At 35.0% G+C, this 66,310-nt stretch overlaps 4 protein-coding genes and 3 pseudogenes across 4 annotated transcripts in view; 4 read left to right on the top strand and 3 right to left on the bottom strand.

The window, feature by feature from the left end:
- The first annotated feature begins 10,907 nt into the window (after positions 1 to 10,907).
- LOC143626807 (putative mitochondrial protein AtMg00820 pseudogene) lies at positions 10,908 to 13,401 on the top strand (annotated as a pseudogene).
- Positions 13,402 to 13,535: 134 nt separating this feature from the next.
- LOC143626714 (secreted RxLR effector protein 161 pseudogene) lies at positions 13,536 to 14,321 on the top strand (annotated as a pseudogene).
- A 5,851-nt stretch (positions 14,322 to 20,172) lies between these two features.
- On the top strand, positions 20,173 to 24,042 carry LOC143637245 (F-actin-capping protein subunit alpha-like). Its single transcript, XM_077104710.1, has 10 exons — positions 20,173 to 20,290; positions 20,358 to 20,473; positions 21,083 to 21,172; positions 22,049 to 22,113; positions 22,196 to 22,357; positions 22,710 to 22,788; positions 22,870 to 22,947; positions 23,040 to 23,114; positions 23,196 to 23,231; positions 23,924 to 24,042. The coding sequence occupies exons 1-10, from the start codon at positions 20,173 to 20,175 to the stop codon at positions 24,029 to 24,031; spliced, it is 927 nt and encodes a 308-aa protein (XP_076960825.1). The 3' UTR covers positions 24,032 to 24,042.
- A 5,863-nt stretch (positions 24,043 to 29,905) lies between these two features.
- On the top strand, positions 29,906 to 33,903 carry LOC143626606 (glycine-rich domain-containing protein 1-like). Its single transcript, XM_077096656.1, has 7 exons — positions 29,906 to 30,081; positions 30,162 to 30,279; positions 30,836 to 31,228; positions 31,303 to 31,566; positions 31,896 to 32,416; positions 32,507 to 32,631; positions 33,308 to 33,903. Exons 1-7 carry the CDS (start codon positions 29,906 to 29,908, stop codon positions 33,901 to 33,903), a joined length of 2,193 nt encoding a protein of 730 aa, XP_076952771.1.
- Positions 33,904 to 34,809: 906 nt separating this feature from the next.
- LOC143626568 (bidirectional sugar transporter SWEET16-like) lies at positions 34,810 to 36,542 on the bottom strand. Its single transcript, XM_077096636.1, has 6 exons — positions 36,503 to 36,542; positions 36,379 to 36,415; positions 36,083 to 36,296; positions 35,430 to 35,588; positions 35,209 to 35,328; positions 34,810 to 35,106 (listed from the first exon to the last, which is right to left on the bottom strand). The coding sequence occupies exons 1-6, from the start codon at positions 36,534 to 36,536 to the stop codon at positions 34,810 to 34,812; spliced, it is 861 nt and encodes a 286-aa protein (XP_076952751.1). The 5' UTR covers positions 36,537 to 36,542.
- Positions 36,543 to 44,192: 7,650 nt separating this feature from the next.
- LOC143626477 (kinesin-like protein KIN-14I) lies at positions 44,193 to 53,631 on the bottom strand (annotated as a pseudogene).
- An 11,047-nt stretch (positions 53,632 to 64,678) lies between these two features.
- LOC143626381 (putative protein disulfide-isomerase A6) overlaps positions 64,679 to 66,310 on the bottom strand; it is a 4,134-nt gene continuing 2,502 nt past the window's right edge. Inside the window, exons 8-11 of the mRNA XM_077096518.1 lie at positions 65,708 to 65,864; positions 65,499 to 65,623; positions 65,306 to 65,405; positions 64,679 to 64,744 (exon numbers count right to left, since the gene is read on the bottom strand). Of these exons, the coding sequence (XP_076952633.1) occupies positions 64,679 to 64,744; positions 65,306 to 65,405; positions 65,499 to 65,623; positions 65,708 to 65,864 (448 nt within the window). The remainder of the gene's footprint in view (positions 64,745 to 65,305; positions 65,406 to 65,498; positions 65,624 to 65,707; positions 65,865 to 66,310) is intronic.

Below are 66,310 nucleotides of genomic sequence, written 5' to 3'. Positions count from 1 at the left end.
AAAGCTCAGAGAGTAGGTAAATTAAAAGAGGAAGAAGATGACTAAATATTTTAAAAATGAAATTTGTAATATAGACTGTAAAAAAGTAAGTCTAGTGTACTCTATCTTTTTATTTATATCTAGTTCATTATATTAAATGACAAATTTTCCAGTCTTTCATTTGTTGTATTTAATATATTTATTTACTATTTATTGTTTTATTAGTAGATGATTTTTAATAATTTCTTTTAATGTTTAGCATACACATATATTTTTTATATATAGAATAAAAGCTAAATGAATATATGATTTTGTTATCTGACCCGATCGAACAGAATAGTTTATCAGACATGTATATAGTAGTAAATTTCCGATTCCCATGAAAAAAATTATGTCCGTGAAATTTAAGAAAGTTAAGAGAAAATTAAAGATTGAGATTTTTCAATAGCTTTGCTAAGGAACAATGACACAAGGAAGAAGATGAAATAGTTTTAGGTTAAGTTATTGAATATATAGTCGCGACAAAAACTAACATTTTGTTGCTAAATTTTATGTTTCACGTCCTTTTTTTTGTGGTGTTTTGCTTAGTTATCTTGTTATTTTTTATAAGACCGAACCCGATTTGACTCGACCAAAACAAACGAATCGGACCGAAAAAGAATTTATATACCGATTTAACCTGACCCGAATAGCCGAACCGAACCGTAATAAAATTCAAATGCCAATAGTCAATTGAGTATCGACCCAAAAAAATCCCAACCCCTGTGAAAAAATTTTCTGGATCCGCCACTGAACACCCCTAGTCATGTTACCCAAAGTATTCGTACCATTAATCCTGTGTTGTCATCTTATTATCGTCTTGAATTATTCTAGACTATCATAAAGTTGACGACATGTCAATAAACTATCCTAGAAACTTTTAATTTTAATTAAAAATAATGCATAGATTATAAATTTAAAAATACATAAATAATTAAACAATACTTTAGTCAATTTAAAATAGACAAAAATATTATTCCCAATTCCATCGGCTTTTGAATTTTGTTATGACTTCAAACGTGATGTTATCGCTAGGGCTAATTAGTCCGATCATATTTTACCATTTCGAACACCCTTGATGCTCTATACAACCGCTTGATCCTCCCTCTGAATCAAAATAGTTTCAAACTCGTGATCAAAAACCTGACGTTTTGGTCCATATGGTCTCTTAGGAAACATAGACCCAAGACTTTGCTGACACTACTTTTTGTTCATGTCTTCATATTTGTGGCCTTCTCATAACCTTGGGGATTTGGTTGCTCCATATAAGGTGATGGTTTGAAGAAAATGGAAAAAAAATATTGTAGAATAGTGTGTAGAAATTGGTTAAGAGTGTTTGGTTATTTATAAAGGAGAAAAAGCAATACACACACACATATATATACACACACATACCGTTCAACGACACAAAATAACGGCTAGTACACAACAATTCGAGGGATACTACCCCTTGGGGGTGCTGATGGGTGGACCGTAGGGCAACCCTTAATCGTAGTAATTGTAATAACAAACGTGTGTTTTAAGGTTTAACTCCAAGGAATTAAATGACTACAATATATTTTGTTATTATAGGTACAAGTGACGAGGAATGAGTGTTTGAGTGTGTTATGATGGAAGTGATGCAAAAGACTCAATGATTGAAGACAACAACCAAGACTTGAAGGAAGAAAATTGAAATTGGAACTGAGGCTACCGTAGCTTACGGTAGCCACCGTAAGCTACAATAGAGGTGGTTACCGTAGGGGTCTATCGTGGACAGAGCAAATGCACCGTGGAGAAATCAGGGCTACCGTAAGCTATGATAGCCACTGTAGCTTACAGTAGACCCCGCGCTGGCGGCGATTACAAGTGATAAAACGGGGTTTTAGAGACTTTTAACTTATCTTAATCATTATTCCGACTTAGAACTTGGTGTGGGAGATCTTGGGTGCCATAGAACCTTTTTTTTGGATTTTCTAATTGTCGATTGAAGCCCTAATCGATTGGCAATTTGGATTTGACATTCAATTGATGATTCAAACTATGTGTGGCTAAGCATCTTTGTGTTTCTCTTGGGATGTAAGGTTATTTGCAAAACAATTATGTTATGTGTTCTTGAATTTCTGGAATGATATCTATTCTATGATGTTTAGTATTATCATGGTATTTGTGTGATTGTTTGTAAAATGTTAATATCGTTTAAACCTAGTTTTTAATCCATATGTTCTTGGTGCCATTGGCAATTGAGATTTAGTGGAAGGGATTAGAGTTAGCTATATTGATTGTTTATTGAGTAACAACCTCGCGTTTTATAAATCCGAGTACTTAGTTCTTTGTAATCCCAAACAATTGCATTTATACGAACCAAGTTTTTGTGGTTCTTTCCAGTGAACATTAACACGCATTTGTTGTTGCGTGAAAACCTGAACCCCGAGAGGAATACTTGTTTACAACTTTTGTGTTAGTTTACTCTAATTCTTAAAATCAAACCAAACAGACTTTGAAATTACTTTTTGCATTTTACTTTTATCTTTGTTGAATTATAAACTGCTTAGTTAACCATTTTTCACAAACTCCCTGTGTTCGATACCCATTTACCACTAACTAATTAGTATAATTGGTATTAAATTTGAGTGGGACTTCGACCTCACGTCAGGCGCCCGTCGCCCACACCCTCCAACCTTATAAGGGTGGGGAGTAGGAGCAGGTAAGTGGCTCCGGGTATAGCGATAGGCCGGGAACAACATCACCACCCCTTATAGTTCTTTTTCGGGTATCAAATCCATGTTGTAGTAACCGTGCTCCCTCAAACAAATATAGCCGTTGAATGGCTATATTCCCATTTATTTCACACTTTTACATTTAATAATTTCCAAATAAATACACTTATTTTTTCCTCTATTTTTACACTCTATGCAAACACAAACAAAAACAAAACATTTCTCCACAATTTTTATACATTCTCTACTACATTGATTCAAATAAATCTAGAGGTAGAGGAGCCAATAAAGGAGGTGGTTCTAGTTCGATAGGAGCCGGTAGAGGAGGTGGTTCAAGGCCAAGTCAGAACCAATACTCAATGTATATGTTTAGTCAACAACCACAAACCGGTTCCAATCACCTATGTTTGGATTCCAAACACAAATGTTTCCAGCCTCCTACTCTAATTCCGCCTAGACAATACATTTACCCTATAAAAGATCAAATGGCATTCGATGCATCTGCAATAAGAAGCCCGACTTATACGTCCATGCATAGCGTCGAAGACTGATCGCTCCCACCATATAACGACAACGAGGATGGAGAAGATGTGCCGGAAACGCAAGAGCGCTATCAACATCGATATGAAACCTATAATTGTGGTGATGATGAAGTGGAAGTTCAAGAAACGCAAGATGAACCACCCAACCAAACAAACAAAGGAAAATTCAAAGGGCGGATGGCGAGTTTATCATGGTCAAGTGATCAAAAGGTAAAGCATGGATTCATATTTTCGAAACGAATAAGATCTCTTTTACCCCAATTAGTTATAAAAATAATAAAATGAAAAACTAAGTTAAAGATGCTTGGACTATAATCTTTCGTCATTGCAACACACTTGAGTGCGAATGCGAGCAAACCGTTCATCAACTCAATTCAAAGTTGGGCCCCGTGCCCCAATCAAATGTGAATTTGTTTAATGGATGTCGGCAACAAGCTAAAAAAATTTATTTAATTTTATTATAGTAGTTGTATTTATTTATTTTTTATTATTGTATTAAAATTTATTTTATAACTATATAGGACCGTTTGAGAAGTAGCGGATGTAGTGATCTTGAAGTGATGAAAAATGCGTTAAAGGAATTCCAAAAATATAAACATAAACACATTGTTGCATGGGAGATTGTAAAAAAAACAAGGAGAAGAAGCTATGCAATTATTAGTGGACCAACGAGTGGCGATAACGAAGCAACGGGCGATTGCGCATCAACAGTCTGACCACGACTTGAAGACATTTCAGGAGTCGCATGAAGGTTTGACTGGTGCGATGTTGAAAATAGTTCTTAAGCGAAATACGAGATAGCAGGAAAATATAATTGGCCTTGCGATTTCTAGATTTCTTATGATTTTCGTATGTTTGTGTTTTCCTTTTGTAGTTTGTATTATGTAAATTTTATTTTTAATGCAAGTTTTTATTTATTTGTGTGTAATTTAATTTTCTTAGGACTTTCTAATTAAAAGTAAAAATTTTTAGAGTGATTGAAAGGAGTGACGTCACCCATTAGAGTAGTTCAGGATAAAACTGAGATGACAATGCAGTATTGGTCGCCTTTTCAGGGTAATTTGAAATGTTGAAAGTTGCAGCCCCACCACCCTAAAGATACATAACTTATCGTGAACCCATACATTAAAGGGCGTACAACCGTGAAAAAAGAGTAATTCAGAAACATTGCTAGACAAAACTTGTGTTGAAATGACAGTTCATAGCATATGTAACCCTAGAGGAGAAAATGAAACCTTGTTATCATTGATAGCATGCGAAACTATGTATAAAAAAGGAAACATCTCAAATTCGTGCGTTGTGACAAATTTTTAATAATATTCTGAACTTTATATTAAACAAAGCCATTAAAAAAGTCACACAAGAAGGTTGATAAAAAGAAACATGTCGTAACAGAAAAAAAATGACACCCTTAAAAATATTAATGTTTTGTGAACCCAATAAAAATTAGTCAGTTATATTGAATTACATACTCAAACAATAAAAAAATGGTTAAATAATTTTAAAAAAATTAGAACAATTATACTTTAAATTAAGTTGAGATTATGAACACCTTATTGGGGGCCCTTAGCACCAGATGAAAGCCGTCATCACTCCATTCATTAATCATTACTATCGAGCTTATAAACATTTTTATTTTGAATGGCGCCGAGCTTATAAACTAGTTGTATAACTATTGGCGAGCTACAAAGGCATTGCCCATAACGATAACCTTTTAAGTTTTACCTATAGATAACCATACATACATCATTAAAAGAATCAACACAAATTTTGACAATGAATCTTTACTAAAGCATTACCCTTAACATAAAACATTTACCATATCCTTTCATACGTAAAGCATTTCATTTAAATAGAAAACATACATTCATATAACATGTTTTTATCAAGTATGCACACCCACCCTAAAACATGTTAAAAGGGGGCATTAGAACTCATCTAAGTAAGTAGGGTCTATGTCAAGTTTCACATGTGATCCAAGTCAACTTTCGCATACAACAAGGTGACCCAAAACTATCCTATTTCATGTGGGATTTCACATGAAAGCATAGACTTTCATGTGATTCATTTCATACAAAATAAAGGGCTTTAGTGTATACTACCATCCAAAAGTTGGCATTTTTCACGTTACTAATTAGGAAAAGGTTCTAGACTTTCATCTAACCATTAATTCGTGTAAAACCAACCTTTTGTGTAAATCATAATTTCGCGTGAAAACACACTTTTTGTTGGACCATACTTTCACGTGGAGCATGCTTTAATGTGGAACACACCTGAAAAAACCCTAGTTAACATGCGGAAAAGAACGCAAAGTTAATGTTACCATATCATATTCTTCTTATGATTATTTGAGGTTTCATACAAGTCAGGTCGAAATGATCATTTAAGAGGTAAAAACAGAAAATATATTTGATATATTCTTTTAATTAACCAAAGAATTTTATTCACGTTGTTCATAAATGTTTCTAATTTTGGTTATCTCGTCAAATAACTATTAGTATTAATCAGATTTTTTTTTCGACGACTAGTCCCACGCTTTCTAATTCTTCTCCTAAATTACACTTTTTTTACAACAATTAGACCTGAACCCGCAACCATTTAAAAAGACAAAATCTTATCTAACTACTTAATACCACCATGCAAAAGTTCCTTTAAAATCTAAATTTGTTAAAACTTTTAAAGTAGGAGTCACTTATTTTATAAACTTCTCCAAAATAATATCAAACACCATCTTCCACAATTGATTGATTAAAATCATGAACCCTCAAAAGTTATTATTGAATATTTTTGCACTCAGATAGGGCCATGTCGTAAGAATAGCACGTGGAGTTCACATGCGCATGTCTCTCCATTCTTCCCAAAGTGTCTAAATCATGTTGGTTCACTTGTCAACGTGTTACTAAAATCCAAATAAAATGGTTTTAACTGAACAGCTTCTTTGATGCAACTGAAACCCGTCGTAGAGTTAGACAATATTGTACGTAGACGTATACCTGTTTAGAATCGTGCAACACTAGTATACTACTCTTAAGTTATCTCAGTCGAATGACTAGTACGTCTTTTATTTTACAAGTGGAGAATCATCATGATGTTTAGTTAAAATGACATAACTTTTCATTGTTTTGTGAAAGAGTATGTCAGTTAAAACGGTTGACAATTATTTGATTACCCTCAACACTAACTTAGTTAGTGTTAATGACTGTACGTGCTAGCAGTATTTTAGTTACCGCTAACCACCCAAGTTCATGTTTGTTGTTGATCATGGTTTTTCCGATGGACCAATTTCTACTAATAATGAATACCTACTAATAGACAATGGTCAGATTCAATTTTACTTTTGAACCAAACAATCAGACCATATCAAAAGCAATTATCAAAGAACTTCAACGCGTTTCCATGAGGGGCTTAACCCTTTGGACCTCACATAGGCCCTCTCCTAGACATTGTTTAGAGGATCTGTCCCTTAGAACCGCTAGTCTAAGGGGCGTCGCCCGCTGAACCATCGGGTTTGTTGGTGTCAGAAGTCAGAATAATGTTGAATAATCATGTGCTTCCCCGTTCACACCTTTTAAATTGTATCAATGTTTGTTTCCTAAGATTTTTTTTACTTTAAATATATATATCCAACTAACTAAAATAGCCTAATAACAACAAACCCACCACCATATTTTCGGTATGGCATCTAAGCTCTAATTCAGTTTAGTTCAACCCATCAGTTCATGCCTAACACCTGGCATAAAAGCGACTGCATCCTTTCTAGATAGAAAGCACAGGATCGACCAAACACTTTATTATTGCAAGAGAAAACTAGTTCGAAAACTCGTTACAATAATCTCTATTGATCACACATTTAAAACCTTTAATCAAACCCTATATTTATAATCTAACCCTAACTTGGTGACCAAGACATTACCATAATAGTCATATTACAATTAGGAAACTAAACCAACTTGTCAACTTATGTCCTTCCATATTCACTAGTTTGTGAACACGATTCGGAATTACCAACATCCACAGCCCGACCTGTACTACTTTAGACCAGTTAAGATAGAAACATGTTACGACCCAATAGAACTCATAGGTTCAGAACATGTTTATAACCTCTACACTGAAACCAGTTCCAAACTAGTTAACCTGAACTTACCTGGTCAAAAACCAACCAAACCCACTCAAAATCTAATCATAAACCGGTCAAGAACCTGAACCGCTCTTGACTTTTGTTGACCAACCCGGACCGGTTTCGACTTTGGAAGAAATTTGTGCACCTCCATTTCTAAACATGGGCTAGTTATCCTCCTCCCCTTTTGGCTAAGTATAAAATGAAAACCTACTTGAGTTGTGAAAACTTTAGAAACTCATTATCAACCACATGTTTTTAATGAATGTTTAAATCTTGTGGTCCACAATTAAAGTGAATAAAAAATGTAAATATAAATATAACTTTTTCTCTCTCCTGAAAACATATATAAAAATTAGTAAAAAAATGTTAAAAAATAGCAAAACATTTTTTTTTTATGTTTTGATGTTTTGTATTAAATGTTACAACATATATTACATGTAACAAAAAAAAAAACCGATGTTACATAAGGTTTTCGCGGGTTTTCACAACTCAAATGGGTTTTCATTTTAACCTTACCCCTCCCCTCTTTACATATCTCTAATCTATCTACCTATCTAATAAAAGAATAGATTTTCAACAACTTCCATTTTTATATTTAACCAGGTTTCTTCAAAGCGCCACGTGGCGTTTTCATAGTTTCATTGGTTTAACCTATAATTCCTAATTTTTCTCTTCAGTTTTTCAAAATTAATAATAATAAACTCAACCTATTTATTTAGTTTGCCTTAAAAAGTACTATTATTTATTGATTTGATTGCAATTTGTGGGATTGTTGACGCCATTTGTTTTTTTATTTCTTAATTCATATGTTTAAGAGTCCTTTGATTTAAGGCATGTAACTAGAACCTAATTTTGTTCATTAATTTTTGTGATATTTTTTTTCTAGGATCTAGCACTCTATACCAAAGTAGCAATAAATTACTTTTTGAAGGAAATTAGAAAGTTACTAAAGATGCAAAATCTTCTATGCTAATTAGGAGAGCTTCATGAAATAAATAAATTTTCATGAATGGATGAGGGTATGAGGGTATGCTTATTTTCCCTAATCTTTTGAGTAAAAGTATAGTTAATTCTCCTTCAATTAGTTTTGATTTAAAGTTTTCTAAAGGTTTTTTTTTTATTCATGATGATATTTTTAAGGTTAATTAGATAGTCTACTTTCACAAATAAATACCTATAGAATCCCTTAGAGGATTATATTTTATACAATGAGTATTTTATATCATTTTTCATAAAGTAAATTTCTATTCACTTTATACAGAAAATTTATCATGATTTAGTATTTTATTTACTCGATATGCAGAAAGTTTGCAAGTTTACAGGCATTTGGATGTCTTTTAGGGTTTTTATATACATTTTCTCAATATTTTTAGGAAAATTAATGTCAATCAAATTATTCAGTAATAGCAATATATTCAAATTTGTTTGTTTTTTAGTTTTATTTTATTATATCTCATAAATAATAATCCAAGGAATAACTTTATTATTCTCATATTATTTTATTCATGTCTCTCACTTAGTATAAATATTATTGTATAAATAATCTCCATCTCATTTTTAATTATAATTAACAAAAATATTGGTAAACTCATTTTATGCTAATAAACGGAGACTTTTCGGGCGATTGTTAACCATATGAAATCACTGCTTTTTTTTAAATTGCAGATGAGCATTTTAACAACCTTTATAATACGCTACAGAAATTCATAATCCTGGGTTCATCAGCCATTGTAAATTTAAGGTATGGGCTTTGTGGGAATTTATGAAAATTGTATAAACATAGTTCCAGCCAACTGAAGTCACTGAACTATTGAAGATCTTCATGCAAAGCATAGATGTCTCGGAAATTAGAGATGCTGCTGACTTTTTAAGACTGTAACATGAAGTTGACTTTTCACAATGTTAGTGTTATATCTTTTGATTTCTTTTGTGTTTAGAAAGCTTTTTAGCATACATCTTTGATTATTTATTTTTCACATGTACTAAACAAAAATAAGATTATACCGAAAGAAATTTACAGGTGGGATTATGAGAAATTTAAATATCAAGTTTGTTTTAGTCCAAGCTTATTTAAGTAATTTTCATCCTATGTAATTATTTATATTATTATATTGTAATTTTCATCATATGCAATTATTTATATAATTGTATTTTTTTTTGTTTTTTATTACCAACCCGTGTATTACACGGGTTCTAACCTAGTATACAATATACTAATTTGATTGTCAAAAGACGACAATCTCGTGTAGTCAGCGCAGTTTAGAATCAGGCTTTAGAATGCTAGAAAATGCTCAATCCCACAACATGATGCTCATAAATCATAATCATAATACAATTTTCAATTTAACTTTTATAGGCATCAAAGAAATAGTAAATGTATATAAGTATAATAATATATGAGGGTCGTATAATGGTTCCGAATTCTCTTTATATGTGAAATTAAATGTATGATAAATGTTAGAAAACATAAATAAAATCAAAGATTACAAGGGTCAACATCTTCCAATTTAGGCCTAATTGACAGCTTCTAGTAATCGTTATAGGCACCATTCAAGGGATCGAGAAACCTTTTTTTATAGTGTTTCCTTTTATGTTTCTAGCCAACATGTATTATTTATATTCTCCTTTCATTGTAACTTCAACAATATACAAGCAATATAGAATACAAAACTCTCTGATTACCAAGTATATTGGTTACATTCATGTTCATTTCAACCCTTTGATTTCCAACATGGTATCAAAGCAGTGAGTGGTTCTCGGACCATTTTTTTTTTCTGCTCATCATACACTTGTTCTAACCGGTGAGCTACCATGTCAGAAAACAACTCAAACTTCAATAATGAAGATGTTACAACTCTGCTTGCAAACTTCCTCGGCACCAACCTCAACACCCAAACTGAGAATAAAAAACAAACCCTTTCAGATAGCTTGAAAATCAGTCTCAAACTAAACAATCAAAACTATGCTCTTTGGGCTCGAATGATTCGAGTTGCTATTGGGGGCAAATCTAAAAATCTGCTTAGCCATTTATCCGAGAAATCATCTCCACCAAATCCAGCCGATAAAGAGTATGAGCAGTGGGAACATGACGATTTAGTCGTGTTCTCGTGGCTTATACAAAATACAGAACCCGCACTTGCTAGCAATCTTACAGAATTTCCAACTGCAAAGTCATTATAGGATGCATTAGTGGTGACTTACTGCAGTAGGAAAGACAATTTCCAAACCTTTAACCTCCGTCATGACTCGTTAACCGGTGAAGTGGGTGCGTATGCAGATGTGAGAAAGGAGATGGCACACCAACGAATTCTTGAAATCAACTCAAATTCCTCCTCACGACTTGGCGTGGCGACAGGATTGGCTACCAGTGGGTCGATTGAATCTGACAAGGGGAGAGCGGCAGCGGCGGCTGTGGCTGTCTGCGGCTCTAAGGCTACCCACAACAGCGACAATCATCAGAACAATGGAGATCTGAATTCATTAAGATAGACATTAAACAACGAAGATCGGAGATCGGACTTCGGTGGTATGGAATTAGCAGAAGAAGATGCTACAGAAGAAGTTGTCACAGGAGGTAACATGTTTGAGAATTTATTTTCAAACCTTTGTATTTCTAACCCTAATTTTCTTGACCCCCATGTTTTAGATTTGTTAAACTATTCCCCTAGAAAAATCCTTAAATTACAAAAAGACATTAAAGAATCGAGTATTTGCAATAAAAACTAAAAAGAACGTTTTTCTGACACTGGTCAAGATATTAAAAAAAATGTTAGAGAAGTTAATATGGTCAAAACATGTGAAAATTTAGATAAATCTTGGATTTTTGACTGTGGTGCTACCGATACTATGACATTTGAATTATCTGACATTATTATGAACTCTAAACCTAAAATAAATCATATAAAAACTGCTAATGGGGGGATAGTTCCCGTAAGGGGAGGGGGAACTATTAAGATATCACCTACATTAAAACTTTCAAACTGCCTTTACGTCCCGTCCTTGTCACATAAACTATTATTTATTAGTCATGTGACAAAGGAATTAAATTGCACAGTTTTAATGCACCCGACCTTCTGTATCTTACAAGATATTAGGACGGGAACAATAATTGGACGTGGCACTGAACGTCAAGGTTTGTACTATGTTGAAGAAGTGAATCATCATGGTACCGTAATGTTAGCCCATGGAACTATAAATAAAGAGGCCTGATTATGGCACAGGAGATTGGGGCATCCATCTATCAATTATTTGCATATTTTATTTCCTAAATTATTTGCTATTAATGAAACACTAAGCTGTGAAACTTTGTGTATTGGCCAAAAGCCATAGACACACTTTTAAACCAAAATTATTTGCATATTTTATTTCCTAAATTAGTTTACCCTTTTCACTTATCCATTCCAACGTTTGGGGACCGACAAAAATTATCGGCGGGCAAAATTTCCGTTATTTTGTTCTATTTGTTGATGAATGCACTCGTATGACATGGATTTATTTTCTAAAACATAAAAATGAAGTTATTGATAAGTTTACTATATTTAATACCATGATACAAACACAATTTAAAACCAATATCCAAGTTCTTCGATCCGATAATGGGGGTGAATTCGTAAATGATTTTACGAAACAATTTTGTCAAACAAAAGGGATAATTCACCAAACATCGTGCTCTCACACTCCCGAGCAAAATGGAACCGTTGAACGAAAAAACCGTATTTTACTAGAAATAACTCGGGCACTTCTGATCGAATCACAAGTCCCAAAATCTTTTTGTCCAGAAGCTATTGCTACTGCTACATACCTTATCAACAGGCTACCAACAAAGGCTCTCGGTCTAAAAACCCCATTTCAAGCCCTTTCAGAGTTCACCAAACTGCCACCTCCCTTTACACTTCAACTACGAATATTTGGGTGATCTGTTTTTGTCCACATACCAAAAATCAATCGAAGCAAACTTGACCCATGTGCAGAAAAATGTGTTTTTGTAGGCTATGGGATCAACCAAAAAGGTTATCGATGTTATAGTCAGACAAAACGTCACATATACACCACTATGAACTGTGATTTCCTTGAAACAAAATTCTTTTATACCTCCCAACACAGTGGTGAGGGGGAGAAAGAACATGACACATTGAGTTGGTTAGAATGAGTTCCAAAATGGGCTTCATCATCCGAAGATATTAACCATGGTCACCAAGATGAGTCACTAACCTCACAACACCCTGATGGACCACCAATTAGTGTCCTAGATATTAACCATAGTACCCAAGATGAGTCACAAATCTCACAACACCCTGATGGACCACTAATTAGTGTCCTAGACCCAAATGTTCCCGACATAGAATCCGAAGTAAGTAACTCTCAAAAACTGACTCCCGAAAATATAACTCGTGAAAACGTTGACACAACTAACAATCATGAAGTAGGAGAAGAGAAAACGGTGCAAGAAGAACAAGAAGAACCTGCTGTACAAGAAAAAACAAGACAAGAAGAAACAACAGAGAGATATGTCCTCCCACCAAGAATCAACAGAGGAATTCTTGCAAAGAGATATTCATCAGAAAAACAATCTAAATCCTCCAAATACCCCATCGCCAACATAGCATAAGCAAAGCTATCTAAAGAAGCTAAGGCCTTTAACGCTTCTTTATGCACTGAACAAATTCCAAATTCTGTGAAACAAACTTTAGGATCAAAGAACTGGAAGGATGCTATGGAAACAGAGATGAAAGCACTGATTAAAAATGATACATGGGAGATATGTGACCGTCCAATAGGAAAGAAACCTGTAGGATGTCGATGGGTCTTCACAATTAAACATAAACCAGACGGAACCATTGAAAGATACAAAGCACGATTAGTGGCTAAAGGTTACACTCAAACATATGGGATTGACTACCAAGAAACATTCTCTCCAGTAGCCAAGATGAACACCATCAGGGTCCTTTCTCAATCGCTGCAAATGAAGGATGGCCGCTTCATCAATTTGACGTTAAGAACGCTTTTCTCCATGGAGAATTAAAAGAAGAAGTATATATGGAAGCTCCACCTAGGTTCACACAAAATTTCAAAACAAAGGAAGTTTATCGCTTAAAAAGAACTTTCTATGGGCTTAAACAATCTCCTAGAGCTTGGTTCGGTAGATTTACCCTAGCGATGAAGGGATATGGATTTCGACAAAGCAATTCTGACCATATGCTCTTCCTTAAAACCAGAGGTAAACTTATAACTTGTTTAATCATATATGTTGATGACATGATTATTACAGGAAACGATGATGAAGAGATGAAAAGGTTGAAAGAAAATCTGTTTAAAGAATTTGAAATGAAGGACCTAGGAAGGCTTAAATACTTTCTCGGAATTGAAGTACTAAGATCTAAAAGAGGTATCTTTATATGTCAAAAAAAATATATTCTTGATCTTTTAGCTGAGACAGGCATGATCGATTGCAAACCGGCCGATACACCAATAATGGTTAATCATAAACTCCATATGAAAAAAGGAGGCGAATTGGCAGACAAAGGAAGATACCAACGCTTGGTAGGAAAACTAATATATCTTGCGCATACTCGTCCAGACATCGTATATGCAGTATGGGTAGTTAGCAAATTTATGCATCAACCTCAAAACACTCACATGGAAGCAGTATGGAGAATTATCAAATATCTCAAAGGGACAACAGGCCACGGGGTTCTCTTCAAACCAAATAAACACCTAAAAGTTCAAGAATATACTGATGCAGACTGGGTAGGGGACAAAGATGATGCAAGATCAACATCGGGTTACTTCGCTCTAGTTGGTGGAAATTTAGTTACATGGAGAAGCAAAAAGCAGAAGGTTGTAGCATTATCTAGTGCCGAAGCAGAATTCCGAGGAATTGCACGTGGCATACCAGAGGTTCTATGGATACGTAAACTTATGACAGAGATTAGTTTTCTCTAAACCGAGGCTAGTAGAATCATGTGTGACAACAAAGCCGCAATACAAATTTCAAAAAATCCAGTTCAACACGATCGTACGAAGCATGTGGAGGTAGATAGAAACATCATCAAAGAAAAACTCGAATATGGGATTATAGAATTTCCATTCGTCCGATCAGAAAACCAACTTGCAGACATTTTAACCAAGGCCGTCAATGGAACAGTATCCAACAATTGTCTTGGCAAGCTAAGCATCAGAGATCCCACTACTCAACTTGATGGGGAGTGTTAGAAAACATAAATAAAATCAAAGATTACAAGGGTCAACATGTCACACCCCGACTAGCACAATGCGGAAGCGTAAAACGGGAATGTAACAAACACCTCTTATATCAACACATTGTTTATAAAGAAACATTACAAACTAATTTACAATATATTACATTTCTTCGTTCTATCATTGTTTTACAGTCTATGCGATACAAACAAAGCTAGTTCGTTAACTATACGATCTTACTACTAGTATCCTTGCTTCTATTCACATAGCATCAACCACACACTTCAGGCAGGTGACAGATCACCCAATCATTCCGATTTAGGTACACCTGAAAAGCAGTTTAAAACAAGTCAACTACTAGAGTTGGTGAGTTTCACGAGTTTCAAGAAATCAGTAATGAGTATTCCCAAGTCAACACTTGTAATCCTGAAATAAGTATGTATGTATGTAAATGATGTATGTGATGTAATTATGCTAAGCTACAGTGAAGCCTGGACTGTTCGTGCCGCGTGCCTCCATTTCCCACGCTCAATCAACCACGGTGGCCCCTTTCCGCCCACAACATGCCCCGGTAGCTATGTCTAACACTACATAGCTGGTTCGTAAAAATAATATGGACATGTGCAAACGGGATAATGTCTCAGCAACCGTGCTGGCCCCGCCTGGGTTTGTCAAACCAATAGTACTATTCACAAGCCACCGGCTCGAAGTTAATCACTGTGATCGTGGGGACTTTCGTGTGTTAGCACTTAGATAATTCACATCATTACATGTTACAGATAAGTATATGTAATCAAACATGCTTTTTCCCCAAAAGTTCGCAAAACAGTTTAAAAGTGGGGTCATGAAACTCACGGTTTAGTCGATAATCAGTACTGTATCAGCTCGTGTTTTGTTCGGTCCGCTATCAGTAGTTCCTATAATCAATATTATAATAATATTGATATTTTAATATTATTATAATCTCAATACTAAACTGGGCTGTATAACTAATCTGGGTGTAGCTGGAACGCCCAGAAAGTGGCAATAGGCTTAGGTTGTGATGTTGTTCAATGTCTAATACTTAAAATCGAACTTGGCTCAGACTCCCGTTTTCCCAGCTGGGCCAAGTTGCTCGTTTACGAGTTCAGAAAACATTTATGGGAAAATAAGCTTGGGTAAATATATTGGTTAACAAAATGATTAAGTTATAAAGAAAGATCACATATTGGGGTCCCGGATTAGCCACGGGGCCCGTTTCCGTTTATTCAGTTTGATTTAAGAAGAAACACGCACAATCCATCCGAATTGTCCAGGTTTTTCATAGAAAAGTTCGTTTTTACTTAATTAGTCCAAAAATATGATTTTTGATCACTCTTGGTGTTCTGATTTTCCCGCAGGTTCACTAGTCGCGAACTTGCCGGTTGTTATAAAAACTGAATTTGTTTAATATTCAGATTAGCATAATTAATTAATCGTTAATCATTAAATTATGAAAATTTAACCACTTATCAATTAAAATATGTATATTTTTATAAAAATATTTCTGGAATTTATTTACTGATTTATTAATTTATAAAAATTTATTTTATCAGCTATATTTTGCCTGAAAATTGTTTGTTTACCCCAAAAAATTTCCAAAAATTCCACAAAAATTCCTGAATATTCAAATCATGTCCCAAATCAACCTGTATCAATTCCAGAATGTAAAAAGCTCGTGCAATATTCTTTTCGTCCCAAATTCGGCTGTAAAAATTCACACGAACGCAAATAAACAAAACACCCTTAAACTTCTCCAAATGATCCCAAAATTCATATGTGATCAAAATACATCAAATTTGAGTTCCCAGAAAAATTTGATAATTTTTGAAGTATTTTAGCTATTTTACCCAAATAAACGTCCCAATTCGGTAATAAATTCGCCAAATATTCTCGGATGGTCAAAAAATTACCAAATTTGAACAGGGACTCATTGACATGGTCCCTGATGTCCCTGAAAAATTTCAAGTCCTAAAAATATGCACATCACAACCTTAACCTAAATAGCCCGTAAGCGAGTGTTTCGGCATTAGGGTTTGGCTCGTTTCCGACCTTTTAATCAAGTTTTCAGGTTCTTGTGCTTCTAAGAAAGCTAGGTACAAGTCCTATATCATAAACCAAGCAATATTTCATCAACATAACAGCCCTTAAGTAGGGTTTCGGCTAGTGCACAAAAACGAACCTTTGAACCGTAAAAACGTCGTTTCAACCCTTTAATCCGTGTTTATGGCCAAAAAAATTATCAAAACAGGTTCCTTACCATGTGTATGATCAAAACATGTTTATGGACCATTTTTAGGATTTTTACACGGTTAGGAATGATTTTTAGTAACCAAGACATATCTTTATGGTATTAAACAAGTTTAAACAAGTTCAAAAGCTACTTATTTAAGCTCTTACCTTAGGGTTTTGGAAGTTTTCTGGCTGGAGTAGAGTTTATGTCCAGAATTTTCAAGAAATAATGTTGAAAATATCTTGTATCTAGTTTAAATGTGAAAAAATAAAAAGGGGGGGGGGGGGGGCTGCTGTTGCGATCGGACCATCATGGGCCCACTTTGGGCCCATTTTGGCCCAAGTTTCTGATTTCTCAAGCCCAAATACGAAAAGCCCGGTCCAAATTTAGTTCGGGTTCGGTTTTTGGCGCGAAAAACTTATCGGGTGCGTTAAACAACGCGAAAACAAGTGTTTTTCGGCTAGTTTTGTGTAAAATTATAAAAACATACTATATGTTTGTAAATATCAAAAATATTTTCACGGATCGCTTAAAACATTTCAAATAAGTGTTTGGTAAGTCTTTTTCGGCTTAACGGATGATACAATGCTTGGTTTGTAACTATCTTTCGCGTTTAAATCTATAGCGGGTGGTTAAACGAGCATGTTTTCGTTTAACTTGTTTGCTATCAAACTAAGGCCATATTTCTAATATTTTAGCTTGTATAGATCGTATATCACTTATAAATGCCCCCCCGAGATATCTGGGTCATAACCCGACCCGTTCGGTTAATCGTTCGTTTGTTACGCAAAAGGCGTTTATTTGCTTAATCGGTAAATACGTACTGAGGTGTACCTTGTTTTGGCTCAAATGTCACACAACATCTCCCAATTTAGGCCTAATTGACAGCTTCTAGTAACCGTTATAGGCATCATTCAAGGGATCGAGAAATCTTTTTTTATAGTGTTTCCATTTATGTTTCCAGCCAACATGTATTATTTATATTCTCCTTTCATTGTAACTTCAACAATATACAAGCAATATAGAATACAAAACTCTCTGATTACCAAGTATATTGGTTACATTCATGTTCATTTCAACCCTTTGATTTCCAACAATAAATTATTAAATATTATGAGTGAAAGATACATAGCATTCAGTACACGCACTTCTAGTACAGCACTGCTGCTAAAAAATCACCATCCTATCTGCAGATTTATTGCTTTTTTTTGAACACTTTGGGCTTACTGACAATGCAAACCCCCTAACACCTAAAGGACCCGGGTTCGAATCTCCCAGAGAGAGGGACCTTTCAACCTAAAATGGTATTTTTTTTGCCTCCGCAGAGACTCGAACCTAGGCCACCACCCGGGCGGGACCCTCGCAAGCGAGTTATCCCCCCCACCTCCGACCAGCTGGGCTGGACCTCATCGGCTGCAGATTTATTGCTTGCCTGTGTTTCTCTGCAACCTGCACATGATTATTATCATACGAATGGTATCCTTGTACGCACTTAATGAATAAAAAATCAATAAAAGTACTTATTTCGGTTGGCTTTTTATATTTATATATTAGCACCTAAGAAATAAATCAGTTCTATATATATATTCGTAATATATGTTTTTCATAGTTACCTATCAATTCGTACTAGATATATCTTAACCAATGTTACGCGACACGCCGACACTATATCATGTATCAACATAACATTTGCGTAACATCAATAAACGTATCAATTATCAAAAGACATATTACAACGTAAGTTGCGTATCACTATATCACCATTGCTATTTAAGATACAGAATTGTAACACCGAGCATATATAACTGAAAAATATTTAAATGCATGTTTTTAAATACTACTATAAACTTGTGCAACAAACTAAACATGACTGGGTCATCCTTGACATTGCAATTGGGCTTAAGGTTATCTCCCGTCCTTAGGCTTGCATCAGGACATTTGGCTTGGGCTGGAGGGTCATGATTCGTATCGATGCTCCCTCCTACAGAAACGTCCTTGTCCTCAAGATCGACGATTTGACGATCTTAACCCCAGAAGGAATGGTGTTGGCGGTCGGTTGGAGTCCTTTCAAAGTGACGACAACATTCTTGTAGCAGAATGTGACAAAGAAGTGATAATCAGTCCCAATGAAGCAACCAATCAAAACCCAAGATGAGCTTATTGAAAGCCAACAAGAACAATAGAACCTGAAATGAACAAGGCCGCTTGATGATTATCTGAAGAGGAGTTGATCTAAGAGTTAACGTGCTCTTACATGGACCAACTTGACAGGATAAACTGGGCTGAAATTGCCCAAACTTAAAAAAGGGTATAACTTGAGCTACATGTTGAATTACGATGCTCATTACCAATCTAGGTGTTGACGAGCCCGACCTTGTGGCAAATGCCATTGGCTGTTTGGTCCAGTTGTCAAACCCAAAATCTATTATGTAAGACTCCAACTGCACCTAAGAAGACTTTTAGTTCAAAATTCGCAGCATTCAAGACTTTTCATAAATAAATTGACGTGTTTTCTAGCTGTCACTAGTAATTTAGGTTGTCATTTAATATTTCTATTATTGTTACCAAGTGTTATTTTATAATTTTGGCAGATCTATCAAAATTACAAATCCCTATGTAAAGGGTCCTCTTGTAATTTGTTTTTTTTCTTCACAGAAGTTTAACAAAAAAAAATTTCTTGATGATTATTTTCTCCATTTATTTTATCATTTTCACTGTGCATCATTCTCACATGTTGCTGGACCGAAACATAGTTTAATGGCTTGTGAGAACTCGGGCCAAGTGCTCAAATCCCAAGAAAGTAAAACCAAACTTGGGAGATACTCTACGTTGCTTTTTCTTTTTAACGACCAATAAACAGAAAATTGACTAGGTATTCCGTATGGGGTGACCCAATGACAAAAGGTCACTGCCAGACGTACGGAGCTCTTAAGCTCCTCTAAGTTATCTCCAATTCCACTTGTGGTAAAACCCGGACGCCAACAGGATCAAACCGGAGATCACAAAAATCCCGGTCTTTCTTCATTGAGCCATCCATATCCTTCCTAAAATGTTATAAATGAGAATCAAACTTGAGTGTTCATTAAATAAGTACTCAAACTTGCTACCAATACACCACTTTAAGTAGTACCGTACGCTGCCTAAGTGGAAGAAAGTAGAAGTTAAAATAGTTAAAAAAAATCACAAATGAATATATATTAAATAATAAAATTTTAATTAATAAGAGTGTAGTAATTTGCATCTTAAGAAACCTCTTCCTTTCTTTGTTCGTTACATGATCCATATGCTATCTGTCTGACACCAACCGTCTTTTTGCCCCAAATTCATTCATTCATATTGATATTGATGGCGGATGCAGACGAGAATAATGAAGAAATAGTGCTGACGGATGACCAGAAATTGGACATTGCCAAATGGTTTCTTCTCAACTCTCCAGCCGGTGAAATCCAATACGTTGCCGAAGGTCACCATTTCTTCTCTATTTCTTTCATAATATTACTACTACTAGTGTTATTGATATCTAATTACAGACCTCAGTTTGGTTCTAAACGACGAGAATGTGTATCTCCGAGCGGCTAAGGAAGCCTTCCCCATTTACAACAAATCTCATATCGTTTGCCTCCAGTTTCCCAACCGAAGCGGTGAGGTATGCATTATGACAGAGAATGTTCATAATATTTTGTTAGATTTGGCTAATCGAAAATTAGTGATGAGCTCGGTACTATACCGGTACCATTACCAGCTACCAAGTTTGTGTTGGTGTTTTTTTAACATTCGTATTCATATGGTAATTTACATATAATTAATCACATAATATTTGTTTGTAATTTAGTTTTATGGTTAGCAATTTAGCTTAAGTCTGTATGATAAGATTGGAAAAGTCATTAAAAAGTATTAAAAACCCTTAATGAACAAACATAAAGAAACAAACGTTTACAAACATAAACGGATGTAAACGGACACAATTGAACAAATATGGCCTTTGTTCGTGTTCGTTCATTTAGTTAATCAAACGAAGTTCTTTGTTCATGTTCGTTCATTTATTAAACAAACAAACTTTCTGCTGAACAGTTTGCCAAACGTTCGGTTAATTTACAGCCCTACAGAAGTACAGAACGTTATGCTGAGTTTCAGAACCCTGCAAAGTCAGTTTTTATAGTCTGCAACATATTTCATAGCAAATATGTGCTTCCTTTGTGGTTGCATAATTTCCTGCATTAGATTTTTGTTTATATTTAGTCTTTTATATCTGCAGGTGCTGGTATCATCATATAGTGAGATTGGTGAGGATGAGTATCTTGATCCAAGGACTGCACAAGTGGGAAAGGTTGACCATGTCAGACAAGTAAGCTCCATAAGCTAGTGATTGGTCTCATGGTTTCTTTTTCTAGCCTTTTATATGAACATATTATGCATGTGAGCAAAGTTAAATAGTATTATTTTTAAGGAACACTCCAGGAACAGTTTAAGAATAATAAAGCTATTGTACCATGATTGCTCTTATGCGGAGGACATATTTGTATCCTGTATTTGATTTAGTAAGATTCCTCTGTTTGGTGTCAGTTGATTTTTTTGTGTTAATTGGTTTAGGAGTTCTAAACTTGTGATATGTAAAAAAGAGTGTTTTGAATAGATGTTTAAGGATGAATATATAATATTTTAATCAATAAAATCTTCAAGGTGAAGTCAAATTTTAGATCTGCATGATAGGATGCATAATAGTTCAACAGTTTGGTACTCATAACTGCACTTATCAAACAAACCAAGTTCTGACTACTCCCGATAACTGTATGTGGATACTAGAAGTAAACATTAAGTCCTTATGTTAAGCAGGCTTTGGAGGATCTCTTCCTAAATTTAACACAAATGTGAAATAGTTTTATCAGTCAAAACTAGGCGTATGAGTGCATGACTGACCTTATTTATTTCAACATTACTATTTTCCATATGAATCATCTGAAAGAGATCTAAAGATGAAGGCATCTTGAGAAACACATCATGCAATGAGGAGTTCAGTAAGATTTTGCCTTAAATTGGTTACTTTGATCAGAATATACACTTAGCTTAGCTCTAATGCTTGAAGATATTATTTCTAAGATAAAAGTATTGACTTTAATTGTACCTGAATCCTTAGATTCAGCATCATATGTTATAATCTAAGTATAAATTATTTGTTTATAAATGTTTGTTGCGTTTTATATGACATGCTAAATTGGTTCAGGTTTGTACACAAATGAGACCAGCTATAGATGAGGAGCTTCCATCCCATTACATAGAAGAGTACCGGTAACTTTATTGTTAAAATCTTTAACCATCTTTAAAGAATGTGAACTTCATAACTAACTTACAGTTTTGTGATCAACTACAGATCTGCCCTAGATGTTGAAATCTCCAAGTATGTTGGAGAAACTTATCCAAAAGGTGTATCTTCGGTTTACTGTACAAGTGGCAAAGATGTTGAAGATTATGGTTCAGATTTTGAGCTTGTTGCGATCATTACAGCCACTCGACACAGCCCACAAAATTTTTGGTTAGTGAGCTTTGTTTAATTGTTTTCTTTACTACTTTATACCTTATCGTATTATATTAAGTAAATTACACGTTTGGTCCCTGTCGTCTGTTTTAACTCTTTTAGTCCAAAAAGGAAGTTTTTGGCATGTCATGGCTCGGGGTTTATTATAACCCTTTCAGTCCCTGGTGCAATCTCTATTCTTTTTTTCTGTTAATTAGTAATTAAATTGTCTTTCTATTTAACATAAAAAATGGTTAGGTTAGCACCATGGACAGAAAGGGTTAAACAAGCCAAACCACAGGGAACAAAAGGTTTATTTACTCTATTATATTTGTCATGCCACAAAATTGTGCATTTTGATGTTTATCAGTAATGGAAGTTGGTGCTCAATATGGAACGTTGAGTTCAAGGATGAGTTACAAACTGTGGAAGTTAGAGGAAAAATGCAGGCACTTTCTGAAACTTAACGATTATTTTTGAATCGGTTGTATAGTAAAGATATTAACTTATTTCTTATCTTGAATGCTTAGGTGGGTGCTCATTATTTTGAAGAAGGGAATGTTCAGCTAGATGCAAAGCATGAATGCAGAGACTCAACTATGTTTCAGGTTACTCACCTTATTCAACTATACTCACCAATAATTTTATATTTGTTTAGTGAAATCATGTGACGTGGCTGATATGTGTTGCATACTCCCAGTCACCAGAGGATTCTGCTGAGTCGTTGATGAATATTATTCGTCACCATGAGACAGAGTACTCTACTTCATTGCAGGTTTGATGTTTTATTCTCCATTTTTAGAGTCATAAAGTGTTTTAATGTTGAGTTATTTGCTAACATTTGTGCAATTGACAGGCATCTTATTCCAATTTACCAGATTCTACATTCAAGGTACTTAGTTTTGTCTCTCTAATGAATAATGGTACAAAGATTCAATTTTGGTTATATTTTATTTAGTGCTAACTACACGGAGTCTCATGTGTTATGTCTATATATTGTGGTTTTAGTCATGTTTTCAGAAATTATGGATTTGGCCTTCATTGTTTGCTAAATCATAACACGATCGGTTCTTTTCACTAACTGATGCTAAAAAATATCTGTTAAATCCATGTGAAATGACCATTTTTAGCACTAGTTCGTGAGCAGGACCAAACTTGTTACGGTATGGCAAACAATAGGGACCAAATGTGTAAATTCTGAAAAGAGAGGACCAAAACCGCAATATGGACCATTCATTTCTTAACACTGGTTAGTGAAAAGTACCAACTTGTTAGGGTATGGCAAACTGGGGACCAAATGTGTAATTTCTTAAAATAAGGGATCAAAACTGTAAAATTGGCATACCAAAAGGGACCATCCATGCAATTATCTATAACGAATCAAGCGTGTTAAGCTTGAAAACATAACGGGTTGAAGATGCATATATGACATATCACACCGCTTTATTTAAAAAAACTGAAAAAGTAGCTGTAATAACATAGTTTAGCAATCACAATAAATTTTAAAAAAACGAATTATGATTTATAATCTTTTTTAATTAACATGAATGTAAAGGTTGATGGATGTGTGGGTTGTGAATGCAGGAGCTGCGAAGAAAGCTTCCGGTTACACGCACGCTATTTCCGTGGCACAACACTGTGCAGTTTAGCCTGACAAGAGATCTTACAAAAGAACTTGGAATTGAAAAATAGACATGTATAGGAAATGGAAATGGTCCTTCAAATTCCGCATTCTTTCAGCCTGAATCCAATAGTGTGAGGGGAAAGCTTCTGAATTCAATGTTTTGTTATATGTTACTGATCATTTACCTTTATTCATATTCTTTGTTCCACCTATTCTGGTAAGTATTAGGTAAGACTGATACGCGGCATGGTTCATGGGTGTGTTTATAAACGGGAAATCGTTCAAACCGAAGCATGTCGGCCGGTTTAGCCAGTTTGGATTTGTATGGTTCAGCCCACATATACGGCACTAAAATCAGGTTTAAAGTTGGTGTTTAACCATATGAAAGGGGTCGACCGTGCAAAATTCGGGGTTGAACACTTAGGTTTGTTAGGAACTTAGGCTGTAAAATGTGGGGTGAGAGAGAGAGAGAGAGAGAGAGAGTAAGAATATTCTAGGATATAAAATATTAAAAATTGGGTTAAACAATTAAAACGAGTTGAACCTGATCGAGCAAGGGTCAACTCAAACTTGGTTTGTTTACAAACTGACATGCCTCGTTTACCACTGAGCAACTTCGAGTGAGCTATTTCTAACAGTTTTTTGCTAGAGAGTTTTGTGTAGCAGTTCTACATAGGGACTTAATCAAATGAGTGTCACTGACACAAATGACCTCATGACAAAGTTGAAACACTTCTATAGCATGCTCAAATGTTCAAAAACAAATTTAAATTGGTGTGTTTAAAATCATCAAGAAATTGAGTGAGAACTTGTCCCACATAAAAAGATGCATACAAGTTGGAGTGGGATTTAGGTAAGACCACAATAAATAAATAAATAAATAATCAATAAACATATTTAATTGTGTTTTGGTGCCCGGAAATCGAGTTAATTCATTAGTTTTAATTAAAATGTATTTAGGTGAATACAGCGGATGCAACAAAGTTGAGATATGTTCAACCACACCAAACCAGAAAGTCGAACGTGACAATAATGGATGTCCTAATCTCATATAATAATCCTTAGCTAAAATATATAAAATCATTTATTTTTATTAAATCTTATTTTTATAAAACTCATGTTTTTTTTAGTTTGAATTTTATTCTCTCCAAGTTCAGAAGGTTCTTTATATTGTATCCTTTAAACATTTGATCCATCTTTTTAACTTCTTGCGTCTTTTGTCATGAATCTCGTATAGCTGATGCCATGAATATGCTAAAGCCAAATTGTTGTTATGACTTAACACGGTCCATTAAGTATTTAGAGCCATGCATGTAAATATAATCATCATTAATGAACAAGTAAACATAACAAAACATCACATAACCTTGATCATTATCAAAAGGCAAATTGGAAATAAATAATCTCATCTTTTGTCTATTGGCCGATAATAATCACACCTTTAAAAATCACTACCAACAGTCCCACCTTTCAACTATTTTTGTCACAATGGTCCTCTGTTAAAAAAATACGTATCGCCGTTAAGGTTTTTCCTAGTTTCAAACGATGTTTTAGGGCTTTCGATTGGAAAAAGGATACGAGTCGACTGATGTAAAACTTATCTCGAAATGGTGATCCAAACGATGAAACAATGTTTCAATTTGGGTGCTTGAATTTTCAATTAACAAAAATCAAGCCATTTGAATCACCGTTTCGAGATAAGTTTTAAATCAGTCGACTCATATCCTTTTTCCAATCGAAAGCTCTAAAACATCGGTTTGAAACTAGGAAAAAACTTAACGACATTAAGTATTTTTTAAAGGATGACCATTGTGATAAAAATAGTTGAAACGTGGGACCGTTGGTAGTGATTTTTAAAAGTGAGATTGTTATCGGCCAATAGACAAAAAGTGGAATTATTTATTTCCGATTTTCCTTATGGAAACCAAATGATAAATCAAAGTTTAAGCCTTGTTATCCCAACTGACATCGAGCTCCGCTTTAAACGAGGCTTTTTAATTGGTGAATCAATCAATCAATCATACCCAGTATTTCCTAGTGGCGGATGCAATTCATAAGCAGGGGTAGCATCCGCTACCCATCAACTTTTCATCGGCAGTGTTATTTTTTTCTTTTTGGGTCGGTTTTCATATTTTGCTACCCCTGAAAAAAAATTTAAGTTACCCCTATTTGTTTAAAGGCAAACCAATTTAAAAGTTCAAATTAAATAAAGCCCAAACAAGTTTGTAGTCCAAAGCAAATAAAAATAACAAATCTTTATTTTTTTTCTTTTGTTTGAACGAGAAACATTAAACAGAAACAGACTCAAGCATAAACAAGCTTAACAGAAGATCATACTTTAAAAGTTCAAATCAAATAAAGATCAAACAAAGTTTATAGCCTAAAGCAAATAGAAACCGTTAACTTTTTTTTTCCTTTGAATGAGAAACATCAAACAGAAATAAATATAACCATCAATTTGAGGTTGAAAATTTTAAAATAGTCTTGGATATGCAAATTCAAGACTTGGAAATAGATTTAGTGAGGTCTTAATTAGTTTGTTAAAAAATATGTCTGGTTTAAATCTTGAGATTCGTTTTCCAAGTTTGACATATCTAAGATAGTGGCATTTTCGGAAATTATCTGAATGATTTTAGTAATGAAAAGATATGGTGTATTTCGGGTGATCGTATGACCTTTTATCACACTTTAAAGGAAGATGATACACTTTCAAATTTGGGAGAATGTGTGACCTTGCTTGTGTAATGGTGGAAACCGGATAGCACGTCACATTTTCTTTTGTTTATCAAATATCGAAGCTAAAGTTGGTTTTATCGGTTTCAACCTCAACAGTTGAAATATGTTTTTCTAAAATGAAAGTTATCAATATGGGTTTGCGTAAGAGAATGGACAATAAGTATTTGCAGCGAAAGAGAAACTTTCGATAATGTAACATCCTAAAATTTATAATGTTGAATAAAGAAAGTTACGTTTAATGATTTCGCGTTATTAATTAATTAATATCGAGTAAAGAACGGATCATGGATTTAGATTAATTGAGATGGGTTAAATAAGAATGGGCTCTAGGTCCATGGGCTTTAAGGGATATAAATATCCCCTAAACCAACCTAAAACCCTAAACCCTCATTTCATTTCCATCATAATCTCTACACACTCCAAAACACACACACACCGCCATATACGGCCGGCGGCCGAGGGAGAGAAACGAGCAAGATCCGAGAGAGAGTAAACGCTTAGTTGTGATTAAACAAGTTAAACGAGATCCAAACGAGCACAAAAGGTATGTTCTTAACCTTTAAAGTTTATGTTTTATTGAATGTCCTTAAGCTTAAAGATCCAAGCTTTATAGTATATACGGGATATATATACGAACGAAATGGTTAGGGAACGTTAGGGGGTGATACCGAACCATAACAAGGGTATTAAAATCGCCAAAATGCGTGATAAAAACCAAACCCGTAGCGAACTGGGCAACTTCGCCTGCGAACTGGGTAACTTCGCCTGCAAAAGCTTAACTTCGCCTTCAAAGCTTAACTTCGCCTTCAAAGCTTAACTTCGCCTACGGCCAAGTTCGCCTAACTGATAACTTCGCCTAAAGCTAAGTTCGCTTAAGGTTTAACTTCGCCTAAAGCTAAGTTCGCCTAAGGTTTAACTTCGCCTAAAGCTAAGTTCGCCTAAGGTTTAACTTCGCCTAAAGCTAAGTTCGCCTAAGGTTTAACTTCGCCTAAAGCTAAGTTCGCCTAAGGTTTAACTTCGCCTAAAGTCAAGTTCGATTAGAAAATAAATTAAAAACCTAATGGAAAATGTGTTAAGACAGTTAATGTAAATAAAATTTTTCCAAGCTGACCTGGCAGCTCGACCCCAGCCAGGGGCTCTGCCCCTTAGACACTGCTAGGGGCTGCCGCCCCTAGACCCCGCTGCCAGGGGCGCTGTCCCCGGACCCCCGTTCGTTGTGGGTCATATAAAGATAGAAATACAACATGAGTAGTAGTAGTTAATTGATACGTGTAAATATTATACAGTTAGCCGTGCACAGCCCAAGAAGGGAATAACTATTAATGGAGGGCGTAACAGGATTCAGGTGAGTTTCTAGCCCCATTCCTTGTTATGTTTTCGGGGCTGTGTGCATACTCGATGTGTTTGTTAATACATTTATCCTAAGTGATAAGTGTATGCCATATGTGATATATGTGAAGGATATGAATGATTGCTTGTCGGTACGTGAACGATCTTCGGATATTGCGCATACTGTCAGGTTAAAAATAAAGGTACGAATATTATATATCGAAGATGTATGAACATTACAAATGAATACTTGTCGGGGCGTGAACGATCTTCGGATATTGCACGTATCGACAAGGGGTATGGTTGTTAAATGAATGATGTAAAGAACGCCTAGAGTGTTCTTATGCTATAATGTAATTATTGTATATGTGAAGTATGTGTATACAGGTACACGAATGGTATGTGAGTTCTACGTTCGACATAGTAAGTTAGGATGGCAAATCCCTCTAGCTTCTGTCGGACATAGACTTGGCTGGTGATGGCGTAGTTAAGGACTGTGGGCCTTATACGTAACGTAGATGATAGATGTAAACGTAGATAGGGACGGTGGGCCTTATACGTGTTATAGATGATAGATGAGAACGTAGTTAAGGATTGTGGACCTTATACGTACTTTAGATAGGCATCAGCATAGGAAAGGACTGTGGACCTTATACGTGCTGTATTTGTGTTGTGGTAGCATAGGGGAGGACTGCGGACCTCGTACGTGCTATGAATTAGGTTGCAACATAGGGAAGGACTGTGGACCTTGTACGTGTTGTGGATGTAGGATGGTATAGGGAAGGACTGCGGACCTTGCACGTACCCTAAACGGTGAACATAGGTAAGGACTGCGGACCTTTTACGTGTTCACGACCTTGAGTACAGGTATAGACGGCGGACTATGAACGTACTCTCGGTAGACTGAGGTTAGTGATTGTAGATATGTATGTATGTATGGTAGTAAGTATGTATGTAGAACAGAAGGGTAACTAGTTAAGTATGGATATGTATCTTCGGATATGTATGTATGTGTATGTATTGTATGGCGTCCGATTAACTAGAGCTCACTCAGCGTAGCTGACTTTTAGTATGCACGCAGGTGAGTAGAATGAGACAGCTAGCTTGAGCGGGCACATGGTGGGCGAATAGGAGACTGGCATCTGAAGACTCAAGATGTTTTAATGTAATTGACGTTTATTTTGAAAGACAAGAATGTTTAATTAAGGCAAGTTTTGGATTGCTGTAACGTTTCATGAAAGTTTTTATATTCCGCGAAAGTTTTAATGAACTCTGATTTGTAAGAACTGTGTTTATAAGTAAATCCGACGCTAAAGTAAGGCTACCGGGTTCGGGGCCTTACAGATAAAGTAAAAGAACAGGGTGTAATGGCTCGATTTCAAACTTTAAAAAACCGTATAAGAGAAATTTGGACATCATATATCGTGCTTCTATTTTTGTTTCGCTTACATTGTATGAAATATAGTAAAAAATATTTTCTGGTATTTCCCACAAATAACCTAAACTATCAAAGTATGGTCTGAAGAGTGTGGGATGTTACCTCTATCCCTTATAGAGAGGTGAGAAGGAATACAATTAGAGAGTGCATAAGTTGTCGTTCTAAAATGTTTTTAACGAAAAGTAAACCAATATTAAAGTGTGCAATGGCGTGCGGGTAGTGCGATATGGTGGCTTTCGTTGTCCATCAGCATCAGCAATGTTGGCTTCTTACGACCATTATTGAAGCTTCACTATCGCACTTCCTCAAAACACATGACACATCATACTTTGCCACCTTTTTCTTTAATATAATACTACTTAATGAATACTATTATATATTCTATCTGAATTAATCTTTCTTAAATCCAATGAACACGACCACTGTAGTTGAATAAAACATGTCTGGTTCCGATCACCCATCGCCATCAACGAGTGAGGCGGCTGAGGAGGAGGAGCTTACACGGCTGACCATAGATTTGGCTGCGGCCGCAAGACAAAACATTAGTTTCTTGAGAGACGTTGCAGAATCACATTGGCTCCATCATACACATGCTCTTGTTGAAGCTATTCGTAGGTAATTATGCATGTGACCAATAAAACAACCTTAATTATCTTCATTCATTTTTTATTTTAAATTGATCAAACCGATTACAGGTACGATGAACTATGGATGCCGATGATGTCTGATCTCACTGCGGATTCAAACAAGCCACCGATGATCCTTCCTCCTATTGATATCGAATGGGTTTGGTTCTGTCACACTCTAAATCCGGTATGTCGGTCTTTCTGTTATTAATTGATATTCAAAACTCAAACTGGTGCCAAAACCGAGCTTGAACGGGTTTCGGTTTTATCTGTTTAATTTCATAATTGGTTCGGTTTTGATTCTTTCAGTTTTACTATTTTGGCTTGAAAATTTTTGATGTAAACAAATGGCTTGAGTATGAAACTTTGTGCCAAAGGCCAAAACTTCTTTTTTCTGTTAGTTGATGATAAATTGATTATTAAATTTTCGGTCAAGTTTTTGGACACGCATTTTATTAACTTTTTTTTATGTGTGGGATTTAGTGGGTATGATTGTGGTTTTTTAAGTTATTAACTCTTTTAAAATAAAAATTATAATGCAAAAATTAACATAGAAAGTTGATTTTTTCAGCTTTATAGATTTGGTTCGTTTTTCTGGTAAAAGAAAAAAACAAAACCAAACCGTAAACTCAATTTTTAAAAGACATAAAAGCAAACAACCGGTTTTGTTGGATTTGGTTATCTCGGTTTAGTTATTTCAGCTACGAGTCTTATTTTAATTTCATGCACGCGCGCCACTACATGTATCTTACACGCAATACTGTCATTCAAGATTCTCGAAACTCATTGGAAAACCGACCATTTTTAACCAAGAAAACAAAGATTATGCTTTGGAAACATGTGAAGATATATGGATTTCCAAATACCCATGTGAATCATTTGAAAATGAAGCGGATTTAAGCGATCTTCATCTTCACAACAAGAACACTCCACAAATGGATTATCTATTGGAAGAAGTGTCAACGCAAAGATGTCTAATTCACGAATTTTCCAAACCGTATATGCTAGAACTCGTGTACTTAATCGCTGACAGAAATCGATACAAAGGGTTTCTTTTATTATTGCAAAGATTCGCGGATAGCTGTAAAGCTTTTGTTCCCACATCAGATGTTCTACTAATGTGGATTACTCATAAGGTAATCATAAACACACATAATATTACAATCCAAATGTATAAATTTGACTAGTTTTCGTGGTTTTGATAAATCAGAGCTACCCGATTGCATATGCTGTTGATGTGAAGGAAATGGGGGACGGAATGGAGAAGGTAACTGAGTCTGGGGAATCCATGAAGGGGGGTGATTTGGAGGTGATCAAGAAGCTTTGGGAGAGAGAGTTTGATCAACCGTATGAGAAAGCTGGCAGCCCTGTGATCGGTGGCTCTGAGAACGTAAGATCGTCGATTCATTGGGAAGTTACGGATAAAGATGTTAATGCCAAGTACCGGCCATTGTTGCCTCGATTCTTGCTTGAGGTCAGTAATCGATTAAGCAAATCACACATCGTCATGTTCCGTCATACTAGACCATAATAAATGTCATACCTAGTTAAGATATCACTAATACGTTTTGGGCATAATAATTATATATGAGATGGGAACTCTATAGTTAAGCGTCTTTGGGTGAGGTAATAATTGGATAATGACATTCTGGAGTCTCCACTTGGGCAACTAAAAACAAAACAAATATGTCACTTCTACTAAGCAAACTAGACAATATTGGTTGGTATGAGAGTCAGGATGTCAGAATAGGTACCATAAACTCACATGATCTTGATGATGTTTAATGTTGTTTGCAAAAACAGGTTAACATATTGGTAAAGAGGATCCCAACAACGAAGACACCACAAGCGGATGAATCAAAAGAGTTTCTACGTTTCCGGTTTCTTAGATGTCATCGTGAGGTAAAAATAGACAAGCCTATTTCCACCATCCGCTTGGATTCATGGCAAAAAATGGTGAATCTTCATTGTGAATTCGGGACGAAAGGAATGGTGGTAGAACGAAGACGAAAAGGGGGTGTGCACATCAAAGGAAGTAAACTACTCGAATCCAACATGTTTATGTGGAACGAGTTGCTTCGAGCACCAGCGATCACTTTATATGGGGTGGTTGGTCAAAGATTTAGAGTATTTGTCTCGATCACACCGCCTGCACAAGCACCGTACTTGTTCAAATCTGTAACGGACCGAGTGACTGACGATTCAGGAGCTATGGTGTCGGAGGTGATCCTGAAAATGAACCAGTATCGGCCTCAAGAAGGCAGGTGGCTATCTCGTACGGTTCTTGATCATGCCGGAAGAGAATGTTTCGTTATTCGGATGAGGTTACATTTGTTTTTTTTTTATATAACCATGAGAACCCGTTACTAAAATATTAAAACCAATAACATTACTTGTTATATATATAATGACAGGGTGGGAGTAGGGGTTTGGAGAAGAGGCAGTAACAAACCGACCGTCTTAAAATGGGAGGATCGCTGCATAGAAATATGTGAAGGCTCGTGGTCTTATGTTGCGGGTTCCATCGGCAAATCCCCGGGTATGTTTCCCCATTTTCATCTTTCAATCTTGATTTACAACAATGTAACACTTGATGGTACCGGTTATCTTAGGGATGTTCACGGTTTGGTTTGACCAAATTTTGACAAAAAAATAAAAATATGTAAATTTATGTTCCTAAAATTAAAAGTAGTAATAATAAATAAGGGGAGGGATCTATTGAGAACCATGTTGAGTTGTAAGAACTTAAGAACTCAATTCTAGGTCACACATTTAATTAGGTGGATTGGAATATGTGGTTGAGATTAAATCTGGCAAAAAAATCAAAGTATGAGAGAGAATAAAGATGTAAATTGTTACACTAATTTTTACGTCCGTTACACATGTGTAAAATGTCGGCTCAGTGTGTAAAAAATTCTATAATTTTTTTACGTGTATGTAACTTACATATATTACGCATGTGTAAAAAAAATTCGAAAAAAAAATCGTTACACTGAGTTCTTTCGAGTTTTTAAAACTCAAAGGCGTTCTCATTTGAAATCTCCCCTAATAAATAATACATATTAAATGACAAGTTTAGTTTACACGACCGAATTCAAGTTCCAAACCATGGACTGTTAAAATCGAGTCGTATGTATTTCAAATCAACCAACTTTTTTTAGTTTATAAGGTTCAGACGGTTTCAGCAGTTTATGAACACCTTTAAATTAGTACAGAGAAAGTAATAGCAACCGCAACACCAAAGCCACCATCCCAAAACTGGCAAGCTTCATGGCACTTTTCAACCGGACACGACTTGTTTATATCACGCGACCTGAACTTCGACCTCAAAACCACCACCTCAACCGATTCACACGTTCGGTTACTAAAAGGGCGACAACTACAATACAAAAACGAGGAAAACGAAGACGAAGAAGATGGGTTCGTGACCATTGTTCGGTTCACAGACGAAAACCCAAGTGGGAGAGCCACGGGGCTCGTAAACTGGAAACTGTCAGCTGTGGAATTGTCGCCAGAAGAAGACGTTGCGTTTGTGCTGCTTTTGAGTACGTCGATACTGAGAAGTGTTACGGAGATGAGGAAGGAGGATGTTGGAAGCTTGTTGGTTCGACGGAGGTTGAAGGAAGCGAAACATGGGGATCGTGATTGGGGATCGGTGATCGCGATGGGGTCTTCGTGGAAATCGGCTTATGTGAAGCCGTGGTATTGGAATGCTAAGGTGGTGATGGCAAGAGAAGGGGAGGAGTATGTTACTAAGTATACTGCTGAGGAGTGTGGTGATGAGTTTTATAAGGAAGCTTTGTTTGGTTAAAATGTTACTTTTTAAAATGTATTGTTCTTTTCTCCTAATTTTTTGTTTGAGATGATATAATTTAAGTTTATTGGTTTTTATTATTGGTCGTTGCCGGTCCTAACTAACAAATTGGCTGATAACGATCCCACCTTTTATCATATTTGTTAACAGCGGTTTGCAACTAACATAATTCTAATGGCGTTAGTTGTAAGTCGCCGGAAAAAAAATTTTGGCCCAAAAACTCACAATTTTTTCTAAAAACTCAACAGTTTCGTTGCAAACATCTTTCTAACATTAGATCGGACCTTTAGGAACTTTTTTCTAGTTAAGCCCCCATTTATTAAGGTCGCCAGAACTCTAGAACGGTTCGTCGGAATTGGTTGGTGGTGCTCAAGAAGTGGTGGTGTTCAAATTGAGTTTTCTGGTAAAAAAATGTTACTTTTACGGCCAAAAGCGTTTTTCCGCCGACTTGCAAGTAATGTCAATAGGATTCTGTTGTCGCGAACCGTTGGAAACAAATATGTTAAAAGATGAGAACGTCAGTAGCCAACTCATTAGTTGGGACCAACAGTGAATAAAAGATGATATTTGGGATTAATAAAGACTAATACACCAATTATTTATATTGAATTCCTTTTAAACATATGTAAATTGTCCAACTCAGCCGACAATCCTGCTATGGTATGCAACAATACTAGGATCCGCCATTTTAAATAGTAAAACGTCTAGAAACCAACATACTTTCATCTCTACGTGAATTCTCTCTCATTTTCAATAAGAATTCTTGATAATTTCGTCCAGAAGTTTACATTATGTATACCTTCAAATAATAATAATTTTTACAAAATATAATTTTTTACATTATGGCACATCGCCAACACAGAAGAAAGAAGAATCACAATATGAAAGAAAAACACTAAATCTTCAATTCATAACACCATGGCCGTTCTCATCTTCATGTTGGAAATTAAAGTTTGCTCGATTCGGATTAAGGGATGGTGACCTTATAATCGGGAAGGCGTCTAGTCGAGTCAACGTACGCTTTTGGTTACTTACATTATTCGATTTCACATTCGAATCTTGAATATCAATGTCTCTAAATTCGATTTGCTTTTCAAAAGAAGCATTCTCTAAATCGCACTCCTCAGGCGTCGAATTTTTGAATTTCAAATAAACAAGAAACTGTATGGTCCCTAGTAATATCCCTAATGCATTTGGCACCTGCAATAATGTTTACATAAGGGATATCAGTAAACATCTTTGTTCATATCACTTGATACTCTTTTATAAAGACACAAAGGAGATGATAGCAAGAAAACTTACAATGACAAAAATATCTGTAACCAACAAGGCAAAAGTGAACCAAACACATCCATTAAGGAAAAGAGCGAAAACAAGGAGAATCGGCATATACTCCACACTCTTGGTCTTGATTGTGGTTCTCTTCATACAATTATTGCTTACTTAGGTTCACAATCTCTAAAATAGACTCAAAAGTTGCAAACAGCCATGATAAGATCAACGAGAATCATATAAAAGCATACCAGTGCAGCGAGAGGTGCAACGTACATCATTGTCGTGAAAGTTGCACACAAGACTCCTGTGAATGTACGTCGTGAGCTTTCTCCGAATGCAACAAGTGTGAAAGCCAAGACGATTCCGAAGAACACAATGTCCAGAATCACGAACCCGAAGTATTGAACCTGAAAATATTACATTGTCATTGGAAATACCCCCCTCCCCCTCTAAAAGATCATGCTCAACACTACCAGAAAACTTTTACGACCAATTTTCGATTTAGTTTTTATTTTCACATATATTTATGACCATTATTCGACTGTTAATTCAAACTTATTTAGTTAAAAAAAATTAAAATACTTTTGTAACTGATTTGTGACCATTTTCGATGATTAAAATATTTACGACCACTAAAATTTTTACCATCATTTTTTGACCGTGTTCTTTAGTAAGGAAACCTTGAGTGATGTTTATGCATATGGGTTCAAATTGTAAGGAAACAGTGTTCTTTAGTAAGGAAACATACTGTAATCGTATTCGACACACTAATTATTTACTGGAAACCTAAAATTTTGGATGAATATATTCAGCCCAACCAGAACCTCACAAAAGATTATATATCCTTTTAATTCAAACCCAATATATGCCATTTATACCAAAAGCATATAATTTCTGTTACCCTTTTTTCCTTGGTGGAATAGACGAATAATATAACAAGGTAGAGCGCTTGCAAGGCTGCCCCAGCCGCGTTAGTCGTGAAAATAAGGAGACCATCATCAGGGTCAAGTAAGCCATACAAGATCCACAAAGAACAACTCAACAATGTTGCTACATATGGTGTCCCATTGTAGTTTTCAGCAGATTTTCTCTTCACTATCTGCCTAAACTGCGCTCTGCAACATTAGCCGATCAGTATATTAGTTAACCTGAAACTTCATTTTGGTTTTTTTTTATAATAATCAAAGTTAGACTCACATAGGAGAGAAAAAGGTCAGTATAGAGATGATGTTTCCTGCATGAACAAACAAACAAGTCAATATTAATTGCTTTTGTCACAAGAAAATGTTTCTTGCGCTTGAAACAAGCTATTTAGGCTCACCTAAGATACCAACTACAACGTCGGCTGCCACCATTGTATGATCACGCGGTGAGATGTGTAGATTAGATAAGATATGAAATAAATGTGTGATTTTTGATGGTTTTATGGGTTCCAAAATAATACCAATTGTTGGATTTTAGCTTAGATTCGTGTTCTTATTCTTTTTGTATGTTTGACCTTTTAACTTTTTGTTAGTTTACAAGAGGTTATAAGAAAGATTCTTGGCCTCAATTTACATGGGTATTGATATACTTTGATATATACATTAATGTAATTAAGTTATAATCGAATATCCATATTAATACACTCATTATTAGCTAATGATCAAACCTTTGTTGAACTTAAAAGTTAGTATTATTTAATTATCAGAACTTAAGTGTTTTGATTTCTTTATAGATTTACTTAATTGGCTTGTAACATATGCTTTAAACTTTACATTATCCACTACAAACATAAGAACGCCATAAATGAAACCACTACTAAAAGAGGAATATCACATACGACTTATCATCGACAGACGACTAGCGACAGATCCCACCAAAATCCAAAAATATAAAATATGAAGAATAAAAATACATCAAGAAGTTGGGTTTTGACACCAACTTGTCAATGGACCACCAACATGTGTAAAACAAAGCATGGTCATTATTTGTGGAAACTATTTTCCAACGATTTTTTGGGACTTCTTACATAAGTAATATTGTTTAAGAAATATTTTTCACAACTAAGCATGGATTTGAAAATTTTTCAAAATTAATGCAATCTCCATTAGTCATGACCAGAGACGGATTCAGGAATTTTTTCTACAGGGGGCACAAAATGAAACAGGTAAAAAAATGGCCGGTCAAAAATAATAAGGCATGTCTAATTATTATGAAGGCCTAAAGCAAAATGAACTTTCGGTGCCTTTCCAGAGTTTCTTAAGGAATTTTATATATTTGTTAATCGTGAGATGAAACTTTCTTTTTAAAAAAGTTGTTAAGAGTTTCTAGATGAAAACCAAATACAAATCAATTTACACAAACAAAAAAATCAACACAATAATATAAGATGCTAATAGCACTTTGTTTGAGTTGTTTTTTAATAAATTTAAAGAATTTTATTATAATGATAAATACTTTTTATTAAATAAAATTTAAAAAACGATAAACTCTAAATATAGCAATAGTATATATAAAAATGACAAATACAATAGTTATAGTTAAATGAAATATAACTTAAACAATTTTATAATTAAAATTAACGATGATACAATTTTTAAACTTAAAACTAATAATAATAGTTAACTAATTAAAAGAAACGGATGAATTTTACTATCAATGTGAATATATGAATTAAAAAAATAAGATTGACCACAAAAGTAATAAACCAAAGTTTTCTCGAAAATTGTAAAATAAGAGAACATTGAAACAACCATTATTAATCACTTTAAAGTTTAACTCCATTCTTCATTCTTCTCATTCTTTCTTCTTTCTTACTTTCTTCTCTACTTTTGTAAACTCCTTCATGTTTCTTTCTTCTTCCTTCATGTTTATTTTCTCTTCTTCACACTTTAAATGCTTAGTAACATATAAATCATATAACCGGAGAGTGGGCACTTGGACATAAACAAGAAGATTGGGCTATTAACTATACTAAGAACATGGGTTAAACGACGGTTGGACGGTGGGCATGCGCCCACCCTCCTCTGCCCTTGGATCCGCCCTTGGTCATGGCAACTTGAAGAAACCCTATAGGGTTAGTCAGGGAATGTAAGACTTAAATTCTTGGGAATGTATAAGTTGCCGTTACTAACGGCAACTTCTAAAAAGTTGTCATTAGCAATGGAAACTTATGACAGGTTGCCGTTAACAATGAAAACTTCTGACAATGTGTCATTAGTAATGGCAACTTCTAGTATCACTTCTTTGCTTTAATTCATAGGTGTTTGTTTGGAACAATAAATAAGATGAATGTCATAATAAATACAATGCATGCATTTGTTTTACCAATAAAGTTAAACCATCAAACACTCAACATAAGTAGGTAAGGTGGGGGGCCAATTTATCATAAACTCACCATTGTACCATAACTTTCTTTAAATGCTAAAAAGTGTTTTGCATTATTGTCGTTACCAAATATATGCATAATCTTTTTAATAAAAACATACATATTTTACCAAACAAAATAAAGATGCATGCATCTATTTTTTTAACCTTCTAATATATTACATACATCCTTTTAATTATGTTTACTTATTATAATAATATAAGTAGATTGAGGGGAGATCGTTATTTTTAAAAGATGTTAATGAGAATTAATTTTGAAACTTGCTTTGTTTTTATTTTATTTTTTTTAAGTCAAGACTATGAACAAGTATGAAAATCGGTACCTTTTGAATTAACTCGAGAAGAAACGGGGTTCGTACGAGAAGAATGTATGTGGTCAAACAAAGCAAAATATGTATGTTTTTTTATTAAAAAGATTATACATATATTTAGTAACGACAATAATGCAGAAAACACTATTTAGTGTTTAAAGAAAGTTATGGTACAATGGTAAGTTTATGATAAATTGGTCCCCCCACCTTACCTACTTATATTGAGTGTTTGATGGTTTTAACTTTATTGGTAAAACAAATGCATCCATGGCATTTATTATGACATTCATCTTATTTATTGTTCCAAACAAACGCCCGTGAATTAAAGCAAAGAAGTGATATAAGAAGTTGTCTTTACTAATGACAACTTGGCTGAAGTTGCCATTACTAACGGCACATTGTCAGAAGTTTTCATTGTTAACGGCAACCTGTCATAAGTTTCCATTGCTAATAACAACTTTTCAGAAGTTGCCATTAGTAATGGCAACTTGACAAAAATATGACAGAGTAATGGCAACTTATACATTTCCAAGAATTTAAGACTTACATTCCCTGACTAACCCTATAGGGTTTCTTCAAGTTGTCATTACTAATGGAGATTGTATTAATTTTGAAAATTTTTCAAACCCATGCTTTAGTTGTGAAAAGGATTTCTTAAACAATATTAGTTCTGTAAAAAAATCGATTTTTTCTCGCTAATTGATCCTAAAGTTAAGATTTTGCAGAATTAATGCTGATTGAGAATCCCTTTTCACAACTAAGGCTAGGGTTGGAAAGTTCTAAAAAAGTAATGCAATTTTTGTTATTAACGGCAACTTAAAGGAACCTCGGGTTGGTCAGAGAATGTAAGGAAATGCAAGATTATTATTGGGATTGTATAATTCGTCGTTAGGGAATGTAAGGAAATCCAATATAAGTAGATTGAGGATCATTATTTTCAACAAGAATTAAAGTGCTAATTTTCTTTGTTTTTCCTTTTTTTTTAAGTTAAGAAAATGAACAAGCAGGAAAATCGGTACTTTTACAATTAAAAGTAAAATAATAAAAAAAGACATCATTCATAACAAACCATAAAACATACATTGAATCCCTATAAATTCATAAGAAACCATAAAACATACATTAAAGCCTTAAAACATACATTAAAAACATCTTTTTTTTTTTCATAAACAGTTTAATGTAGGGATGAGATTGGTACCAATCGGTCCCGGTCCCGAAAATCGTAAATTTTTGGTATCGGTACCGATACCGAAATCTTCGGTTCGGTACCGGTACCGTCAAAGGTAAAAAATTTAAGAAATACCGGTACCGGTCTCGGTCCCGATACCAAAACTCAAAACTTTGGCACCGATTTGGTACCGACGGTACGGTACCAACCGGTACCGGTACCGAATCTGCCCATCCTTAGTTAATGCATGCATTTATTTGTAATTTATTTTTCTCAACCTACTCATTTTACTAATTCTTTCAACTTCAACTACCTCAACTAAGTGTGAGTAAAGAGAAAGAATTGATATGATAATTTCTTTTTTCAGATATTGTCATTACTAACGGCAACTTGGCGTATTTTGCCATAACTAACAATAACTTGTCAGAAATTTTCATTGCTAATGGCGAGTTGGCAGAAATTTTTATTACTAATGATAACTTCACAAAGAAATGGCAGAAGTCGCTGTTACTAACAACAGCGACTTATACATTCCCAATAATTTGAATATTAAATTCCCTAACCAAGCCTATGAGGTTCCTTCAAGTTGCTGTTACCTTGGTTTAAAAAAGCGCGCTTAAGGCGAGATGAGGCGAGAAGCGACTCAAGGTGAGCACCTCAACGCTTTTGCCTACCCAAGGCGAAGCTTGTGCAAAAAGCGAACGCTTTTTGCGCTTTTGTGCGAAGCGAAAAAGCGAGGAGGCGAAGACTTTGTGTACAAAAAGCGACCAGTTAGCCCATTTTCAACCTAACTTTTATAATTAGCCATTTCCAAACTTTTCACATTTGACAATAAACTTTTAAAAGCTGAAACACTTTTAAGTTGTGTTCTTTTGGAAACACTTTCGAGTAATTTGATACTCGATAACTTGTTTTTATGCTACTTTTATATTTTGAACGATTAATGTGGTACTCGAAAAATTGTTCTACACTACTTTTGAAATTTTGGGATATATATATATGTTGATGTTTTAGACGTTTAATATATATTATAATATGGTTTGTATATAATATATGACTTATAAATAATTAAATATTTTTTAAAATATGGTCGCTTCGTGTTCAAAAAGCGTTCGCTTTTGCGCTTTTCGCCTCGGCTGAGGACCTCTTCGCTTTTGTTCGCCTCACGCTTTTTTAATCCAAGACTGTTACTAACGAAGATTGCATTATTTTTGAAATCTTTCCAACCCCAGCCTTAGTTTTGCAACTATGTAATCTAAACCACCTCACCAACATATTACACGGCTCATTAGTGTAATACATGTCAAGTAATACCAAATGACTTGTTTCGACTTGGTGTGACTTTGGGTAACATAAGTTAACTCACTAACACATTACAAGGACCATTATGGCTCATCAGTACAATATAAAGACTTACGATTCTCTAAAAATAACTAAGTTTCACGATATTCGTTTAAGATACTTTTATCCATGGCCGTCTAGGATGGGGAGGCAGGGAGCCAGGGAGGTTGACCGCCTTAGGCCCGATCATTCCATAGGCCTAAAAAATTTTAAAAAAAATTATATATAAACTGTATTAGGGCCAATGAAAAGTTTTGTTTAAACAATCTCCAATAAGTCAACCCAAAATCCAAATCATATACAATACTTGATTACTTTTTATATATGAGTTATCGAAATTATATTTTACTTAAGGCTTGAATATATACTCGCCTTCGGTCCAAAAGTTTTTGACGATTCTCAGAGACGGCCATGCTTTTATCGTTATAAATGAGACATGCATATATGATTTACAACTATACATATCTATGTTATGAAAACGATTATTTCTTCTAGAAACTTTGCTTAATACATAATTATTTCTGTATGATTTGATATGCATGTCTTGTTATCTTCATAAACGAGTATTAGAGCAGCAGCAACAACAACAAAAAACTATCCGTCTATATAAATGTCTACCACAAAATCCTATGTGTCACTATCTGATTGCTCATATCCCCTGTTAAACCACTAGATTGCTTGATTTGTGATCTGAGGCTTCTCATGCGTTTGACCTGAATTCTCGAGTATGGGTTTCACTAAACACGGATAGCCTTTAAATGGGTTATAACTTATAACATCTCATTTATTTGTGAAACACTTTCATAATCAAACAACAGTTTTCACGGGTCATGGGATGTCTCACCAAACCCGAATAACCCTTAAACGGGTTATAACATTTCATTTATTTGTGAAACACTTTCATCATCAAACCCTAATTTAATTTCTCTCTTTTACATATTTCTTCGTCGCGCTCTAGCTATCCTCTTCATCACCAGTTAACTTCAGATTACTTCCCGCCATTGTCAGCCCTCTCTCATGCATCAACCACCATCGCCACCTACATCAACCACCCCTTTTCACAAGACAAATATTTGTGTTCATGTTTGTTCATTTAAAAAAAAATCAATATGCTTGTGTTCGTTAAAAGTATAAAAAACCTATACATCTTAATTGAAAGAGTCCAAACGCTAAAAAAATGAACATAACAAACGAATATATAATTATACGTATTAAATCAAAACAAAACTACGTTAAAGAAAGCAAATCATTACAAAATATAAAATAGGAAAACGACTAAAAACAAAAACCTAAATCAACCTTGTAATACGGGGGACTCAAACCAGTAAAAATTATAAACGAATCTGATATCATATTTCTCAAACAAGTACAAGTTGGAAAATTGGGTAATGTGAATGGATATTTCTTAAATTATTAATATTAAATTCTTCATGTCACTTGTTTGATTTATTAGAATTTATTTATATTAATATTAAAATCTTCATATGGTGAAAAACTCTTGAGTAGAGCTCTTTGTGAACTTGATTAGTTTTTATTAGATTTTATGTCTCTAATTAAATTTCTAATTAAGAGAGATTATTCACCATCCATAACTCTTATACATAGTAGATTATGTGCTCATTTTTGATAATGCTAGAAAAAGTATAAGCTTGAAAATACAAGGAAAAATATATACATTAAGAGTTATTGGTGAAGAAGAAAGTCTTGAAACCCATATGTTGATAACATATATAGAGATGAGTTTCTCTATTCGATTCATCTACCTTTTCATTCTTTTTATTTTCTCCACAAATCCTCACACTATAATTTACCTGATATAACCTCGGGCGCGTGGACATCTCTGGCAGTACTAACTGCTTCGGCTGTTGTACCTTGAGAGTTAGACGCGTTGTCTTATGTAGAGGCGACAAATCTGTTTTAAGGGAAACGTGTTGAACATGTGCTCCAGCCTCAACCGTCAAATTTAGTTGGTTTATTGTTGCAGCCAAGAGACTACTAGAAGACCTTGTTGTTGCAAAAGTTGGACAATATATCTTTATGTAAGTTCTTGTCAAGGAGATTACAAGAAGATTTTGATGAAGAATAGGTTGAAGACTTTATCATTTGAAGAGCTTGGTTGGAATCATTTAACATAATTGTTATGTTTTTCATTGTTTATTTTTATTTCATATTATGGTATCTGTACTACTTATTTTTTCATATTAATAACGAGAGTATCGTTATTATTTGCATTAATTTTAATATAAAAAATGTCTCATATTGCGCGTTCACTGAATTCACTGCTTGCTTTGTAAATTGCAAGTTTTAAGAAGTGACACCATGAAATTCAATACCCTCATTCTTGCACATGCAAATCCAATTAAAATTGTTTTTGATTGCCAAATAAGACAAACACATATCGTTTGAAGTATCCAAGCATTTTCTTTTATTCTATTTCAATGCCTCTCATATGATATGAAATGCATCACTTAACAAAATGACATATAACATGATACTTTTTAAATGATTTGATATTCATGTATGTTTATTGTTTATTGATAAACAATAAACAAAATGAAAAGAATGATCCAACCATATGATCTATTACAGAATCAACTTCTCTGTACATCAAACTGATTCCCAGTATCACCATGTTACATAAATCAGTAACTCTATCTCTATGTATGAACAATATACTATAGACCAATCATCACTCATGTAAAATCAAAAGGTCAAAACACCCCTCATCTCTCTCTGCATGTCCTTCCAGTGAAAGATTTGAAGAGATAAATATGCCACAAACTTCCTCCTTGCAGCCACCATAAAACTAAAAAAATATATACTTATTTTCCTTTTTTCTTAGGATCAGCCGCCTTCCCGGTTTTTGCAGCTGCAGCCGCAGGTTTTTTTGCCGGTGCTGCTGCCCTGTTAATGCACAAATATTATGCAGTTAGTTGTATTTTCTTTTTTCTTTCACGTATGAAAAAAAAATTATAGAACAAAGAAAAAGTTGGTTAAACTTCAAGACAGGTTAAAATTAGGGGTGTAAACTGGCCAAGCCATTCATCATCTACTCAAGATCAGCTCAAATCGAGTCGAGCTTGAACGAGGTCGACCCTAAATATAAGCTTGTTTAATAAACAAGCTTGAGCCTAAGCTCGAGCTTCATTTATTGAGCTCGAGTTAGCTCGCAAGCCTAAAAGAACCTATTATTTATATATTTTTCATCTAATATGTTAACTATATATATTATATATAAAATTATGATAACAAGTAACTAAATATTATTTTATATATAAAAAGTAGTATTAAAATATAGTTAAATGTATGTAAATAAGTTAGCAAACGATGAACGAGCATGAGCCGATCTTCACTTTATTTATCAAGCTCAAGCTGGCTCATAAGCCTGTCCTTTATATAATATTTATTTAAAATATAAAATGTATATTTAAATAATAGTAAATTTTATATATAAAATTATGATAAAAATAACTATATATATAATATATATTGTTATATTATATACAACAATTATAATTATAAATATAAATAAATGTATAAATTAATTAATAAATAATAAACAAGCCGATCTTGCGCTTTAGAAATAAAGTTCGAAACAAGCTGAGCTTGAGCCTAGTTGAACTCAGGCTCAGCTCGGGTCGTTTACACCCAAAAAAAATATGCATGTTAGAGCACTTATAAACCGACATGGACTCCATTGCATCTTTTACTTTACTTATGAACAGGTCGGTTCAGGCCATGCTTCATCCATAACAGGTCAAATATCCCAAATAATAATAACCAAAAGACAAACAATCTTACTTGCTCGGCGCACTCTTTGCTGCAGCAGGCTTCTTCGCAGCAGCAGCACCATTAGTTGCCTTCTAAGGCTGCGAGTCAGCATCAGAGCACTCACTGGACGCCCCATCATCTTCCTCATCACCGCCCTCTGCATTACCACCATCTTCTCCACCATCTCGGGACAATGCCGCCTTAAGAGACGCCACCTGTTCTTTCAAATGCTTCAGCGTGTCCACATTATTAGATTTGGCCGCCCCAAGCTCCACCGTTGACACCCGTTCAGCAAACTTTAGCGTGCTAATCGTTTCACCAACCGTATCCGGATCAGGACTTACATGGATAAACATAAGTGTCTTGGCCTGTCCTCCTAGTATATTCACAGTCACATGCTTAGTGAAATAAATTTAAAAGTATATATATAATTTTCAAAAAACGGAGTTGTTTACCGAGAGCGTCTTGGAGTAAGAGGGTGAGTTTACTGTTCCTATAAGGAACATGTGAGCTTTTTTGGGCAAGAGAAGCGATAACGTCTCCCAAAGCGGAAAGCGATTTATTAATGAATGTTGCTTCCTTTAATCGATCACCCGTGGCTTCGGTTTTGTCAGCTCGCTCACTTCCTGCAAGATCGACCAGATGCATACAACCTCTAACCGTTGAGCCGGATGTCAAGTCCTTTCCACTAACGTGAACCGTGAGGCAACTGCAATGATAAAATAACAAGCATAACCTATTGTCATTGTTCAAATACGCAAAATTCACTAAACAAACGGTTGCATGCATTAAATATAGACATTAGGAGACTTTCCCCTTTTAGCTAAAGTTTGTCCAAGTCAACCCATTATAACTAAATGGGTTAAATTGCCACCTTTATTAGGCTTGTAAATGAACTGAATGAACATGTTGTGTTTGTTCATTTAACTTTAACCAAATAATCGATCAACCACGAACAATTAAACGAGCGGGGTTTTCTTCTTAGTGTTCATTCGCTAAGAGAATGACACGTTCGTGTTCGCTTATGTTCATTCGTTAACAGTACAAACAAACAGTTCACGATGTAAACGAATGAACATAACTTAACATAGATGAACGAACATAACTGAGCTAAAATTAATTAAGAATAACTGTCAACAACAATGCGTTGGGCCTAAAAGGTTATTAAAACTACACCGAAGTATAATGAGCTAAAAACTTTAAAGAATATGTTAATGAACGTAAACAAACGAAAAATAAATGAATCTAATGAACGAAAGCAGACGAACTTCAGAACATTAATGAATGAACGAGACATGTGTTCATGCTCATTTGTTTATCAAGTAAACGAACTTCCCGCTGAATCTTAGAGTCATTTACAGGTCTACCTGTAAACACTTTTTTCCATTATTTACAAACAGAAATGTGTTAACTATGACTGCAATAATCATAACAGTAATAATCCAAATATTTGAACAAAAACAATTTAGAAGGTTGCATGTATTAAAAATAAACATCAACAGACTTTCAACAAGTTTGACTCGTTTCCCTTTTAACTAAAGTTTGGCCAAGTCAATCCATGGGTTAAAGTTTCCACTTTTGTAGATAACTATGAATAAGGATGAGGTGGCACCTGTGAGAACGACTACTACGTTGGTTCATTGCAGTAGAACCGACAGCACGGTTTTTGTGACCGAGGTTCATCAAACGTATAACATCTTCCGTTTTTGAAACAGGTATAAGAGCCGCCTCTGGTACGTTTATTCCGTCTGCGGTACCGAGTCGTATTTCTAATGTGGTCAGTGGTTAAGAACACAAACTAGATAACTCATGGTGATAAGTGAATAATATTAAACAAAAAGCTAAAAGCGTATGAAAAAAGGATATTTCTTGGTAGCACCGTCTGAACTAAGGAGATCCCGGACCATTTCATTGTAAATTTCAAGCATCTGAACACAAACTGTATAGGCAATCATGTCCTTCCTAGCTTGTTGGATTTCAAACAGATCGTTTAGTGACCGGTAGTTTACTCCCATGGTTTCTGTTGTGAAGACATCAGGTCCAGTCTGCAAAACAAAGGCATAGTTGGTTATCATATATGGTTTAAGGATTAATACCATAAAAACCACTATACCTTCCTATTTTTCACAAGAATAAGTCCCTTAATTTTGCTGTATTAAAGTTCTCAACGTGTAGAAAATACATGAAATGCCACTAAATTATTTTGTGTATATTGAAGCCCCTAAACTTGTCTAAAATGCATGTACTAGTGATTTTTTTCTTAAATAATGGCTTGCTGACTCTCAAACAGGTCAAAATTTGATAAAGTGGCATTTATCATTTTTACATAAAGAAAAAAAATAAGTCATTATCTTTAAAAAAACCGGGACTTTGATACATAAAAACTAGTTTAGTAACTTTTTCATGTGTTTTTTACATGTAACGGACAAACATACCCAATAGAATCCCACTAATGACAGTATAGCCATTTGTATGGGTCTGGGAGGGTGCAATGAGGGCAAAAGCCTCGCTAGGACCCCCGATCCAAAAATCTTACGTGTACAATACATAGTACATTAATCTAGATAACATAAAATGTGGCTAAAGGAATCAGAGTTGAGGGACTTTAATAAACCAAAATTAGGTTTCGGGACTTTTTTTAGAAAAATAAGAAAATATGTTGGTTTTTATAAAGAATGTGCATTATTTTCATCCCCGTTGTAGTGAACTAGTTGTTACCATTGTGAAAGTTTTCCCTGTTCCTGTTTGACCATATGCAAATATGCAAACGTTGTATCCATCAAGGACGGAACGGATCAATGGTTGAGTATAAACATACACCAAAGCTACAAGAACAACATGGAAACATAAAAGATGTATATAGAAAGAGAATGTAATAATGAAAAGAATCGGAGATTGACTTTTGAGACATTAGTGACCTACATTGAGTTGCAGTTGGACCGAAAACTCTATTAAAAGTGAAATTTTTGCGAACGTCTTTTCCACCTTTTCCAGGTGTGATAACTGCCATAGTTGCATCATCAATGCAATCACAACAGCTCGGTTTTTTTACATTTCCAAAAGCTAGCCTCAATCTAAGGAAAACCCTGATACTTCCTTTCAGGTCTTGTACTAGATTATATAACTTCCGGTTTTCATCTACAACTTTACGGTACCCTGATGCCGCTTGAGCCAAATTCATCAAGTGTTTACCTGATCAAAAGAAACCATGTTATCAATTGTCGTGGCAAGATGGTGGGTTGGGTAACGGGTCGAAGTGGCCCAGTCCATTATTCTAGATAACATAAAATGTGGCTAAAGGAATCAGAGTTGAGGGATTTTAATAAACCAAAATTAGGTTTCGGGACTTTTTTTAAAAAAATAAGAAAATATGTTGGTTTTTATAAAGAATGTGCATTATTTTCATCCCCGTTGTAGTGAACTAGTTGTTACCATTGTGAAAGTTTTCCCTGATCCTGTTTGACCATATGCAAATATGCAAACGTTGTATCCATCAAGGATGGAACGGATCAATGGTTGAGTATCAACATACACCAAAGCTACAAGAACAACATGGAAACATAAAAGATGTATATTGAAAGAGAATGTAATAATGAAAAGAATCGGAGATTGAATTTTGAGACATTAGTGACCTACATTGAGTTGCAGTTGGACTGAAAACTCTATTAAAAGTGAAATTTTTTGCGAACGTCTTTTCCACCTTTTCCAGGTGTGATAACTGCCATAGTTGCATCATCAATGCAATCACAACAGCTCGGTTTTTTTACATTTCCAAAAGCTGGCCTCAATCTAAGGAAAACCCTGATACTTCCTTTCAGGTCTTGTACTAGATTATATAACTTCCGGTTTTCATCTACAACTTTACGGTACCCTGATGCCGCTTGAGCCAAATTCATCAAGTGTTTACCTGATCAAAAGAAACCATGTTATCAATTGTCGTGGCAAGATGGTGGGTTGGGTAACGGGTCGAAGTGGCCCAGTCCATAAACACTTTTTGCTCATATCCATAAATATTTAATGATAACAAAACAAAATTATTATAGAAGTTACCTAGATTCTTGAATAACACAATTTAGGAAGGGCATGCAAAAAATGTACTTAGGGCTAGGGGTGTAAACGGGATGAACTGCTCGTGAGCTACTCAAGATAAGCTCGCAAAGAGGTCAAATCAGGTTAAGCTTAAACGAGCCAAGCTCGAGCTTGGGCTCAGCTCGTTTACACCCCACATAGGAAGCTTTCAAGCCCCACTAGCTAAACATTTAAATCATCAGATATAACACAACCCAGGTCGACCCATTCATAAATAAATGAGTCAAAAATAGCCACCTCTGCAGTTGTTAAATTTGAACAAAAATGTGAAGATTGTACCTAAATTGTTGACCTCCTCTTGATAGTTTGTTCTCAGTAACTGTATATCTGCTTTTGCGGTAGAAAAGATGTTTTTCAATGCCTGTGTGGTATCAAAATCTTCATTAGAGTTATGCTAAAAAGGATAAAACTTTATTTTCATAAGGTAGAGAATATACTTGTAACTCTTTATGTTGGTGTTCAACCATATTTTGCTGCTTTGCAAAACTTTGTTTTAGTCTATCACTTTCATTTTTAACCCAAGTGTAGTATTTCTCTTCCTTCTCATCTTGAGCTGCTTTCTTGTCCATTACTAATTTCCTTTCCATATCTCTCTTCCTTTTAGCTTCTCTCTTCTTTTCCATTTCGGCTTCTCTTTCCATTTGTTTCTGCTTTTCAGTTTCTCTTACTTTTTCAATCTCTTTATCCTTTAGTTCTAGTTTTTTTTTCCATCTTTTTCTTCCTTTCCAGCTCACCATATACATCACCATTCACATCTTCCTCAGCCGCGATTAATTCTTCTTCGTCGTCATTTTCTTCCTCACTAACGGGATCCTCTCCCATCTCAGCAAGTACCTCAGCCCTAATGGAATTCATGTCTATATCATCTTCCATCTCATCATCAGCAATGGGTTCATCATCTTCCGTATCATCCTCAATAGGGGATTCCTCGGCTTCATCTTCTACCATCTCATCTTTAACGGAATCCACAGTGATCTTCTTTGCAATCCCTTTACTTACATCACTAGTGGTGGAAATCACAGCTTTTGTGGTTGCTTTCTCTTTCATCTTGTTATCTACATCACTAGTAGGCTTCACGGCGCCTACAGTTACATTCCTTTTTATCTCCTTTGTATCACTTGTGGGCTTTATGGTCTCTACGGTTACATTCTTCTTGATCTCGCTCTTCATATCACTAGTTGGCTTCATGGTATCTATGCTTACATTCTTCTTGGCCTCGCTTATATCACTAGTTGGCTTCATGGTATCTGCGGTTACATTCTTCTTGATCTCAGTTTTTGTATCACTAGTGGGCTTTACGATATCCATGGTTACATTATTCTTGATCTCGGTGTTTGTATCACCAGTGGGCTTTGTGGTATCTGCGGTTGCATTCTTTTCAAATATGTTTGATTTCTTTCTCAACTCACTCATAATGTTGCTAAAGGACTGTCATGCAGGTGAACCAATCAAAATATTGTTGAATTGGTTGGTGAGCCTATTGGAAGTTAGTTATTCATACCTTTGTTTCTTCCTTTCCTTTGGTCTCTGAGTTCGGATCCTCTTCTTTCTCGTCATTTTTAGTTTGTGGCTGTCAAGAAGGTGAATCAAGTACTTTCATCTTGCTAAACGGTAAAATGAAAAAGTAGAAAGCTTTAAAGGAAACGGGTCAAATGGTTCCAGCTAGCCAAAAGGTCAAAAGTCCCACCAAATTATCCTTAATGAAAAGCCTTTTAAATATTTTTTTTTTAATTATACTATTACTAAAGTCATATAACACCGCATTATACTATATTATATTATACACGCAAAAACCGATTTTTAGAGTTGAGGGTCTCACCGTTAGCAGCCTATCTATTTGTTGGGATAGAGGAAAGGTTTGTCTCATCTCACCCTCCCAGACCCTACAAATAGCTACTAGGTACGTTTTGTTTGTTTGTTTAATCATATTTGACTCTAAATATTTATAAAAAGTTATCTGCGCTCGGCCCGTGCAACCTGAACCCTGTAAACTAACCATTTTGACCCCTACCTGCAACCCACACATTTTGCCACATGCAATAGGTGCAAGAAATGCTATAGTTGAGAAAACTTAGAGCTTGGCCATAGCCTACCTTTACAAACTCCTCTTTCTTGAGCATTGCTCTTGCTTTGTTTTCCATCTCGCTAATTATATTCCTGGGGGATGCCTGCCATGTCGTGAACAAAGGATCAAAAAGTGTGAAAGAAAGTGCGGAAATTGGATGATAGCCACAAGTCACAACTATACCTTTACGTCAGGAACAGGCTTTTTCACTTCCTTCTTTACGGGAGGAGCCGTTTCAAGAGCAACCTGTCAAACCGCCACCACTATCAGTTAATCACATTTGATGCAGTAGCATAGCCATGGTATTTGGAATTTCATGTAAAGCATCCCCTCCGTATGAACCACAAAGCTTTTAGTTATTTTAGTCACTAGGTATGTTTTGCCCTCAGACTTGAGACCGCAAATCACATTGGACACAGGATCCCAAGTAGAGGTGACAAAATGGAGTTGGTTGGGTTAAAACTTACTAGACCCAAACAACACCCTGCTATTAAATGGAATAAGGTAAAACGCAGCTTGCACTAGGCATGCCACATTTACCTTGGAGGAAGGGAAGAGAAAGCCAGTGGAAGTTGAATTTGAACCTGAGACCTCTTCTAGAGGGACTCAAGCACTTACCACTGCACCACCACTTTGAAAGTTTGAAAACACGTCAAGAGACTTTCAATTCATTTGACTCGTTTCCAGTTTTCCTGAGCTTCAAAACTTTACCCATTGACCGGTTGGAGAAAAATACAACTCAAAACCAACCATTTTGTAGGTATATGTGTCTATATTGCGACCTCTAGTCCTAAGAGATTGAGTGTATTTTGCATATATATATGTGTGTGTGTGTGTGAGCGCGCACTAATTTGTTCAGTTTCAATGGTATGCACCTTTATCTTTTCTTTGTGGATGGCTAATCTTCGTTCATAATCCTCCGCGAGTTTGATTAACACAAATTCAACAATCTAGTGGCACAAGCGGGAAAATAGTTAGCTATACATGTACCTTAAGATTATAGCCAATTCAGCACGGTACACATAATATAGAATTTCCCAGTCGTAGAATACTCACCAAAGGAACGTCTTGTGGCTTATGACCCGAAAGAAGATCACGAGCACGCGCACGAAGAGGCTTACAAGTACAAGAATCACTTGATTATCAAATGGTTTTACTCATTGGATAGTTTTCTAAACAAGAAACAAAAACGCACTAACCTTTTCACATTTCCTCCACATATTACCACGTTTGTTCATATCCAGTGAGTTACAAACCATTTGCTTCCTTTTTGAAGTCGGTTTTCGGTTCCCTAAAAACTTAAACTTTCCAAGTGCGCCTGCCTTTTTCCATTCACCATAAGCTTTCAACGCTAGCACACAGTTCACAACTTTAGGTAACCTCCCTCCCTGCAAATTACAATTAAAATAACCGAATAAACAAAACAACATTTAAATTTTAAAAATCTGCAAATGATTCTTGTTTCTTGATAACTTTCACCTGTTCTAAATCTGAGCCTTCAAAAGTTGGAACCCTCTTTCTGCAACCGCTGACAAAAAATTTGTGATATTTTCGTAGTACGGGGATGATGATAGTGCTGGTCCATCAGGTATAGTAACCGAATCAGCAGGCACTCCCACAAGCTGAGAAACCAAATTACATAACTCAGTGCCTTTATCATCGCAAGATACGGTTATAAACAGAATCAAGAAACCGATAAGAGAGTAAAGATGATTACTTTTGGAACCGCACCGGGCTCGGTCTTGTTAAGAGCACTGCAAAGAATAAGCCCACTTCTTAATCCCATTCTAAAGTTTTGTTCTGAAGGTTCAGCTGGTAGATCTTTTGCAGCCACCACACCAACACACTTCCTTAGCCATCTTGTAGCTTCATTTCTTTTTATCGCTGAGAATTTCAAACACCCCCAAGATTAGACCTTTATTAATCCAAATCAATCCCACAATTATCCCAAATTTCCTCCTCAAAAACACAACATAAAAAGTCGAATTCTTGTTCAGACATTTCATCAATCAAACAGGTTTGCAGCTTCATTTCTTTTAATTACATAGAACTTATAATAAGCCCAATTGGCATGAAACATAACCCCCAAATTATCTCCTCAACAACACAAAGTAAAAAGTTGAAATTTTTTGAACGACATTACTTCGTACAGGTGGTGTGCATGAAAGAAAAACAAACAACGTACAGATCTTTGAATCGCTCTTGGACGACGTATGAAGATCGGTCAATTTACGCCAATGCTCCTTAAGGACTTGTTCGATCAATGAGGCGACAGAAAACTCCAAAGCATCAAGATCAGAAAGCTCCATTGCCGATTGGTCTTCGGGTTCAGCCATCGTTAATCAAATTGAAATCGGAATGATGCCCAGAAATCCTAACACCCTTCTGGGTCGTGTTTGATGATATCTAGCATGGTGGGAAGATGATGATTGAAGTTTGTGATTTCTTGTTCCGTGTTTGCCGCCATGGAAAGAAGCTTCCATCGGTTCATAATTTACATGCATGCCTATTTTGTTGGAGGTTATATTATTATTATTATTTTCAATTTAAGTCAACAAGAGTATATGCATGCTATTTTTTAAGTATTTATAAAGAAATTTTATTAAATTTTAAAAAGTTAAAAAAATATGTTCATCATATAAGCTTTTATGGTGGCTAATGAAGATGTGGAGGTGGTGGCTTCGATGGCAAATATGGTGGTGGCGGTGACGAAGGTAACGATGATGGTGTTACTAGCCGTGGTAGGGCAGTGGCGACAATGGTGGAGGCAAGCGATTTTTGAGTAAGTGATGGAGACAATGATGGTGACACGTGATCTAAGTTAATAAGTTTTATAATTATTATTCATTTTGACTAGTTATCTAATGTGAATAGATTTAGAGGCTATTTGACAATCTTATGCTTAATTAATAAAATTAAGAGATAATCTCTGAATCATTCAACATATTTGTGAAAATTTAATATTAAGAGGCTCCATGAGCCATTAACCAAACACATTGTATCTCTTATCGATTCGTAGGTAGTCTTTTAATGGAATTATTAGAAGACTACCAAACAACCCCTTAAAATGCTTTGTTGTCTCATTTGTGATTTGTAATGACCCAAAATAATTTGAATAAAGTCCACTCATTTTTTAACAACTTGTCATTATTGCCGCTTATAAATTACTCAGGTTTGTAAAGAGATCACACGTATGGCCGGCCTTGAGGGAGAGATGCATAAATCGGGTATTAAAAAAAACCGGGTTTGGGTATGGAACCGGGTATGGGTATGATCGGGTATTGGAAAATCGGGTATTAGTAATAACCGGGTCGGGTTCGAGTCCGGGTATTGGCATGAAAAACCATACCCTATGTACCGGGTCCTGGTCGGGTATTGAACCGGGTTTTCGATACCCGGGTATTTGAATACCCTATTTTTGGGTATTGAAAAAACCCATTTTCCGGGTATTTGAATACCCTATTTCTGGGTATTAAAAAAACCAATTTTCTGCAGAATTCTTCTGTTAACGGGCCTACTTTGTTTTTTTTATTATAACTCCATTTTTTTGCATACAAACTTCAAAGTTCATTCAAACATATGTAAATAACTAAACAATGATATAAAAAAACATATATTTTATGTGTTTTAAATTGTTGTTTGATATATCAAAAAACGTTGCTCTAAACAAAATATTTATATCAAATATGTGCTTCAAAAAAGATCCGTTGAAGAACGGCTATAGATCTGTGGGTAGCTACGCAACCATTGTCAAGTGTCACACAGACACATATGCACAAACACTAATATCAGGTATGCAAAAACATCCAGTTTGGGTATGCAAAAAACCCGGTTCGGGTATGCAAAAAACCCAGGTTTTAGGTATAACTAGAACCGGGTTTCGGGTATAACTAGAACCGGGTTTCGGGTATTATCAGGTTTATATTAGGTTCGGGTTTCAGCATTGAAAGTCATACCCTATCCGTATCCTATGGGTAGGGTGGGGTTCGGGTTCGGGTATAAAAAAAACCGGTTTCGAGTTTTTTTTTCGAGTCCGGTTCCGAATTCAGGTTTTTTGTGTCCGGTTCCGGATTCAGGGTGTGTTGGATGCTTAACTAGCTCAGGGCCCAATAATTCAAAGAGTCAAAAACATTTTTGAGTTTTTTCTGGCCTGCTAACTAGCCTCTCCATGTCTCGGCTTTGTTATGAAAGAAAAGTCTTTGAAATAACCAAAATTTCATAGTGATTCGTGAAAACATGGTTTATATTTATTTTTAAATATTTTTTATTTTGTCAAAAACCTAATATTGACAACACAATTGCATACTTCATATCACTCAAAGGTAATCTTAACTGATTCCTCATCCGGCCAAACCATATTCTTAAAGGGAATTCTCTATCTCCTTTATACTCATCTGTAGATTTTAATAAAATCACAAAATGCTACAGTAATCGTTGTGGCGGTGGGGTTTAGGTTGTGTCGATAGCGGTGATGGTTATGGTGGTGGCGGCAGTCAGGTGGTGGTGGTGAGAAAATAAGGTGAAAGAGAAATGGAATGGAAAATGGGGAGGGGTGAGATTTAGGAATTAATGGTTTTGATGGAAAGTGATTCTTTGTGTAAACGTTTACTTCATTAACCAACCAAACACCTATTTTTTCATTACATCATGATCATCCATTCCATTACACTTGTCATTCCAAGGGTGTTAATTGTGTTAGGTTTTTGAGTTTCAGATTGAAACGACGAACACGAACCAAATATGTATTCATTAAAAATATCAAGCCTAAGTTATTTTAAAATAACAACCTAGCATGTCCCGTATAACCGATTTTATCTAAACAGGTGAAATGGGTTGACAAGTTGTAAACGAATATCTATATTATATTATTAAGGAGGAGTGATGGACAAAAGAATCATTTCATAATTAGAGCACTAGGATACAAACTTCATTTCATAATTGGGCAAAACAAGGTAATTCGCCATTACCCCATTTCGTTCTTCAAGAGTATCATACAAGTTCATGAAGATGTTTCCTTTATGGCTTCTTCTTTATATGCTCCACCAATTCATTCAATTAATAATAATTAATAATATATATTTATTATAGTTTATAGAATGTCTACCTTTATGATCCACCAACTCAATTAATAATATATATTTATTATACTATTATTGTTTAGAGGCCTTTAGTATTATCGGTAATTAAATGTTATTCAATGCCCAAAGTTAGAGCAATTGACATGAGGAGCTATCTACTATAAGTATGACCCATGTTTGCAGTGATAAGCTCCATTCCTCTAACCATAGCATCATGAAAGCATGTACTGTAATTTTTAACTTCTCGTGTGGATGAAGTCCTGTGGGACATGTTACGGCCTTTGGAAAGCGATTGCGCTCTCAAAATATTAACTTTTGATAGCGATGAAGGTCTTACCACATTTTGGCATTCCAGTGCTCATATTCTTGGTCAGGTAATAATACTAATAATGTTAAACTTGAATATGTTTGTGAGAATTTGAATGCTCATTTTTAGTTTGAGTTCATTGCATGCTCTAGAATAGACATATGGATGCAAATTGTGTATGGGACCTTGTACTACTGCAATAGGAGAGGTATTATTTTTAGTTATCATCTATTTGATCATGTAAATATGTCAATAAATTTGATGTCAATTGTAATGAGAATGAAAAAAAAAAAACCTAAATGATTATAAGAGAGACAAGGTCGTCCCCAAGAACCCTTCAGCGACCGAGAAAATTAAAAAAATATATATGTTACTTCAAGGATTTGAACATAAAACCTTTGGTTTCATATACCAACTCTCTCTCTCTCTCTATATATATATATATATATATATAATTAATGTTTGAAAACAGTGTATAAAAAGGGAATGATCAAACTCACCTTAGATTTAAGGCAAGTGATTAATAACTAAGATCAACGAACTAAAGATTAAGTGAGTCGTCCACTACGCGTCGAACGAGATTAATTATTAGAACCTGAAACTTTGAGACATGAAACTATAAATAAAAACGATCTTAATGCCACTAGAATCAATCCAAACAGATGAGTAGAACTCTAGTTTTGTTGAATTAAACGTTTAGGCGAGCTGGTACTAATCAGAATTCGAACAGCGATTCGGAAGTCGGGTTTTGGTCAGTAGCCTTAAAATTACGTTACGAGAATAAAAGTCTTCTGGACCGAACGTTGAATCCAACCAGAAGTATGAGAAAACGGATAGTCAAACTTGTTGACTATTTTGCCCATTAACGGGTTTTAAGCGAATTGACCAGTCAACACCCTTCAATCACCAAAATTCATTGAAGTTTATTGACTAGGGAATATGTATGAACGATTTTACAGCTTACAACTTACCCAGAAAGTGAAAGGATCGATGAGAAACGGAAGTCAAAGGTCCTAAAGCAAGCAAAGTCAACGAACAAGTCTTGTATATTCAACGAATATGCAAAAACCGAAGGGTTTGGGGATGACCAGAGGTAGGTGACGGCTGGAGGAGGTGTATTAGGGTTAGATTAAAGTTTACAACAGGGAATTATGATGTGTTTATATAGGAATAGGAAAAATGAACCAATTATGGACATATCACTCGTTTAAGCAAGTAAATATGATTTAAAGGAAAGAATCGTCGAAATATTCATAAAGATTTGATCTTGGTCTGTAATAAATGATTTAGGAATTGTATTTTAGTTGTATTATGATTACCTGGACCTTAATTCACTCAAACATGCCTAAAATAAACGATTTCATGCTATAAACGAGCTAACGAAAGAAAACGAACAACATTCTGGTGCATATCAGCCACCGCGCCACGCGACCAAGTGGGGGTAGCCCTTCGCACCGCGCCCCGGGTCCATGGAGGGCAGATTTCAAGTTTTGACATATTTAGTCCTTTAGGTTTGATAATTGGTCATTTAATGAACTATTTATGATATAACCGAGAATGCTCGCTGTCAATGGTTCTGTCCGGGTGGGTGTTTTTGTTAACAAATTCATATGTTAATTTGCGTATAACTTAATCACATAATACTATGTATATTTTTGTTTGATAAGATTAGAAAAGTCATTATAAATGGTAAAATCCTTCAATGAAGAAACATAAACAAACAAACCTTAACGAACACATTACCGAACGCGAATGCTCATGAACACAATTGAACAAACACGACTTTTGTTCATGTTCATTTATTTAGTTAACCAAAAATTTTTTTTTGTTTTTCGTTCATTTAATAAACAAACAAATATAAACGAACTTCCCTCCCACTTAAAAGTTGGCGAACGCTCAGTTTGTTTAGGGCCTTAATTACATGTTTAATTGACAGTCTTAATCATTTTTCTTTTTAATCAGAACACAGCCCTCCAATTGAAGGAGTTATTGAATCTGGTGTTGTTGAGTTTCTTGTGAGGGAAGATATTCCTCAATTACAGGTGAGATGAAACATTATGTTAAATAATTTCATTTATGCTGGTATAATAATATGTCTTTTGTATATGTTATAGTTTGAAGCAGCTTGGGCTTTGACTAACATTGCTTCGGGTACATCTGAGCACACAAACGTCGTGATTGATCATGGTGCTTGTCAAACTTCTTTCATCTTCTGGTGATGATGTCCGAGAACAGGTATGTTCTTTTGAATTGTGATTGATTATTTTCATATCATTTGTTTTAACAGTTTGAATAAGTTTAATGTCACTTTTGTTTGCTTACTTAATTACTTGTAGGCTACCTGGACACTTTCCAATTTGGATCAGGTTGGTCTCTAAAGGTAGTCATCTATTTTTTATTTTTATATATAGTTAACAACTGTTTACCAATATTATTTTTTTGTTTGTTTTGGCAGACAAGAGCGGCTCTACCAGCTCTTCAACAACTTATACATTCAACAGATGAAGAAGTTTTGACTGATGCGTGTTGGGCACTTTCATATCTTTCAGATGGTACGAATGATAAGATTCAGGCTGTAATTGAAGCAAATGTGTGTCCCAGATTGATTGAGTTACTGAAGTAAGTATTCTATATTGCTAATTGTTTATAATAAGCTATGAATTTATGTTATCTTTAATCATCTTTAAGTTTCTAATTATATGTGATTTGAATTGTGTGGTGGTTTTAGTCACCCATCGCCTTCGGTTATCATTCCCGCTCTTCGTACAGTTGGCAATATTGTTACTGGTGATGATTTGCAAACTCAGGTACATGTTTGCTACTTATTGTTTGTTATTTACATGGAGTTTCTTCAGTTGACCATTGCCATTTGTTTTGTATGTGTTTTAGTATGTGATCAATCATCAAGCTTTACCTTGTCTTCTGAATCTGTTGACCAATAACTACAAAAAGAGCATCAAGAAGGAAGCTTGTTGGACCATATCTAACATCACAGCTGGCAACAAGGAGCAGATTCAAGTAACACCTGACACCGCCATTAATTTTCATTTTAACCATACTAGATTAAAATATTGACCTTGGTGGTTTTAATCCGTTTGGTGGTTTTGCAGATGGTGATACAAGCAAATACCATTGGACCACTAGTTCAATTGGTTCAAAGTGCAGAGTTCGACGTCAAGAAAGAGGCTGCATGGGCTATTTCAAATGCCACTTCTGTTGGGACCCATGACCAAATTAAAGTAAGACCGAATTTTTGATTTTTTGTAATTGTTTTATGAGTATTTAATTTGGGTGTAAATGAGACGAGCCAAGCCTGAGCTTGACTAGGCTCGAGCTTTGCTCATTTTGAGCTCTTTTTCTAAAGCCCAAGCTTGGCTCGTTCATTTTTTAATTTAATTTGTGTACATTTCAGTAATTTTTATATATCTTTAGAAACAAGCCTAAGCTCGGCTCAAGCTCGTACGATGTACCTTAAAAGAGCCATCGCTCGTTCATTATTTTTATTTAATTTGTGTACATTTCAGTAATTTTTATATATCTTTAGAAACGAGCCTAAGCTCAGCTGAAGCTTGGCAAGCCGAGTTCAAGCAAGCCGAGCTCAAGCCAAGCTTCGGCTCTTTTATATATCTTAAAAGAGCCGAAGCTTGGCTTGAGCTCGGCTTTCTTATTATGTATTAGTTAATTTATTTAGATTTTCAATTATTTTTATATGTATTGGTAAAAACCTTAAACGAGCCTAAGCTTGGCTCAAGCTTGTGTGCAGTATCTTAAACAAGCCCTAGTATTGGACTTTGAACCATTGATCATGTTTAATATATCTCGTTTGCAGGTACCTAGTTAGTCAAGGATGCATCAAACCGTTATGTGATCTACTTGTGTGTCCCGACCCTAGAATCGTGACAGTTTGTTTAGAGGGGCTTGAGAATATATTGAAGGTGGGTGACGCATTGAAGAATTTGGGGCGATCAGGTGATGTGAATCCGTATGCACAAATGATTGATGATGCTGAAGGGTTGGAGAAAATTGAGAATTTGCAGAGTCATGATAACAATGAGATATATGAAAAGGTGGTGAAGCTTCTAGAAACATACTGGTTGGATGATGGGGAAGATGATGCAATGGCGAGTGGTCAGTCCGGTTTCAATAGTGGTGATGTTTTGGTTCCCTGTGGTGGCTTTAACTTCAGCTGATTTAAGGTAAGGTGTTTACATAAAATTTATTATTATGTATACATATACATATATATAATTTTATTAGTATGGATTTTCACTTTGGCAGGTTCATGAAGCCGGTAGTGTCGCAGTGTGGTTGAAGTTTATGGAGTGGTTCAGGTTTTGTTTACATTCAATAGCAGTGAATTGTTGATGAATTGTGTAAAAGTGATGATATTAATTTTCATTTTGGAGGATTTAAATCGAGATTTATCGAAATCCCACCGTTTTGCACCATCAGCTACAGGATTCTTAAAAGTTACACCGCTGGTTATGTTTTCATACGAGGCAATTTGGTGGTTTACAATTGTTGTAATTGCGTGTTAGTGGTGTGCCTCATAACCAAAAGGTTGTGGTTCATATCATGTGGTGTGCAAGTCGTGAATATGTTCTACAGAATCTAGGAATTGCTTTTTGAAGGTGCGAGTAAGCACTATTAGAATAAGAATAAATGAAGCATGTCTTATGTGAACAATCATTTTAGTATATCTAGGGCTTGAATGCTGTTGGTGTTGATTCTTGGTCTATAAAATTGATTGAGGTGACTTTGTTGTGTGTCTATCCTCGCGTTTGATTGTTGCTTAATAAGCAAAAAGACGTGCTTTGTCTGCTTGTTTCTTGAGATCATGTCGTTTCACACCAGCATTTTGGTTCATGAAATCGACCGTGGTGGCCTAGTTGTGTTTCTAACCTCGTCTTTGATTGTTGCTTCATAGGCAAAAAGATGTGCTTTGTCCGCTCTTGAGATCGTGTCACTTCAAACCAACTAAAGCATTTCAGTTGCCACCTCCATCACCTTACGCATCCCTGAGCCTCCTTTTAAAACCAAAGATCATTTAGCGACAGATATAACCCAATTCATTAAAAGAATGGAAACATAGATACCAACAGTTTTAAAGCTAGTAACTAAAAAACAGATTGAATTCTGCCATTCTTTTTGCAGCCATATCTCTCCATACCGAAACCCACATCATGGCAGCCCGAATCTTGCACCACCTTCTCCTCGGAGATCCACTCCTTATGTCAATATCCATTGTTTGAGTGTTTGGTCCATTTGCTTGCCATGATGACATCCCATCACGAAGATCGTAAGGCATGGCGACTCCCAGTTGACTGTTATCATTCAGTTCGGTACTACTATATGGATGTGAAATCTGCATCTCCATATGATCTGTAAAAAAATTAAGGTTCTTTAACCGATTAAACTTCCAATATTTGTTGCATGGGTAGGGCTGTAAACGAGTATATATAGCCAGAGTGGGCTCGGCTCATTAAAAGCTCAATCCAGCTTGTGGCTCGTTGTTTATTTTTAAGTTTTTATACACACAGGTACACACATATAAATATATATAAACAATTCAACAAATCAACTAACAATTCAACACATATGTAAATATATATACAATTTAAACAATTCAACTAATGCGCGAGCCGTGAGCTTTTTGAATAGCCCTAAGCAGTGGTCATTGTATCTGGATCCCCATCGTTAAAGAGTAAATGTGGTAATTTTGATCCTTTTACTTATAAATGAGCTGAATTGAGGTTATTTTATCACTGACAAGTCAATCAGGTTATATCAAAACAAAATTCTCTAAAAGGAAACAAGTCAATGACCCAAGTACATTCTGAATGCATATTTTATTCAAAAAGTTAATATTATTGTTGAACTAGTACTAACTTTTGTATTTCACATTTGACAAACTTATTGGAACCTATATGAATAATAAAAGCAATGTAACAGCCAAAGGCAATGTAACTGTAAACTGTCGAATAAGTTATTTAGACCTTAGCAAACTCTTAGTGGCTTGTTTTACTATTTGAAAAAAAAAATGAAAAATACAACAAATGAACCAAACCGTTTGCTTCAACAAACCAAATTGCAAACCATTTCACTGTCACACGGGCAAAGGTAAGTTTATCTTACATCTAGTTTAAAAAGTTATAAGTCTTATTAGTATGTTTTGATTTATTACAAATTATTATATGGATACGGGCCGGCTTGACCCATTTAAATTGCAAGTTGATTCTTTTGACACTTAAACATTTGGTAGGGTAAATTTCAAATTGTAACGAGTTAAAACAACATGTACGCATTATGTAGTACGGTTTGCTTTGGGTTTTGACTTGTTGATTATAATAATAAAGTAGTACGATTAGATGACTTTTTGACCCGTTGGTGAATATTAAATTAGTAGCATGATTTAATAAGAGAAATGATTTGTTAAGTTGTTTAGATGGGTTGTCACTTGTAAATAATATGTTGAAAAGTTGTAACCGTTTCTGAAGTTGAAAACTGAAATTTAGTTGAGACGTGAAATCGTATTAAGATCATTTTCAGTGGGTTGTGATTATGTTATTTGTTATGATCATGTTGATTAGATGCAAGTACGAGAAGCTCGAGATCAACCGGGCGAGTTAAGATACATAATAAATTGAATATTTGGAGTTGCATAACGGTAGCCGACATACACTACGTTGGACCTGTTTTGGCTTTAAAATTTTGACCAATGTTACTCCAGGTTCAATGTCTTACTTATATATAATATTTTATATATTGGTAATAACTAATATGTGGTGTTGGATTGATTTAGGTGAAGCCCATAAATGGAACCGAAAGCCGAAGATCAAGTGCTCGGACGTGGACACCAATATACATCTAAAGTGCAAATTTCTAATTTTGATAAAGGTTATGAATAAGTTTTAAAATATGTACTATCTTTTATTAAAAGGCATTTCTTTGAATATTACACGTGATGTTCGGTTGATAGAATTTGGTTTTATGTTATTGAAAACAAAAGAAACTTCTGGGACCATATTTTCCGTAATAAAAATGTTAAAAAGTCGTTTTCAAATTTAAGGTGTTATAAGTTATATAAAGAATTACTCTAGCAGAGTAATTATCCTATCTTCTTCTATAACTGAACATCCCTTAAAATCCCTAAAAACTTCTGAATCTTTAATCGACTGGTTAATGCATTACATGGGTTCAATTAAACAATCGCAAAACTTAAACTGAAGTGTGCGGCTCATGATTCTGGTTCTAAAATCAAATTAATTTGATGATTCCGATTCTAAAATCAAATTAATTTGATGAAGATTCGAGCGATTTTGATAGAATTTGAGAAACAATTTAATGGAAGTGATTAAATTTGATGAAGATGTCGAGCGATTGTATTTGTGAAGAGTGAATAATCAATTTCTTGTTATTTACGATTATATCATCGCTCAAATTTCAATTTTTATTCAGTTCACACGTTTAGTACGATTTTTCACTTTGTATGATAACCCCCCCCCCCCCACACACACACTAGTTTTCATCATTACGGGGTTGTTTTACATTATTAATATTCGTTTCTAATATTTATTTATTGTTTTGGATTTCAATTTTATTTATTGTAAGAAAGTTAATAATATACTTAGTATTTGATGTTGAAAGAGTTTCACAAATAAATAAGATGCTATAATCTGATTTAAAAGCTATATGGGTTTGGTGAAACCCATAACTCGCTTATTTTTTTTACTATAAACTGTTTCTATTTATATCCCAAACAAACAGTTTTAGTATTTACACTTTGGAAGTCATACCGAATCACTTTGAAATATGACGACGATATACAGAAAAATTGGCAAAACTATCTTTATTGACAAAACTTTGAAATAAAACAAGCACTCCTCAAAAATTAGCAAGTTCCAAAATCCAAAAAACAAAGTACCTATCTAATTATGGACGAGATCAAATATATATATCGACTTATAGTAATTAACCATCTATTGATCTTCTCATTCATCATGCAAAGGCGGATAAGATGTTCATCTTGACAGTGAACTCGTCGGCCTTCGAGGAGCTAATCGACTGCAAAAGAAGACAAGACCATATATTCTTACAATCTAAAGATGTTTCCTTTCATATATATGTAGGTTCTATCACCTACACATGTGTAACTAAAGGTTAACTGGTAATATTTAAAAAGATATATTGATACGTACCCAACTATTAACGAGAATTAGTAGGAGGACGTGTAGCGGGAAGTTAAGCCAATAACCGCAACTAGAAGTAGTATTAGTAGATCGTGTATTGTTTATTGAGATGTCGATGTTTTTGTTTATTAAAATTAGGGTTTGTTAACCTTGTAAACCGGAGATCATCCATCTCGAATCGCATCACTATTCATTTCAATTTCAGTAATCAAGTTCCTAATTTTGAGATTCTATCATATATATATGAGCATACACTTTATTGGTTTTGTATGTACATAGCATATACATTTTTATATCTAAGAAATACAAAACTTATAGAATAGGAACCATTGATCAAATTTTTAAATGATTTAGGTTGTTCAAGCAATAACTTAGTGTTATATAACGGATTGAAAGTCACCCAAAGTGTATTATCGAAAAGTATCATTATAATTACCTTGGCAAGCATGCGTTCTAGACGTTGCATCTCGTTCTTTGGATAATCATCACCTTTGCTCAAACTACTCTTGGCAGCTTTCACATATACTTTACCATATCTAAAATTCACAATAAAACCACCGTGTGAAAATCACGTAACCACATATATAGTGTACGCATTATGTATACCAGAAGCAGAATAAAAAGATAACCTAGCAGCAGAACCCGAGAGCTTTTCAACTTCATCCTCAATCTTAGCATACACATCTTTCTTTTCATCATCACCGGCACTTACAAACTCCTTCACTAAGCCATCTAATTCTTCAACTATACCCGCCTACGTTGATCGACCATGAAATAGAAATGTTAGATGTATAATAAATGTTTTATTGGTAAAAGCTCAATTTTAGAGGGGACTAACTTTGGGTTTTAGTTGCCCTTTGGTGTCCCGAATAGTACCGCACTTCTCGTTGATGAAGTTTACAAAACTATCGATCTCTCGCTCGCGTTCATAGTCTTCATCATTTTTGTTGTTCTTCGGGAAGAACTTTATTGTTGGATAGATACTCAAACCGTACCTACATAACCGAATCTATTGATAAGTGACAAAATACATCTAAATAAACACTCAAACTACCTGGATTCGAGTATATGAATTTTTTTTAACCTAGAAAACCAAGCCAAACTGATATTTATACATCAACATTATTATATATTATATGGGAAGAGGATTCTATGTAGATGGCATTTATTTGCAGAAACAGAAAGAACAAAATAAATCATTTATTTTTCAATTTTAACAAAATTTTAAAATACAAGAAAATTGTTGAAATACGTACAATGTATGTGTAAATCATGTGCATGTATATTTGCTATGCATGCGCATGTAAATGTTTAAAAATGAAACAGACATGAACAAGCTAGCTTAATGGTTTTTGATGTACATAACATTGGCATTAATTTGTATATAAGTAACAGTTTTTTAAAAAATGAACCATTACCGAACAAAAAGTGGTCATAGCGG

This window comes from Bidens hawaiensis, unplaced genomic scaffold, assembly GCF_021521415.1.
Source record: "Bidens hawaiensis isolate Kalapana, Puna unplaced genomic scaffold, B.hawaiensis_p1.1 tig00000055_1, whole genome shotgun sequence".
Lineage (NCBI taxonomy): Eukaryota > Viridiplantae > Streptophyta > Magnoliopsida > Asterales > Asteraceae > Bidens > Bidens hawaiensis.
Note: the sequence above shows the minus strand (reverse complement) of the source record. Positions and strands in the feature narration are given on the sequence as shown.

Bases quoted from the DNA above. Each gene is read 5' to 3' on its own strand.
- LOC143637245 (XM_077104710.1), top strand. From the start codon at position 20,173: ATGGCGGATGCAGACGAGAATAATGAAGAAATAGTGCTGACGGATGAC. The intron at 22,948-23,039 runs GTTACTCACCTT...GCATACTCCCAG, and splicing joins GAGACTCAACTATGTTTCAG to TCACCAGAGGATTCTGCTGA. The intron at 23,232-23,923 runs GTACTTAGTTTT...TTGTGAATGCAG, and splicing joins TACCAGATTCTACATTCAAG to GAGCTGCGAAGAAAGCTTCC.
- LOC143626606 (XM_077096656.1), top strand. From the start codon at position 29,906: ATGTCTGGTTCCGATCACCCATCGCCATCAACGAGTGAGGCGGCTGAG. The intron at 30,280-30,835 runs GTATGTCGGTCT...GCGCCACTACAT, and splicing joins TCTGTCACACTCTAAATCCG to GTATCTTACACGCAATACTG. The intron at 31,229-31,302 runs GTAATCATAAAC...TTGATAAATCAG, and splicing joins TAATGTGGATTACTCATAAG to AGCTACCCGATTGCATATGC.
- LOC143626568 (XM_077096636.1), bottom strand. From the start codon at position 36,536: ATGGTGGCAGCCGACGTTGTAGTTGGTATCTTAG. The intron at 36,297-36,378 runs GTGAGTCTAACT...CTAATGTTGCAG, and splicing joins CTGACCTTTTTCTCTCCTAT to AGCGCAGTTTAGGCAGATAG. The intron at 35,107-35,208 runs GTAAGTTTTCTT...ACATTATTGCAG, and splicing joins TTACAGATATTTTTGTCATT to GTGCCAAATGCATTAGGGAT.